The sequence below is a fragment of the Neomonachus schauinslandi genome, chromosome 1 (assembly GCF_002201575.2).
Source record: "Neomonachus schauinslandi chromosome 1, ASM220157v2, whole genome shotgun sequence".
Classification (NCBI taxonomy): Eukaryota; Metazoa; Chordata; class Mammalia; order Carnivora; family Phocidae; genus Neomonachus; species Neomonachus schauinslandi.
The window spans coordinates 171,317,140-171,389,228 of record NC_058403.1 but is presented as its reverse complement, the minus strand read 5'-3'; positions in this window follow the sequence as shown (position 1 = coordinate 171,389,228).

Below are 72,089 nucleotides of genomic sequence, written 5' to 3'. Positions count from 1 at the left end.
AAAGGAATATTAAGTTTAAGGTTATTTTTTTTCCAGTCCTTCTAGGAAAATGGGCAAGTGAAAAAGGGGTTATGAATTGTATTAGTTTGCTAGGGCTGCCATAACAAAGCACCAGTGACTAGGTAGCTTAAACAGCAGAAACTGAGCCTAGAAGTCCAAAATCAATGTGCCCGCAAGGTTGATTGCTTCTGAGGGTATGAGGGAAGGATCTCCTCCAGGCCTCTTTCCCTGACTTGTGTGTGTCTGTCTTTTGTCTGTGTCTTTTCACATCATCTTTCTTCTATCTCTGTCCAAATTTTTCTTTTTTATAAGGACATCAGTCATATTAGATTTGGGTGCACCCTAATGACATTACTTTGTTACCTCTGCAGAGAGTATATCTAAACAAGGTCATATTATGAAGTACTGGGGGTTAGTACTTCAGTGTCTGAATTTGAGGAGGAGACAGTTCAACCCTTCAACCTGTAATAGGAATGTTTTATGTAGAATACGTGGGGCTCATTATAGCTATCTCCTTACGGAGACCGCAGACTGAGAAATGACTGAGCCATTCACAATCTTCACCTATTCTCACATTGAGGAGCAATTTGGGTCAAAGGGCTGATGTGGCCAAAGCCCATCAATTCAAAGCTGAATTGGCCTCCAGGGCTACTATAGCTTAGTGTGACATCCAATCTCAGTATGTACTAGTTCCTGTGGGGTCTCCATGGAGATACCTTGGTATAGCTAATGGGATTACTTCTTTAATGATCCAAAGAATACCTAGTGAGAAGAATTCAATAATTAATTGTAAATACCTCATTTGAATACTTACTGATCAAGAAAATCATGTTGAATGTCCTAATGTGCCTATTATGAGTTTTGAATATTGTTCAAAAGGGAATGCTGTGGTTACTGGAGGTTGAGATAAGAAATTAAATAGACAAATCTCTTTGTAATACAGGAAATCTTCTCTCAGCCCAAAAAGAAAAGAACATTCTCATTCTCTAAATACAACTAAACTTGTACTGAGTGGTGTTATAGGTTTAAGTAGTATGTATTTTTACATAATTATTTATATATTACAGAGTTTGTGTCCGACATAGGAAACATATTTAATGTCTATGTCAAGTAAATTAAATATTGCTATCCAAAAGAATCAGAACCATAAGTTCTGAAAATAATTTATTGAGGTGAAATTCCCATAACATATAGACTAATTTAAAGTTAACAATTCAGTGGCATTGAGTATATTCACACTGTTGTGCAAGTACCACCTCTTTCTAGTTCCAAAACATTTTCATCACTCCAAAGGAAAACCCTTTATCCATTGCAAAGGTTCTCCCAATCCCTTCTTCCTCCAGCCCTAAGCAACCAGCAAACTACATTTTTTCTTTTCTTTCTTTTCTTTCTTTCTTCTCTCTTTTCTTTTCTTTTCTTTTCTTTTCTTTCAGAGCAAGCAAGCATGAGAGCAGGGAGGGGAGGAGGGCAGAGGGAGAGGGAAAGAAAGAATCTCAAGCAGGTTTCATACCCAGCACGGAGCCAGACATGGGGCTCATTCTCACGACCCTGAGATCATGACCTGAGTGAAAATCAAAAGTTGGATGCTTAAGTGACTGAGCCGCCCAGGTGCCCCATATCTTTTTGCTTTATCTGTTCTGGATTTCTCATATAAATGGAATCATATGATATGTGACCTTTGGTGTCTGGTTTCTATCACTTAGCATAATGTTTTTGAGGCTCATCCATAAATGGCATTTGGGCTGTTTCCATGGCTTTTTTTATAATTAGGAAAAGTGCTGTTAAAAGCATGCATGTACATGTATTTGTTTGAATAAATTTTTCAGTTCTTTTGGGTATATACTTAAGAATAGAATTTTGAGGTCATATGATAATTTAATATTTAACTTTTTGAGGAAACACCAAACTGTTTTCCACAGTGGCTGAAGCATTTTACCTTCCCACCAGCAATGTATGAGGCTTACGATTTGTTAACATCTTGCCAATACTTGTTATTATCTATTATTATTATTATTATTGCCACCCTAGTGGAGGTAGAATGGTACATCATTGTGGTTTTGATTTGCATTTCCTTAAGAACTAAAAATGTTGACCATCTTTTCATGTGCTTGCCAGCCATTTATCTTTTTTTTTAAATGCCTATTCAAGTCCTTTGCCTCTTTTTTAATAGAGTTGTCTTTTTGTTGTTGAGTTGTAGGTGTTCTTTATATATTCTAGAAATTGGACCCTTATCAGATATATAGTTGCAAATATTTTTTTCCATTCTGCAGGTTTTATTTTACTTTTTTGATAATGTCCTTTGATGCATGGAAGTTTCAAATTTTGATGAAGTCCATTTTATTTTTTCTTTTGTTGCTCGTGCTTTTGGTGCATAAGTATTTTTTAATCACATGCACACACACTTACGCGGTATTGGTGAGCAGGCCATTATTCCATATCTATAGGGTAATTTTTCAGAGTATTGGGATGCATATTCATGACAATATTATCAGTTTTTATTTTGCTTGAATGAACCTTGTCTTCATTAATTGAACTTAATATTTACCATTGTTACTTTGATAACATGTTTTTCATCAAAATGAAATAAAGATAGAAGGATATGTATCATCTTTTCTGAGGTACATAATAACACGAAATGTAAACTTTTCTCATTTATTCATTCATCAAACATTTTTCAAGCACCTACAATATGCTATTTTAGACAATGGAGACATACTAATGAAAAGATAGACAGTGCCCTGTCCTCACTGAGAGTACATCCTAGGGAATAAATCTAAATAAATAAATAAATCCAGGTAGTCATGAATCCTATGAAAAAATAAAGCAGACTAATGACTTAACAGGCAGACTATTTTAACTAGGGTGATCAGGGAAAGGCTACTGAAGATGTGACAATTGAACTGAGACCTGAATTAAAATTAGGGAGGAAATCCTGGGAGGAAAGCATTCCAGGTTGAGGAAATCACAAATGCAAATGTCATGAGTTTTCCAGTGACAGAAAAAAAGCTACTATGCCCCACGGAGAATATGATGTTTATCTTGGAGTAAAGCAATGCTAAACATAGTGCATAGACAGCAAATATCTCTTGTTGGTCACTTGATTTATTCAGTGACCATAGACTGGGCATGGGGCCGGGCATTAAATGCTATAATACATACCCAGGGTTAAGGAGAAAAATTGGGAAAGAGAGGTGGATCAGAGAAGAGAGGTGTACGAATAAAAAAGACATAACTTTATCTCCGTGGAATTACAGTCTAGTAAGGATATTATAAAAGCATAGCTAACTGTAGCATAATGCAGAGGAAAGGTCAACTAATTATGAAGGATTGAATCAGGGACGCTTATTAATCCTGCATTTAGAACATATGTAGGATTTCTACAGCAGTGGAAAAACTTTTAAATTAAAGGGAAATAAATACCCAGAAACATGAATGAGCAAAGTGTGTTTGGGAAATGGAGCAGTGCATTGTAAATCAGAAAGTATACAGAGAAATATGTAGGATATAAAAGTTAAGGGTGTAAAGTGGGAACCTACACACCTGTCCCCACTACACTAGAACCAAGTGTTTCAAAGAGGATGGAGCACATTCTACTATCTGTCTAATTTCAATCAGAACCTTAGTAGAAACTGTGTGCTCTGTCAGTACAATGGGGAAAGCAATGCAGATAGCTTTCTTATGATCACTCCGTTTGAAATCTGATGTAAAATATTCTTCAGCAAGAGTAGGAAAATAAATATATATGCTAAGCATTACTGGCTGAATTGTTTTCTCTCCCAAATTCCTAAATTAAAATCCTAATTCCCAGTACCTCAGAATGTGACTGTATTTGGAGATAGGGTCTTTAAAGAGGGGATTAAAATACAATGAGGTCCTATGGGTGGGCCCTAGTCAATGTGAATGGTATCTGTATCAGAAGAGGAGATTAGACCACAGACCCACACACAAAGACCATGTGAAGGCACCGGGGAAAGATGGTCAACCTCAAGCCAAGGAGAGGGGCCTCAGAAGAAACTAACCCTGATGACACCTTGATGTCAGACTTTTAACCTCCAGAAGTGAGAGAAAATGAAGTTCAGTAATTTAAGCCACCCAGTCTGTAGCACGTGATTATGACAGTCCTAGCAAACTAATACATGGAGAAAAAAAATTTTTTTAAAGCTTCATTTATTTATTTTAGAGAGAGAGAGAGAGAGAGAGCAGGAGGAGGAGCAGAGGGTGAGGGAGAATCCCAAGCAGTCTCCCTGCTGTGTGCAGAGCCTGATGCGGGGCTCGATCCCACGACCCTGAGATCATGACCTGAACCGAAACCAAGAGTCGTACACCTAACTGACTGTGCTACCCAGGCACCCCAAGAAAATTTTTTTTAAATGACAGTTACTCTCTGTATCATTCATATTAGATATGAGGAGTTTGGAGTGTCAAAAGGTTATGCAACTTGGGTGTCACATAAATCTTGCCATAAAAAAGAAGACACTTAATTTTTAAATAGAGGGAGTCTATAATCTATTATCCTAACTGGGACATTTTTGAGAGTGTATTTGCTGCTATTATTAATTACGATGAGACAATAGGTGTAAACCAGGTCAGACATCTAAAAAAATAGTATCTAAGGCTCCCTGAAGAAGCAAGCAGTTCTCTCTTCAATGGATCTTTCTTTGACATGTTCTAGCTGGAAATGAAGATGTTTTATAAGCTATTAACAGGATGTTGCCAAGTCATACCTTGCCTCCTTTATGAGTATCCACAGTAGAAATTTTCTAATTTTAGTACCAAAAATAATTGTACTTCTCATGAGCAATTAATTGGTTTGGTTTATCTTTTTGAGACTATGAACTGTGTGACTGTGTCTCCCTCTTCAAGTTAGGCTGCTGGAAAGCTTAGCCCAAATGTGCTTGCTCTTGCAGGTGTAAAGATGAGTATGATAGGCCATTTTCTTAGTCTCATTTCATTTTCTGTTCTCATATTTGTTTTCCCTTTTTCTTTCCCTTCCATCTTTGTCTTTATTATATCTTGTTATGCTTTACATATCCTTGTAAGCCACCTTAAATCTTCTTCTGGAATAAAGTTATCAGTTAAATCAGTCAGTCACTCAAAAGATCACTTCCTTTTCTGCCGCTGTTCAGACTTTGTTTTGCTACTCAGCACCAGTTACAAAAATCTGCATCCAGATTCCCTCTTATTAGATCACTCTGTTTGTGTCCTAGATGTTTATAACTTCAGGGTTTCTGAGCCTGTGTGCAGTCATGTGGAGATTCCAAGGTTGGATACAAATGTGAAAATACAGGGACCATCTGGAAGAAGCCCCACATTAGTTTGTAATACCTGCATATATTCTTCAGTTGAAGTAGAGGAAAAGTAACTTTCCTTCTCCAAAATAAAAACTAAACAATTAATATGATTTTAAAAAGAGAACATTTTCTAAACTACAACAACACTATAGGTTGTCTATAATTATAATGTGCCACCTTACTGAAATTACCCTAGATCAAAAAGAATAATTTTAGGTTTATTACATTGTACTCTGTGTACCATTGCTAAATATAGACTCTCATATTGGTCTACTCCAAATATACAACTGTTAAAACATGGGGAAAAGGAAAGCAGTTTGTTGGCATGGCTTCAGCAGAGTTCTTACTGTGTTATTCTTCCTGGGTACATTTTTTTTTACACTTAATTGTAACACACCTGCCTTATTTTTCAAAGATACAAAGAAACAAATAGCATGTCGTAGTGTGTTTGGCTCTGAACAGGACTAAATGAGCAGCTGTATCTCCATTGCAAGTCTACCATGGATAGTTCTTCTCTAATTCTTACTTCAGATAGACAAAGGAAGAGAAATAAACTCTGCTATACTCCTGTTTTCATTCAGCAATGCATAGGCTTTGAGGCTTTCTTATAATCAGTTTGTGAGGGAAAATATGTGATAGTTTCCTCCCTGAATATAAAGTGTACACTGAAGAATACAAATAGGAAAGAGGGTGTTATTTATGGACTGAATTTGGCCCCCCTCCCATTCATATGTTGAAGGTATTTCCCAGCGTGACTATTTCGGAGATGGAGCTTTTAAATCGGCAATAGGGTTAAATGAGGTCATAAGTATGGGGCCATAACCCAAGACCTCTGGTGTCCATATAATAAGAGGAAGAGACACCAGGAAGGCATGCACAAAGGAAAGGTCATGTGAGGACACAGAAATTTGCCATCTGTGAACCAAGGAGAGAGGCCTAAGGAGAAACCAACCCTGCCAATATCCAAGGACTTCCAGCCTCCAGAATGGAGAAATAAATTTCTGTTGTTTAAGCCCCACAGTTTGTGGTATTTTCTTATGGCAGCCCTACAGAGGAGGATGAGTACTAATGAAATGTGTATTTATTATGTTTTTGTCTAATCCTATGCAAATTATATTATTTTGAACCCTGCTACAGACTAAGAGTAAGCAGACTACATGTTCTTATATATATTCTATAAATGAGAATATAGGAGTAGAGGACTTGACCTCTAGTTACTGACTGGAAGCTACAAATGCAAGAGCCATTCCTTTATGGAATCCCTTGTGTATATTTCTCATCTTCCAGCACTTACTCTTCTCTTCATATATTTTGAAGCATACATTCAAATACACATTTTCTACGTAAAAGGTGATAGCTTTTATTTGGCCCTGTGTAGTTTACCAGCTCACTTGTATACCCAAATGCAACATAAAGGCTTTGGCATTGGGAAAATATATTAGCTCCTGTGCTGTTCTGATAAAGTAAATTTCAAATAATGCTAGCTAACTGGAGTGCCCCAGTGACATTACAGGGCCTCACATTAAGGACTTCAGAGTATTCTAACTAAAAATTATACAGTGATTTTTTTTTTAATTCCCACAAGACACATTATAAGTAAACATTAAATTTTCATGGTAGAATCAAGACAGGAAAGTAAAGTTGAAGACAGGGCAACAGAGAAAATCAAAATGCCATAAGATATACGCGATCCTACCAGTCACTATAAATGAGCACTGATTTACTTCCAGCATTCTGATATGTTTGCATTAATTTATTCAAAACCAGTATATAAACAGTTTTGTAGTTTAAATGCTGTTTTGGATGACCAGCCACTTGCCAATGACTTGATAAGTTTTGACACTTTTCATTTTTTATATAGATGTTCATGGAGTAGTTTTTAATTGTACTGTAAAAAGAGATAATTTGGCCCAGACAGCAGTGGAAACACCACTTTCTGGGTAAGGAAGAGCTTTCCTGCCCAGTTTGTATATCGTATTTACTTTTGACAGCTTGCCAACTGAGGCAACCTAACTATATGAAATTCAACACTGGAGGTAACTGCCTATATGTGGGCAGGTATGGTTGTGTCACATTATGTGAACGAAGAGACCTTCATTATTTTTAACTAGGATGTTTATTTTTCTTTGATAATTTAAGGAAAGAGACTATCTGCATTTGAAAATCACTTGTATTCTCTTTAAATTTTATGAACAAAATGGAAAAATTGGATCAATTTTGAACACATTTCTAAAAAAAAAAAAAGAGTTTATAAGCTGGAGCTTAATATGAGAATAGAAAGATGTTAAAAGCCGATTGATCTTTTTAAAACATTATTTATTTCAATTCAAGTATAATTAACATACAGCATTACATTAGTTTCAGGTGTACAGTATAATGATTCAACAATTCTGTGCATTACTCAGTGTTCATCACTGTAAGTGTACTCTTTAATAACCTTCACCTATTTCACTGTTCCCACCCACCCACCACCACCAGTTTGTTCTCTGTATTTAAGAGACTCTTTTTTTTATTCATCACTTTTTTCTTTCTTCATTTGCTTTGTTTTTTAAATTCCACATATGAGTAAAATCATATGGTATTTGTGTTTCTCTGACTTATTTCTCTTATCATTATACCCTCTAGATCCATCCATCTTGTTACAAATGGCAAGACTCCATTCTTTTTTTATGAGTAATATTTCATTGTGTGTATGTATATATATATATATCTGTGTATGCACATACACACATACACATCATACATACATACCATATATTCTTTATCCATTCCTCTTATAGATGAATACTTAGGTTGCTTCCATATCTTGGCTATTGTAAATAGTGCTTCAGTAAACATAAGGTTATGTGTATCTTTTCGAATTACTGCTTTTGTATTCTGTGGGTAATTCTATTTTTAATTTTTTCAGAGAACCTCCATATTGTTTTCCACAGTGGCTGCACCAGTTTGCATTCCCACCAGCAGTGCAAGAGGGTTCCTTTTTCTCCACATCATCAGCAGCACTTGCTGTTTCTTGTTTTTGATTTTAGCCATTCTGACAGGTGTGAGGTGATACCTCATTGTGGTTTTGATTTTCATTTCTCTGGTGATTAGTGATGTTGAATATCTTTCATGTGTCTGTTGATCATCTGCATATATTCTTTGGAAAAATGTCTCTTCATGCCTTCTCATTTTTTAAATTGGATTATTTGGATTTTTTTGGTGTTGGGTTGTTTAAGTTCTTTATATATTTTGGATATTGGATATATCATTTGCAAATACTGTCTCCCATTTGGTGGGTTGTCTTTTTGTTTTGTTGATGGTTTCCTTTGCTGTGTAGAAGCTTTTTATTTTGGTGTAGTCCCAATAGTTTAATTTTGCCTTTGTTTCCCTTGGCAAAGGAGACATATCTAGAAAAATGTTTCTGTAGCTGACCTTGTAGATATTACTGCCTATCTTTTCTTTTAGGAATTTTATGGTTTCAGGTCTCACATTTAGGTCTTTAATCCATTTTGAGTTTATTTTTGTGTAGGGTGTAAGAAAGTGTCATTCTTTTGGATGTGGCTGTCCAAAAAGCAGATTAATGTTTTTTTTTTTTCCCCCTAAGATTGTATTTATCTTAGAGGGAGATAGAGAGTGCAAGTAGGGAGAGGGGAAGAGGGAGAGAAAAAGAGAGAATCTCAAGCAGACTGTGTGCTGAGCACAGAGCCAGACGTGGAGCTTGATCCCACAACACTGAGATCATGTCCTGAGCTGAAATCAGGAGTTGGACGCTTAACTGACTAAGCCACCCAGGTGTCCCCAAAGCAGAAAATCTTTAATGAGGATGAAGGTCTAGGTACAGGAACCAGTTTTTTCTCCCCTTTTACATTAGGCATTTTTAGAATCAAGTGAATAAGTGTTTTCCCTCAAAGAGGGAATTAGAAAACTAGGTTATTTAGAAAACTAGAAAATGGGAAGCCATGTCTGACACCTCCTTCTGCCCTACCCCTATATCTAATCCACCACCAAATCTGGGTGGTTTCCATTTGCTTTGCCAAGATACACTATTTTTTACCTAGATTACTATAGTAGCCATCCATGTATTGGTCTCCATACTCCCTGTTTTGTGTTTACCTCAATTTATCACCAGATTGGTTCCAGATTAAAAAGCAAATCTGGCTACCCCCTATCAAAACTTTTAAAGGGATTCCCAGTGGTCATAGGGCAAACTGAAATCCTTAACGTAACCTACTTGACTTTGCATGGCCTGGTGCCCACCTTCCTTCATAGAGAACTCTTTCCCCCTCTCTGTGATACAATCACAAAAATCTTCTTTCATATTTTCTAATTAACCTTGCTTCCTTCTGTTATGAACCTTTTCACATTCAGTTCCTGCTCTTAAAATACCATTCACCAGCCCCCTTCACCTAATTCACTTGAACTCTTAATTCACATCTCCGTTCAATTATCATTTCCTTAGGGAAGGCTTCTATAATCTAAGTAGGTCAATTTCTTCCCATCATGTGCTTTCAAAGAATCTTGCACTTTTCTGTCATACTGCTTTTCACAGCTGTGATTTACTTTTATATATATATTATGCATGTTCATCTACACCACTATAAATTTGGTAGTGGCCTATACAATGTCTACTTTTGTATGCTGTCCCATATCAGGATCTAACACAGTAACTAGAGCCTAATTGGTTCTCAGTCTTTTCATTAAAAGTTAATACATTTTATCTTTGTACATCTAATGACTCATTAAAAATTTATAACCTCTATTTTTGTTCCCTCTCATGGGAATACAATTTCTACATACAGTAGGCACACCCAAATTTTTTTGTAAAAATTTCAACTGTACCAAAGAAACATGGTAAGATCTTAATTTATGCCTTAGAAAATGTCAGTGGTATGATGTATTGTGGTACTTAGAAATGTCTTATGGTACTTAGATCTAGGTGTATTTCTTTTAAGTATAATTTTATTTGTCTTATGGAGTCCCCACTTCAGTGGAGTTTAAATATTCACATAGCAATATTAATTAAAAGATCATCTTGTCAGAAAAATATCAAAGCTTGAATTTTGTCAATAATCTCTTACGTCTTAATTACACATGAAGTTCCAAAAACATAAACATGCTTTAAGAGATATGTTGACCAATAGGACCCAATTTTAATGTTAGCAAATTTTATAGATAAGATTTTTTTAAAGGCATATCTATCTGGAAATGTATACTCTCATAGATGACAAAAGGCCAAAAGAATATCATTTATAATATAGAATTTATTTATTTATTTATTTAAAGATTTTATTTATTTATTTGAGAGAGAGAGAATGAGAGGGAGGAGGGTCAGAGGGAGAAGCAGACTCCCCGCCGAGCAGGGAGCCCGATGCGGGACTCGATCCCGGGACTCCAGGATCATGACCTGAGCCGAAGGCAGTCGCTTAACCAACTGAGCCACCCAGGCGCCCTATAATATAGAGAATTTAAAAATAGATGGTCATGAGTTTGCAGTGCTCTCCAGTTAATATATATTTTACTCAAGTTATATTTATTTGAACATGCTTAATCTGCCTAAATTAGAACACAGTGTAGTCATTTAGATTGGCTAAGAATAAACAACACTGAGAAGGCTTTGAACAGACTTTAGGTTTGCAGAAAGTAAGTCAAATGGGTGAATTTTATGGATCCACATTCATTTTGCGTAAACTAGGTTGCATAGTTGTTTTGTTTTGTTATAGTCTGTATTGGATACCTTCCTCTTATTATGTTTAAGCCTTATTTCCTCCTTATGTGTTATTTATATGGTTCATTTGTCATAATCATTTCTAAATCAACTCATAAATTGTATACTCATTTTGATTATTTGACATTTGGGATGGTTTATTTTTCACCCCACTTATTTCATAAAATGGGTGTTTTATTCATACAGTGTGGCAAATAGAATAAATTATGGTGGTACACCTTCCTAGAATTTCACAAGATAGTTAAAACTTACACACAAAACTTCACAACAGCCCAGCATTGTGATTTGTATTTGAAATCAGGGCCAGAATTTCCCTAGTTTTCATTAGTGAAATATTCATTTCTCCATGTCCAGGGGAAAAATACATTTTCTCTTGAATGTAGAGCTCATGCTACTGAATTTAGCAATTCCAGATAAGTCAGAGAGTTCATTATTTCTGCCCCACCTTGGCCTGAGTTGGGTTAACTTAATTGTGGCTCTCTTTCCCCATGTTAACAGCAACACTGAAAATAATTTAATGCAGTCTGGGGCACTTTACCCATTCTGTGAACTCCAGATAAGTTCCAGATGAGCTACAGAAAGGAAGCAATATATGATGAGGCAGGAAGTCTGCATTTATTAGCAGCAAGTGCTAGGTTGCCACTAGTATCGGAACCCTTCTCTCATCCACTTCCAGGCTGTCTTAATATACCTGTAGTTCCAATGCATATGTAATGGACACCTGTGTGATCAGAAAGCCCATTATTATTAATTCCTAAGGTTAACAGTATTTATATCTTTCCCTTTAAAGGCATTTGTCTATCTAAGAGATAAACATTATTATTATCATTTTATAAATAACCCAAATTGGCTAATTTTGACATACTGGATGTCAGTTGTACGATTATTAACCATGGGACTAAAAACATCTAGGTGGTAAAGAGACAACCAACCCTATTATCCAGAGACATGGGTTCTTCCTGCTTGGTTTCTGAGGAGAGCAGGTCCTTCAACATTTAGAATGCATTCCCATTTTTCAGTTATCCCTAAGCTCTCTCCATCTTTAACACTCTCTCTTTCTATAAGGCAATTGAGATTTATGAAAACATCACACATATTGATGTATAATATCTTTTTAAGTCTATAGGCTATCTGTACCATCTAAGCTTTTGCTAACACATCCTTTAATTCAACCTTTTTTCAGAAAACAATCATGCCCTATATCTCTTCTAATTGTTCCATTTGCTTTTCTTAATGTTACAGGTAAACCAACATTAAAGGAGTCATATAGCTTTCTCTTCATTTTTTTCCCATTGCTGTTGGAGACAGTTGTCTTAAAGGTCAAGTTGACTTCTAAATTAGCCTGGAAAACATTGTATCTATAGGCCATCTAAAAGAAGCACCAATATCTCTACCTGAAGAACAGAATTGTGTCACCAGGTACATTAGTGCATCTTAGGCAATTTTTCTTTCACATGCTGGATAAGGAGAAGAGAGCAAAAAGTACTAGAAATCCCAAATCTTCCATGATTAGTTTGTGTTCAGGAAGGGAAAATGTGCATCTCTGAAGTGATTAGTTTGTGAAACATTAGCTTTAAAAGCTCTGTAAATCATGGTAAATTTTGCACATGTTCCTTAGTTCTGCCACTTCAAAATCATCATGGAAGTTATAGATTTTACAATATCTGGGCATTCAAGTGGAAACAGTTCTCAAAGCTCACTATTGAGTGCCTCCTACGTTGGCACATGCTTTGTCAGAGCTCCGAATTCCCTCCCTATCCATGAAATAAGAGCAAGGAATTCCCAAATCCCATTACTGATCCACTGTTGATTCAACCTGCTCAAAATTCCAGTGCTAATGAGTTTAATAAAACAAACAAAAATCTTACAACCTTATTAGGGCAGTTTAGGGTAGATTCCAGTTTGGGGAGTTGTAAAATATTTTTGGATGTTTGATTTCTTTTCTGCCTAATAAATTTTATAGGTTCATTGTCTATTACCACTGAAGAGGAGTAAGCCTGCTGGGGAATGCACCATTCTTTGTACTCAGAGGGGAGGGAATCACCAGTTAAAAACCTATTGGGTTTTTCATCTTTTAAGAAGACAATTAAAAAGAAATAAGAGTGAGATAAAGCAGGAGCAGTTTAAGAACAGATGAAATTTAGAAAGGAAAGACCTAGGGCGCCTGGGTGGCTCAGTCGTTAAGCGTCTGCCTTCGGCTCAGGTCATGATCCCAGGGTCCTGGGATCGAGCCCCGCGTTGGGCTCCCTGCTCAGCAGGAAGCCTGCTTCTCCCTCTCCCACTCCCTCTGCTTGTGTTCCCTCTCTTGCTGTGTCTCTCTCTGTCAAATAAATAAAATCTTAAAAAAAAAAAAAAGAAAAAGAAAGACCTAAACTTCTCTGCAAAACAAAACAAAATCTAGTGGTACTCCCTACTTAGTGCAAAAAGTGGCTAAAAAATGTAAAAGAGAATATATAGGTAACATATATACATATATATGTAATAATATATATGCTGTAATAATATAATATGTACTTAATTGTCAATCACTAAATGATAATAGCATTTAAACAAAGTAAGAAATAGAAAACAGAATCAAAACTAACCATTTTGAAATAAATACCAAAATAAAGCTTTAAAAGAAGAGATTCATTCATTTTAATATTCCCACTGACTAGCTTAGTGAATGACACATAGTAAAGATGCAATTAACACATGAATTAATGAATAATTGAATAAATGAGTGAATGTGATGCAAGCAAAAGAGAATCTTTGTAAGTTAGGGATGTCTGGCTCAGTTGGTAGAACATGCAACTCTTGGTCTTGGGGTCATGAGTTCAAGCCCAAAGTTGGGTGCAGAGTTTACTTTTTTAAAAAAAGAATAAAAACAGATCAAAGAGGAGCCTGGGTGATGCAGTCAGTTAAGCGTTGGTCTCTTGATTTCAGCTCAGGTCATGATCTCAGGACTGTGATATCCAGCCCTGCATCGTGTGGAGTCTGCTTGAGATTCTCTCCCCTTCTCCCTCTCCCTTGCCACTCGTGCTGTCTCTCTCTCAAATAAATCTTTTTTAAAAAGATTAAAGTAAGTAAATAAATCTTAGTAAGTTCTATGCCTTAAGATCGAAAAAGAAATACCTGATTTTAATTTTTTTTTTAAGAGAGAAAAGAGAGAGAGAGTGAGCTTGTGTGCACATGCACACAAGTGGAGGAAGGGCAGAGGGAGAGGGGGAGAGTGAATCCCAAGTAGGCTCTGTGGTTACCACAGAGCCCAATGCAGGGCTCAATCTCACAACCCTGAGATAATGACCTGAGCTGAAATCAAGAGTCCAGCTGATTCTGGCTGAGCCACCCAGGTGGCCCTATAATTTTCTTTAATGTACACTATTAGTCCTGAAGCTTTCTGCAATACACAAACCAAGGATTGTGATATTTGTAGTGGAAGGTCTGTGTTTTATTCATTAACTAAGAAGAGGGAAGAAGAGTGGTTGTGGAAAGGAGTGAAGAGCACAGTGAGATACTGAAGGTGGACATTAGGGAACTACCAGTTTGACTTTAAGCTCCTCAGTTTCCATGTCCAGAAAGGTGGCCATATGGTAGGCAAGGCTTCTGCTGCTCATTTCCTCTGAGATGTGCAACACTTTCCCTTCACAAAACTGGTGCCAGTTGGTAGTCAGAGTTAGTCAAATCAAAATAAGATCAAACCAAAACATGTAAAGAACTTAACTTGTTATGACAAGAACCTTCTTTTCCATGAAAAAGTGACTACGCACTCCAGTCCTTCCTCTTATAAGACACAAACCTACTCCAGAAATTAAATTTCTCAAAACAGTTAATCTGAACCATTGCAGAAACCCTCACTGTCATTTGCGTCATCTTCACACACAGGTGAGGCAGCATGGTGGCTGGTTGGAAGTTCTGAATCTAAAGCCAAACTGCCTGCAATCGAGTTCCTGTGAGGATTCAACGAGTGAATAATTGGAAGCATATAGAGCAGTCATGGCACATAGGAAGCATACAATAAAATGTTAGAGCTTACTAATGTTGTCCTAACTCAGTCTTCATGTGCAATATCTTCTGATTAGGTATATCACTTTCTATGTTGGGAGTACTTTTACTTTAAAGACCACTTTCACATGTACTCTTGCATTTGGGAAATGGTTAGCAGCCTTGCCTCAGCAACCCTGGTTTGAACCCTAATTCAATTTATCTGCATGACCTTGAGTAAGTCAGGATTTCTGAAAGTCAGTTATCTCACAAGTAAAACTGGGGTTATAATTGTTCTTTACTTTTTCAGTAATTGTAAAGTAAATTAAAATACTAGCATAATACTTGTATATACTGTGGTTTGTGCTGAATAATTATTGTAGTGCTATATTAAGCCTTAGAATATCCATAGTCTCCACTCCCAAAATGATGCCTCTGCAGGAATACATCAACACCTGTGTAATTCAACAAATCTATATTGAATTTAGCAGCTTTTCCCCATAAGCTAAACTTCTTCCTAAATTTTTATTTCCATTATCTTTCCAAACACCCATATTTGATAGAACTCTTATTGCTGTGATTCTGCTATATTGGCTTTTTATGTAGATGAGCAAACTGAACTGAGAGAGGCTATGTGGCTTGCCTGTGGATACATTAGTGGGTAAGAAAGAAGTGAACTGATCACAGGTCTGAATTTAGACCTTTTTTTCTCCTCTGCTGCAGTTTCCTGCTACTTTTCAAAGTTGCATAATTGCTGTAAGTCATGTACCAAACACATCCTCTAACTGTGAGTGAATGTCTGCGAAATTTACACATATTTTTCATCTCTTTTGCACTGTCGAAGTGTCCAATCTAACAAAATCTATCCTATGGTCTTATAATAAAATATGCTTTAAAATAAGTATCACATAACCATTCATTTTAGGGTATGAAGTAAACATACTGCTCGTACCTGCAGAGTAAATTGTTGTTTTTCTTAATGCTAAGCTTTTGTTACTTTTCTCTGGTGAACTCAAAGGTTGCACTTTAATGCAGTGATGCTAACCAAAATGTGTGAGTAAACAACAAAAGCAAAGCACACTCCTAAGTGGTACACATAAAATCTCTCAAATAGAATGCAGTTACCTTACCCCCAAATCTAAGCATTTCCCACATGAATTTCTCTTCTATTCAAAGAGATTAGTTGCACTGATGTCTGATATTCCTCAGTCATCTGGCACATAGACAAAAAGCTGTGACATATACAAACATTACCTTCCAGATACACACACACACACACACACACACAGAGGAGACTCACAATTTAATGCTTGGGAAACTGACTGAAAATAATTAACTCTCTATATCACTCATGGTGGCTATTTATTGTTCCTTGCAAAATCAATGTTTAAGCATTTAGGACAAAGCCCACTTTATCCAAGGACTGAATTAGTATTTTGAATTGTATGTTGAACTGACATTGTGTTTCTACGATTTAATTAATTCACAATTGGGGTTTTTTGTGTGTGTTTGTTTTTGTTTCTGTTTTTCAGTAAAGCATAAAACTCCAAGGGTAATAATAGCCTCCTAAAAAAACAAAACAAAACAAAACAAAATACTGTCACGCATATCTCAGATCCTAGATGTTACAGACAGAAAAATTCTGGTTTGAAAAGATAGAGTACCTACTCAGAATATCAGAGTGGAACCAAAAGGATGATTTACCAAAGGGTGTGATTTCTGCCTTTTCTCATTTCTTCTGAATCTGGTCTTTCAGAGATCAGTGTTGACCTCATAAACACAAAAGACCTCATTTTCTTTCCCTTCTAGGCACACAGTGTTCACAAACATCTTTGTCATGAAACTACCTCTTTTATACATTAATTCATTCAGTGGTATTTATCGAGGCATTCTCTATGTCAGGCACAATTTTAGGTATTATGAATCCAACAGTGAACAAAACAGGCCAAAATCTCTCCTATCACTATTTGCCTCCTCAAACCTGTTTAATGTACTTACCTTCCAATATTCTACCCTTGGACTTTTTGCTCAGAGCTGTCTACCCATTTTATGACATCTGTTCATTTTCTCATGCCTCACCATTGTTTGCTGAAGACACTCAGAATGTATCTATTTGCCCACCATCTCTTCATAACCCGCCCCCATCTAAAAATGATGCCATTTCTGGGATACATCAGCACCTCTGTAACTCAACAAATATACACTGAACTTTTTCTCCCTAAGGTAAGCTTCCCCCAAAGTTTCCATTTCCATTATTTTTCCAAATACTCATTATTAAGAGGGCTCTGACTCTTGTCTGCCATTTCTTTTTTTTTTTTTTTTAAAGATTTTATTTATTTGACAGAGAGACACAGCGAGAGAGGGAACACAAGCAGAGGGAGTGGGAGAGGGAGAAGCAGGCTTCCCGCTGAGCAGGGAGCCTGATGCGGGGCTCGATCCCAGGACCCTGGGATCATGACCTGAGTCGAAGGCAGACGCTTAACGACTGAGCCACCCAGGCGCCCCTCTTGTCTGCCATTTCTAAATCATCTGTCATTGTTTTGGTTCTACATCTGCATTAACTCTAGAATCCAGTCTCATCTCTAGCCACAACTTCATCTTTATTAATGCAGTAATTTCCCGAGTGGTTGTCCTGTCTATAAATGTTCATTTTTCCAGTCCAATCCATGTTCTTTTACACACTAAATTACAACTGTGATCATTTCTGAAGGCTTTCTCAAAAGTTCAGTTGTTTCTTGTAACCTGTCAAATAAATGACCTTCCAGTTAAGACTTTCCATGATGGACTCCTAGTATTTCCTCACAAATTCCGTAGCCCACAGTCTAGTAATACTTTCCTCTAATCCATATGGAAGCCATGTATTTTCCTTCCTGCCTCTAATAACCTTATTGTTCCCAGCTGGAATGCCATTTTTTCTACTGTCTTTATTGAAATCATCCTTCCATTTTCTAGATAAAATCATATTCTCCCACAAAGATTTTCATTATTTCCCTCATTCACAAGTCATATCTTTCTCCTTGAACCAATAGCACCAGTGGAATCTTCACATTGACAATTACGATAATCCTTGTCTACTTACCTGGAGTAGAAACATATACCTACACTTAAAATATGATACATCTAGTGGATTGGAAGAATAAATGAGAAAAATGGTGCAAGAATAGAAGAGGAGGACCAGGAATCAGAGCCCTGTTGCTAAGATTACACCAACTATTTATTACTTTTCACTCACCGTCAGGGTCTGATGCCACCACTCTCATGTATCAGAAATAGTGGTACAAAGTCCCAATATATCTGGAACCAAATTAATTTGGGTTTCGTATTAAACTTCCTGTGCTGAAATTACCAGGACTCATGACCTGCTTTTTAGTGTTTCTCAATAAATATACTTTTAGCCACATGTCAGTGGTATCTAGGTGTTACTGAGGAAAAAGCCCTCCAAAGAGCAACTGGAGATTGGTAGTACTTCCTGGTTTTTAAAAAAAATACAGAAATGGCCTTACTGTTTTACATTATAAAGCTATTTCCCATTTATTATAAACAAATCTGAAAATACCTAAAATATGAAAGAGAAAATTATCTTTAATCCTACAGGCTGCTGAAGTTTCTGGGAATATTTGATATATTTTTCTAGGTTTTTTGTACTGTATATATATATATATAACTTTTACATATATATATGTAAGAGTTTGAAGTGGTAAATGTATATGATCCAAATTATAAGTAAATTATTGGAAGAATAAATACTTTCATATAGATAGGGGAAAAAATTAACATGGGTTATTGAAAAGGATATCCAGAAATTCATTAGAGAAAACCAAACATTGACTTTGTGATTCCTTTATCTTGCTGATGTGTATCATGATAATTATTTTTGTCCCTTTTCTGATTTGAATGATACAGCATTTGCATTACCTGTAGACATTTGTAAAATAATTTAGAAATGCACTATTCTTAGACTTTGTGCATTTTCTGCAAGTAATGGCCTAAAAATCTTGTGGAAGAATACAGGGAAAGATTTTTTTCTATCCTGTAAGTCCAACCTTGCATCTTAAAGAAAAGCCATGGAACAATGAAGACTCCATAAGAGAGAAAGCAGAAAGGCCCTAGGATGTCATGATTTAAGTGTGAAGAAATAAAGATACTCTCTTCTTTTCCTTCTTCCCTTCAATCAGATGTCCTCTGATTCCACATTTTCTACAATAGTGGAATGTAGAAAACCAATTAAACATAAAAAAGTTTCATCCAAATAAATAAACAAATGTTGTATGAGGTCTAATAATGCATGCTAATATAGACCCTGTCTTTTTCACTTAAAATATAGGAGGAACATATCCTATCAATATATATATATGCAAATCTACACCCTTATAATATCTTGGTCATATATGAAAATCTAGAATTTAATTACTTATGCATTATATTTTTATTATATTTTATTTTTTCAAATTCACCCATTCCTGATATTTCAGTAAACATCCTTGAGCACATACTAGAAGTGGAGCTGCTGCATAAATACTCATGCATATTTTTAAGATATTTGATAGGTCGGTCTTCACAAATCAACAGTAATCTTGTTGTCTGACAATGAATGCATTTTAATGTGTTTACTGACCATCCAGGGTTGTTGGTTTTTTTTCCCCCTTTCCTTTGATAATTGCTTGTTCTTATGCCTAGGTCATCTTCCTACTGGGTGATTCTCTTTTTCTACTTGATTTATAAAAGCTCTTTATAGAGTCATTACTAATTCACTTTAATGCATTTATATTTATCATTTGACTCATAATTTGATTATAGCAGAAGTATGGGTAAAAGTGTTACCACATAAACCCTTTAGTTTTAAAGGAGTTATTTCTCTTAATCTCATTCTTGATAGTTTTACCCTTGATGCCATCTTTAGAAGGACCTTCCTGTACCCAATATAATTAAAGTGTTTACCTCTATTACTTTTATGATTTTCTCGTTTAACCCACAGAGGATTCATTTTAGAAGAAAGTGTGAGATAAGGATTTAAACTTGTTTCTTTCCGAATGACTTGCCGGTTGTCCCACATTATTCATTCAGTCTTTCTCAATCTGTTTTAAAATGCCATATTTTATGGGTTTTTTTCTTTTCTTTTTTTTTTTTGCCATTGAGCTATGTTGCATATAGTGACATAGATACTGAAATATTTACTTATTATATCTTTATAATAATAAATTTTAGTATCTGATAGAGCAGATCTCTTCACTTCACCCTTGTCTGTCCTAACATTATTTTTCCCAGATGCACTTTACAGTCATTTTGGTCTAGGATCAATCAATGATGAGCTTTTCAGACTGAAAACTGCTTATTTAGTACCTTAAAGTTTCCCCATTTCACACAATTATACATCAACCAAGACTATGATACTGACCAAAATTCCATTTTGTTAATTTTCAATAAAAATAGTCAGAAATACTGGAATATCCAGCATTCTTTGATCAGTAGATTCTCCTGCTATTGTAAATCATTTAATTTTAATGAGAAATTCTCAGCCTAATCACTCACACTCCATTAGCTTCATTCTCCCTTTTTAAGTAGTTCTATATGAGAAGGTAAATTATATTTTAAAAGTTCCTAGTGAACAGAGAATCAGAAGATGATGATGTAAATAAATAAAATGTTTAATTGCATCAGAGTTTCTGTGATGCATCTGTTACACAATATACTCTTGGCAACACAACCCGAGTACTTGTGGTTTGAAGTACGGTGTTCACTGGGCAGTAGACAGGGCACGAATGGGCACTAGTGATGTTCACTGCTATAACTTGATATGTTAAATCTATGCTTCTTTACCTATCAGTTCTCATTCTGATGTGCTTACCACCAGATAGCGCAGTCATACTATTCCACGGATTTTTTTCTCTCTTTGCACAGCTTTGCTCAGATAGATCAAGGATAATGTATAGACCAGCAGCGTTAACATTTACATAGGAGCTTGTTTTGGACACAAGCTCCCAGACCCTACTTGAGCCATACTGATACCAAATCTACCTCCCCCCAGGTGTGTACAGTAAAGTCTGAAAAACACTGATTAGTCCTTAGTGAATTCATCTTATAGTTTGGCATACAAACCAATAATCCTAAAGCCCTAATTGCAGCTTCATAAGAGTTCCTTCCTGTGGCTTCCACGTTATGACAGTACTAAGTGCCACATTATGTGGATTGTTAATGAACTACAGGTAGTAGTGCCTCTTATTAAGTGGCCAAAATGCAAACCAGCCCTCTGTGCCCAGCAAGGAGTCACACACTCTAGTTACCTTTTCAAGTTTAAAGACACTGTGTCAAGAAAATGATGAAAACATATTCACACTTGTTCAGTGGTTGTAAATATCTTTTTTTTTCTTTTTCTGCTAAAAATAGTTTAAGAAGGATCTTTCGTTTTGCATTTCTTGTCAAGCTTCTGAAGTTGTCATATTTCATCATACAGCTATCCTATGCTTGGTGTGGCTAATCCTACATGTGCAATAACACTGGTTTGAGTTTTAATAGATTCTTAAGTTCTGAAAAAAAAAAAAGAAAAGAATAGCTAAAGAAAGCAAGTCTTCTAGAAGGGAAAATGACATGATTCTTAAACAATGTCTTGCTATAGGAAACTCTGTTATTTAGTGGATGAGGGACTTTGAAAGTCTGCCAAAGAATTCTTTGTATCTCTAATTCACTTGGTTGGCTTTCAGAAAAGCTAACAACTATTGACTAGGCTTTCACAGTACGTCAATCTTTCCAAATGAGGAAAGTGGAGGGAAAGTGGGCTGAACATGTTCTTTGCCTAGGGATGACTGTAAGATGTTTATTGACCATTTATGTTGTTAATCACTTTTTATTTCAAGTGAATAAGTTCTTCTATGGTGTATGAACTAAAAGCCAAAGTTGCTTAAAGTGTTCAGGGGGCAAGAAAAGGAAAAATACATAGAAGTGGTCTGCAGAGGAAGCTATTTCTGTCCTTGCAAAGTAAAGCATATTATTTCAAAATGTTCAGGGAATGTAGGCACCATGGATTTTTTGCAAAAACCCAGGTCCAGAAATCAGAGACTTTTGCAGACCCTACATTTTGAACTGCCAAAATAGCCACATGGAAACATACTTGTTCTTCTTTATTGCCAGGGAATCTGGCCTTGAACAAATGTTAGGTAATTCCAAGGACTATCTGTGACATCACAACAGGGCTTTGGAGTAGAAGGTGGACAGTGTCCCTGGAGAAACAAGATCTGATTTAAGTTCCTTCACATCAAAGACCATATCGAATCTGTCTTTCTTAAACTCCATTGTACCTAGCATAGTAATTTGTACACGGTAAATGTTTAAATAATTATTTGTTGTGGAAAGGTAGAAAGGGATGAGGAAGGAAAGTAGTTACAATGTTTTCTTACATAAATGTGACTTCCTCTCTAAGGTGAACATGTCATTTGTGCTTCCAACACACACTCCCTGTTATAGACATCGTAGACATTCACAGTTGTTTACATTTAATACAGAGACCAGACTGGCTTGCAAAATTACAGAAAAACTTACTAATATCATGAGGCTCACCTCATTTTCAAGAACAACAAATAAAATATCCATTCAAAGGAGCAATGTTACAGAAAGATTTATGGAAAGATGAAGATCATGCTCTGGTCAAATTTCACAGTCCCTTTTGAGTTCTGTACATAACCCTCCACTTCCTCTTTCTCCCATCAGTCAGGGCATGATCATGGGATGCAAAATGAGCCTGGATACAAATGTGAACCAGCATTGAGTTCAGGGATGTATGCTTTGAAGGTCCCTCCTGATAATCTCATCTTCTTTTTTTTTTTTAATTTATTTTATTTTTTTTTTAATTCTTATGTTAATCCCCATACATTACATCATTAGTTTTAGATGAAGTGTTCCATGATTCATTGTTTGTGCATAACACCCAGTGCTCCATGAAGAATGTGCCCTCCTCAATACCCACCCCCCCCCTCTAGAACCCTGTTTGTTTTTCAGAGTCCATCGTCTCTCATGGTTCGTCTACCCCTCCAATTTCCCCGCTTCATTCTTCCCCTCCCGCTACCTTCTTCTTTTTTTTTTTCTTGACATACATTGCATTATTTGTTTCAGAGGTACAGATCTGAGATTCAACAGTCTTGCACAATTCACAGCGCTTACCAGAGCACATACCCTCCCCAGTGTCTATCACCCAGTCACCCCATCCCTCCCATCCCACCCCCTACTCCAGCAAACCTCAGTTTGTTTCCTGCAATTAAGAATTCCTCATATCAGTGAGATCATATGATACATGTCTTTCTCTGTTTGACTTATTTCACTCAACATAATACCCTCCAGTTCCATCCACGTTGTTGCAAATGGCAAGATCTCATTCCTTCTGATGGCTGCATAATATTCCATTGTATATATATACCACATCTTCTTTATCCATTCATCTGTTGATGGACATCTTGGCTCTTTCCACAGTTTGGCTATTGTGGACATTGCTGCTATAAACATCGGGGTGCACGTACCCCTTCGGATCCCTACTTTTGTATCTTTGGGGTAAATACCCAGTAGTGCAATTGCTGGACCATATGGTAGCTCTATTTTCAACTTTTTGAGGAACCTCCATACTGTTTTCCAGAGTGGTTGCACCAGCTTGCATTCCCACCAACAGTGTAGGAGGGTTCCCCTTTCTGCGCATCCTCGCCAACATCTGTCGTTTCATGACTTGTTAATTTTAGCCATTCTGACTGGTGTGAGGTGGTATCTCATTGAGGTTTTGATTTGGATTTCCCTGATGCCGAGCGATATTGAGCACTTTTTCATGTGTCTGTTGGCCATTTGGATGTCTTCTTTGGAAAAATGTCTGTTCATGTCTTCTGCCCATTTCTTGATTGGATTCTTTGTTCTTTGGGTGTTGAGTTTGATGAGTTTTATAGATTTTGGATACTAGCCCTTTATCTGATATGTCATTTGCAAATATCTTCTCCCATTCTGTTGGTTGTCTTTTGGTTTTGTTGACTGTTTCCTTTGCTTTGCAAAAGCTTTTTATCTTGATGAAGTCCCAATAGTTCATTTTTGCCCTTGCTTCCCTTGCCTTTGGCGATGTTTCTAGGAAGAAGTTGCTTCGGCTGAGGTCAAAGAGGTTGCTGCCTGTGTTCTCCTTTAGGATTTGGATGGACTCCTGTCTCACATTGAGGTCTTTCAACCATTTGTTTTTTTTTGTTTTTTTTTTTTTAGTATGTCATTTTTTTTTTATTCTTATGTTAATCCCCATACATTACATCATTAGTTCTAGATGAAGTGCTCCATGATTCATTGCCTGTGCACAACACCCAGTGCTCCATGCCGAACGTGCCCTCCTCAATACCCACCACCAGGCCAACCCACCCTCCCACCCCCCTTCCCCCCCAGAACCCTGTTTGTTTTTCAGAGTCCATCGTCTCTCATGGTTCGTCTACCCCTCCAATTTCCCCCGCCTCATTCCTCCCCTCCCGCTACCCTCTCCTTCTTTTTTTTTTTTTCCTTAGCATATATTGCATTATTTGTTTCAGAGGTACAGATCTGAGATTCAACAGTCTTGCACAATTCACAGCGCTTACCAGAGCACATACCCTCCCCAGTGTCCACCACCCAGCCACCGCATCCCTCCCACCCCACCCCCCACTCCAGCAACCCTCAGCCTGCCCCCCGAGACCAAGAATTCCCCATATCAGCGAGATCACACGACACATGTCTTTCTCTGTTTGACCCACCTCACTCAACATAATACCCTCCAGTTCCATCCACGTCGTTGCAAATGGCAAGATCTCACTCCCTCTGATGGCTGCACAATATTCCATTGTATACACATACCACATCTTCTTTATCCATTCATCCGTTGACGGACATCTTGGCTCCTTCCACAGTCTGGCTACCGTGGACATTGCTGCTACAAACATCGGGGTGCACGCACCCCTTCGGATCCCCACCCTTGCATCCTTGGGGCAAATACCCAGCAGTGCAACTGCTGGATCATATGGTAGCTCCATTTTCAACCCTCTGAGGAACCTCCATACAGTTTTCCAGAGTGGCTGCACCAGCCTGCATTCCCACCAACAGCGCAGGAGGGCTCCCCCCTCTCCGCATCCCCGCCAACATCCGTCGTCTCCTGACCTGTCAATTTTAGCCATTCTGACTGGTGTGAGGTGGCATCTCATCGAGGCCCTGACCTGTACTTCCCTGATGCCGAGCGATATCAAGCACCCCTTCATGTGTCTGTTGGCCACCTGGATGTCCTCCCTGGAAAAATGTCTGCTCATGTCCTCCGCCCATCTCCCGATTGGATTCTTTGTTCTTTGGGTGTTGAGTTTGATGAGTTCTTTATAGATTTTGGATACTAGCCCTTTATCTGATATGTCATTTGCAAATATCTTCTCCCATTCTGTCGGTTGTCTTTTGGTTTTGTTGACTGTTTCCTTTGCTTTGCAAAAGCTTTTTATCTTGATGAAGTCCCAATAGTTCATTTTTGCCCTTGCCTCCCTTGCCTTTGGCGATGTTTCTAGGAAGAAGTTGCTTCGGCTGAGGTCAAAGAGGTTGCTGCCTGTGTTCTCCTTTAGGATTTGGATGGACTCTTGTCTCACATTGAGGTCTTTTAACCATTTGGAGTCTATTTTTGTGTGTGGTGTAAGGAAATGGTCCAGTTTCATTCTTCTGCATGTGGCTATCCAATTTTCCCAACACCATTTGTTGAAGAGACTGTCTTTGTTCCATTGGACATTCTTTCCTGCTTTGTCAAAGATGAGTTGACCATAGAGTTGAGGGTCCATTTCTGGGCTCTCTATTCTGTTCCATTGATCTTTGTGTCTGTTTTTGTGACAGTGCCATGCTGTCTTGATGATGACAGCTTTGTAATAGAGCTGGAAGTCCGGAATTGTGATGCCACCGGCTTTGCTTTTCTTTTTCAACATTCCTCTGGCTATGCGGGGTCTTTTCTGGTTCCATACATATTTTAGGATTATTTGTTCCATTTCTTTGAAAAAAGTGGATGGTATTTTGATGGGGATTGCATTGAATGTGTAGATTGCTCTAGGTAGCATTGACATCTTCACAATATTTGTTCTTCCAATCCATGAGCATGGAATGTTTTTCCATTTCTTTGTGTCTTCCTCAATTTCTTTCATGAGTATTTTATAGTTTTCTGAGTAAAGATCCTTTGTCTCTTTAGTTAGATTTATTCCTAGGTATCTTATGGTTTTGGGTGCAATTGTAAATGGGATCGACTCCTTAATTTCTCTTTCTTCTGTCTTGTTGTTGGTGTATAGGAATGCCACTGACTTCTGTGCATTGATTTTATATCCTGCCACTTGACTGAATTCCTGTAGGAGTTCTAGCAGTTTTGGGGTGGAGTCTTTTGGGTTTTCCACATAAAGTATCATATCATCTGCAAAGAGTGAGAGTTTGACTTCTTCTTTGCCAATTTGGATGCCTTTTATTTCTTTTTGTTGTCTGATTGCTGTGGCTAGGACTTCCAATACTATGTTGAATAGCAGTGGTGATAGTGGACATCCCTGCCATGTTCCTGACCTTAGGGGGAAAGCTCTCAGTTTTTCCCCATTGAGAATGATATTCGCTGTAGGTTTTTCATAGATGGCTTTTATGATATTGAGGTATGTACCCTCGATCCCTATACTCTGAAGAGTTTTGATCAAGAAAGGATGCTGTACTTTGTCAAATGCTTTTTCTGCATCTATTGAGAGGATCATATGATTCTTGTTCTTTCTTTTGTTAATGTATTGTATCACATTGATTGATTTGCGGATGTTGAACCAACCTTGCAGCCCAGGGATAAATCCCACTTGGTCGTGGTGAATAATCCTTTTAATGTACTGTTGGATCCTATTGGCTAGTATTTTGGTGAGAATTTTTGCATCCATGTTCATCAGGGATATTGGTCTGTAATTCTCCTTTTTGATGGGGTCTTTGTCTGGTTTTGGGATCAAGGTAATGCTGGCCTCATAAAATGAGTTTGGAAGTTTTCCTTCCATTTCTATTTTTTGGAACAGTTTCAGAAGAATAGGTATTAATTCTTCTTGAAATGTTTGGTAGAATTCCCCTGGGAAGCCATCTGGCCCTGGGCTTTTGTTTTTTGGGAGATTTTTGATGACTGCTTCCATTTCTTTAGTGGTTATAGGTCTGTTCAGGTTTTCTATTTCATCCTGGTTCAGTTTTGGTAGTTGATACATCTCTAGGAATGCATCCCTTTCTTCCAGGTTATCTAATTTGCTGGCATAGAGTTGCTCATAATATGTTCTTATAATTGTTTGTATTTCTTTGGTGTTGGTTGTGATCTCTCCTCTTTCATTCATGATTTTGTTGATTTGGGTCATTTCTCTTTTCTTTTTGATAAGTCTGGCCAGGGGTTTATCAATCTTGTTAATTCTTTCAAAGAACCAGCTCCTAGTTTCATTGATTTGTTCTACTGTTCTTTTATTTTCTATTTCATTGATTTCTGCTCTGATCTTTATTATTTCTCTTCTCCTGCTGGGTTTAGGCTTTATTTGCTGTTCTTTCTCCAGCTCCTTTAGGTGTAGGGTTAGGTTGTGTATTTGAGACCTTTCTTGTTTCTTGAGAAAGGCTTGTATTGCTATATACTTTCCTCTTAGGACTGCCTTTGCTGCATCCCAAAGATTTTGAACAGTTGTGTTTTCATTTTCATTGGTTTCCATGAATTTTTTTAATTCTGTAATTTCCTGGTTGACCCATTCATTCTTCAGTAGGATGCTCTTTAGCCTCCATGTATTTGAGTTCTTTCCGACTTTCCTCTTGTGATTGAGTTCTAGTTTCAAAGCATTGTGGTCTGAAAATAGGCAGGGAATGATTCCAATCTTTTGGTACCGGTTGAGACCTGATTTATGACCTAGGATGTGATCTATTCTGGAGAATGTTCCATGGGCACTAGAGAAGAATGTGTATTCCGTTGCTTTGGGGTGGAATGTTCTGAATATGTCTGTAAAGTCCATTTGGTCCAGTGTGTCATTTAAAGTCTTTATTTCCTTGTTGATCTTTTGCTTAGACGATCTGTCCATTTCAGTGAGGGGGTTGTTAAAGTCCCCCCCTATTATTGTATTGTTGTCGATGTGTTTCTTTGCTTTTGTTATTAATTGCCTTATATAATTGGCTGCTCCCATGTTAGGGGCATAGATATTTACAATTGTTAGATCTTCTTGTTGGATAGACCCTTTAAGTAGGATATAATGTCCTTCCTCATCTCTTATTACAGTCTTCGGTTTAAAATCTAATTTGTCTGATATAAGGATTGGCACCCCAGCTTTCTTTTGGTGTCCATTAGCATGGTAAATGGTTTTCCACCCCCTCACTTTCAATCTGGGGGTGTCTTTGAGTCTAAAACGAGTCTCTTGCCGACAGCATATCGATGGGTCTTGTTTTTTAATGCAGTCTGATAGCCTGTGTCTTTTGATTGGGGCATTGAGCCCATTTACATTCAGGGTAACTATTGAAAGATAGGAATTTAGTGCCATTGTATTGCCTGTAAGGTGACTGTTACCGTATATTGTCTGTGTTCCTATTCTGGTCTATGTTGCTTTTAGGCTCTCTCTTTGCTTAGAGGACCCCTTTCAAGATTTCCTTTAGGGCTGGTTTTGTGTTTGCAAATTCCTTTAATTTTTGTTTGTCCTGGAAGCTTTTTATCTCTCCTTCAATTTTCAATGACAGCCTAGCTGGATATAGTATTCTTGGCTGCATATTTTTCTCATTTAGTGCTCTGAATATATCCTGCCAGTCCTTCTGGCCTGCCAGGTTGCCAGTCTAATGTTTCTACCCTTGTAGGTTACATATCTCTTCTCCCGAGCTGCTTTCAGGATTTTCTCTTTGTCTATGAGACTTGTAAGTTTTACTATTAGATATCGGGGTGTTGACCTGTTTTTATTGATTTTGAGAGGGGTTCTCTGTGCTTCCTGGATTTTCATGCCTGTTTCCTTTCCCAAATTAGGGAAGTTCTCTGCTATAATTTGCTCCATTATACCTTCTGCCCCTCTCTCTCTTTCTTTCTCTTCTGGGATCCCAATTATTCTAATGTTGTTTCGTCTTATGGTATCGCTTATCTCTCGAATTCTCCCCTCATGATCCAGTAGTTGTTTATCTCTCTTTTTCTCAGCTTCTTTATTTTCCATCATTTCATCTTCTATATTACTGATTCTCTCTTCTGCCTCATTTATTCTAGCAGTTAGCGCCCCCATTTTTGATTGCACCTCATTAATAGCCTTTTTGATTTCTACTTGGTTGGATTTTAGTTCTTTTACTTCTCCAGAAAGAGTTTCTCTAATAACGTCCATATTTTTTTCAAGCCCAGCTAGTATCTTTAAAGTGATGATTCTGAACTCTAGATCTGACATTGTACTAATGTCCGTATTGAGTAGGTCCCTGGCAGTCGGTACTACCTCTTGTTCTTTTTGTTGAGGTGATTTTTTCCATCTTGTCATTTTGTGCAGAGGAGAATAGATTAATGAGAGAACAAAATGCTAGCAGAGTAACAACGTCTCCAGAAAATATACTCTAAACAAATCAGAAAAGACCTGAAGCAGTGGGAAAAGAAAGGGAAAGAGAGAAAAAAGAGAAAGAAAAAAAAGAAAAAGAAAAAGATAAAGATAAAAACAAAAACAAACAAAACAAAACAACAACAACAACAGCAAAAACAGAATGTTATCAAATATGATCAGGCTGGTATATCGATCAGTGCCACACACTAGATTTGGGGTGTATTTTGGTCTTTTAGGAGAAAGTGCCTCCCAAAATTTTAAAGAAAGAAAAACTTATATATGTACAAAAATAAGGGTTGATATGATGAAGGGATGGAATATGACTGTAAAGATGGAAATTATAAAAAATTTTATAAAAGGAATTGATAAGAAGTTGTTTGAAAAAAGAAAGAAAAGGATTTAAAAAAAGAAAAAAGAAAGAAAAAAGAGAGAGGATGTGATCAGGCAGGGGAATAGAAAACACCATATACTAGAGATTTAGGGTATATTTTAATCTGTTAGAAGAAACTATCTCAGGATTTTAAAGAGAGAACAACTTATATATATAATCCAAAAATACGGGTAACTACTATGAAGGGATAGAATATGACTCTAAAAATGAAAAATAAAAATTTTTTTTTTAAAAAAAGGGATTGATAAGATGTTGGTTGAAAAAGGGAAAAAGAAAAATTCAAAAAGAAAAAAAAAGTAAAAAAGACAGTTAAAAAAAATTAACTTTGAAAGACTAAAGAATCATGGTAAAAAAGCCATGAATTCTATGTGCAGTATTCCCCTAGCGCTGGAGTTCTGCCGTTCTCATTGATGGGTAAACTTGGTCTTGGCTGGCTGTTCTCGCTGATCTTCTGGGGAGGGGCCTGTTGCCGTGGTTTCCAAATGTCTCTGCCGGAGGCGGAATTGCCCCGCCCTTCCCCCCTCCCGACTAAGTAATCTGCTCGGGTTTGCTCTCCGGGGCTTTTGTTCCCTGCGAGCTTTCCGTACAGCTTTGGAGGCAGAGAGTGAAAATGGCGGCCTCCCAATCTCCGCCCCGGAGGAGCCGAGAACTCGGGGCCCCGCTTCTCAGTGAGCCCCCAGAGAAAAGCCGTCAGTCACTCCCGTCTCCCTGGTCTCCAGCTGCACTCCGTGCTCACCCGGCCTGTCACCGCTTGTTTCTATCTCTGGCACCCGACCCCGGGTGGAGTCTCCAAACCCAGCAGATCCCTGCGGTGCACTCCCGCGCGGCTCCTCCCGGGGAAGGAAGGTGAGTCTCCCCGGATCTGCTGCTTGTTGGGTCCCTGCTGGAGGAGCAGTGGCCCGACTGTGCCGCGGATCACGGTTTATGGCAACCCCGAGCTGAGAGCCCGCGCCTGGGCTCCGCCTCTGCAGCCGGCTTCCCTGCTCTGTTACCTGGGAGCTCTGCCGCACTCAGGCACCCCCGCTCTTTCTGTGACCCCGAGGGTCCTGAGACCACACTGTCCCGGAGGGTTCCACCCCCCGCTTAGCCTCCACAGTGACGTCCCTCAGCGGAGCAGACTTTTAAAAGTTCCGATTTTGTGCTCCGCGGCTCTATCACTTGCCAGAAGCGGCCGCCGGAGGCCCCTCCCCCGCCGTCTATCCTCCCGAATATCGCCTCGGATTCACTTCTCCGCACGTCCTACCTTCCAGAAAGTGGTCGCTTTTCTGTTCAGAGAGTTGTTGCTCTTCTTTTCTTCGATCTCCTTTTGAGTTTGTAGGTGTTCAGAATGGTTTGATCCCTATCCAGCTGAATTCCTGAGAGGAGACAAAATCCAGGTCTCCTACTCCTCCGCCATCTTGACTGCTCCTCTCATCTTTTGATGTGTTCTTGGCATGTGTGTGTCTCAGAGAACCTTGCTATTAAGGCTGCAAAAGTCCCCAGAAAGATTTAGGCACTTTCATTTCCTTAGAATTTAGAAGAGTTATAACGTGTTCTCCTTCATAGCCTGGATGAATAGGTTGGATATGTTTAAAAATTATAAAAATGAATCCCACATACAAAATACCTGGAAAATAAAAGGATATAGCTCTATGTAACTCTAATCCTGAAAGAAGACAGTTCAAAATTTGTAAGATTGAAGGAATTTATCATTAGCAAGTAAATTAACCAAGAAAAGATATTAAACCAAGATTGTTACAAGGAAGAGGAGAAGGCATATATTAAGTGCAGATTTGTGGCCCATGGGTACTCAATATATCTAACATCCTTTTTGCAGAAGGGATCATAATCAACATGTTACATACAACTAGTAAGTGGCTCAGTGTTTCCTTACCAATGTACTGATGACCGAAGTTGTTACAACTCCATTTCTCCTACTTCATCTCACCAGAATTGGAAAGACTTTAACTGTGCATAAAGAAATAACATCTACACTAGTGGAAGTTGGTGAATCATGTTTCAATTCTTAGGACCTAGCCTATGGAATGCCCACCACATCCTAATGTAATGTTCTTCACAGACTAATAGATACATATGCTGTGGCCTTCATAACCTCCATGTGTTTTCCTACCTGTGTATGGTAGAATTCTCCAATTTTGTCTATTGGTGAGAATGACCAATTCTCACCAATATTTTCAGCTCTACTATACTGAAAGAACGTTCTCCAGCTGTGTTGCAGCACCTGGTTCAGGAAAATGGTCTGGGAATGGCATTATACATATGCCAATATGTATCTCTTCAGAGTCCCATCACAGGAAGAGTGAGCGCCTCATACAGAATGGAGATGTCAGAAGCCTAGAATTCTGAGTACTACATGGAAGAGAGTTGCTCTGGAGAGTTACTTAATCCCATGGCAGACGTTGAAAGAGATTTAGGTTGTGTTAAACCACTGAGGGTTTGGTATTTCTTACCCCAGTGCAACCTAGATTTTTCTGACTAAACATAGTGGTACTTATCTTTCCTTTACTATGCTGTGTTCTGTTATCTAAACCTATCTATACTTTACAGACCTCTAAAAAGTAACTGGCCAGAATTTTGAGAATCGTCTGTCTTGATGGAACATAATTTTCCACTTACATTAAGCAAACTCTTTCATCCTTGATCTCTTTTTTAGGCCCTCAGAAATTGTGTTAACCCACCTAAATTGGAAGAATATTACTTTGGAGGGAGTAGGGAATATTTCTGTGTCCTAACCTATAGCACGTGAATATGCTGGCAATATTAAGATATTTCAATTAACATGAGGGTTTTTTTTTTTTCTTTGTCCAAGTAGGATTTTTGAATTCAACATCTCGTGGATATTGTTCTAACATAATTTGTGCTGCCTGCTTGCACTCTGCTGCAAAAATGGGTTGCTCCCTAGGAACTCTAAGTTGGACCATTTTTACAGCTTTTGATATCAGCAATTGGCTATTCCCTGCTTCTGTGACACATTGACAGGTTTATTCGAGGATGATAAATTGAATGGGTTCATTCGTATTTCACACACAGAATCCCCTAAATGTAAAGGTTAGCAATTCATTTTTTGAACAGAAGGTGGCTTGAAGAGAATGTGTTTGCATGTTTTTAAGGGCATCTGGTATTTTTGATTCCCTCAGAGGACTTTCTGAACTAGATATCCGTGTTTACTAGGTGAACTCTTTGGGTACTTTTTGTTGTTATTTTTAAACATAAAAGAAGTAGGATTCAAGTAGACCCTATTAGCAATTTCCAGTGACAACCCTCTCTCTCCTTTTTTTCTAAGGCTAAATTTATATATATGGTATGGGTATGCAGGGGTGAATCCTGGAAAAGGTGTTCTTTGAAGAAGAATATGATGCTTATTATTGATTTAAACCAGGTAGAATTGTCCTTAGAATCTTGCTCCCTCCAAACTCTGAAAGGCCATTTATTCCCAAGCAAAATCAGTTGACACAGATATTTATCCCCCCAGGACACCCTGTCTTCACAGCCTGAAGGAGGAACTGTGCAGGATCTGGAAAGAAGGGACCTATGGTGTCTTTGTGCCTCTCTGTTCAGATTCGAACATTTTTGGCACCCCACAGGGAATAATAGGAAAAAAAGTTTTGATCAAGCTCTAGGTAAGGGAGTATTTTTATAGTTTTAAGATGAGAGAGATGGACAGAATTGAAAACACATCTCTTTAATGTTTAGCAAATTATCTTACTCTGAGATTGGCCTTCACAGTGCTTCCTGTATTTATCATCTAGTCTTGTGCTTGATCTCAGTCTCGGTGTTCACCAGGTTCCAAGCTTTATACACTGAGATAGGCTGAATAATGGCTCCCCAAAGATGTCTATAATCCTAATGCTGGAAGGTGTGGATATGTCCTGCTAATGGCAAAAAAAGACTTTGCAGGTGTGATTAAATTAAGGACCTTGACATGGGGAGACCATCCAGGATCATCTGTTAGGGCCCAATACACAGAACCTTTCCCAGCTGTGGACAGAGGAGGTGTGACTGAGGAAAAAAGGTTCAGAAACGTGCAATATTGCTAGATTTGAATATGGAAGCTTGGGATCACAAGACAAGGAATGTGCAAAAGGTAGATTGTCTTCTAGAGGCTCCTGAAAGGAACCAACCCTGTGACATCTTGGTTTAAAGACACTGATATCTGTATCAGATATCTAACCTACAGAACTATAAGATCATCAAAGTGTGCTCTTTTCAGCCATAACTATGTTGTAATTTGTTATATGGGCAATAGAAAATTAATACATACACCAAAGTGTGGCCAGCTTTAAGAATTCTATTCTACCCTGAAAACAAGGTCCTTTGGGTTATCTTTTTTGTCAGTTTCACTTTATAGGAGGTAAGATTGCAGTTTTCTGATTCTAAAACCCATGTTTGTCTATTTCTTTGTTTTTGTTCTGTTTTCACTATTTCATCATGCTATGTTCAACATGGTACATGAAATTAAGTATGAATTGGTTCCAAGAAATTATGCTCATTATTCAGATATTGTACATTTGTTCAAAGAGTGGAGCAATGCAATGTTTGCCCTAAGAGCAGGAATTTTCTAATGTGGCAGACCTTTCTGGAATCCTGCTTCTGCGAATTAGTGTCTGTATGTCTGTTAGCCAGTCACTCAACTTCTCTAAACGTCAGTATCCTCACCTGTAAACTGAAAATAATATTATTTCACAGGGATCATGTGAGAATTAATGCATTAATAGATATTTTTTAGAATTTGTTGCACTCAGCACTCAATAATGGTAACTGTTTTTTGATGGTGGTTATTGTCATATAATTCAAGTCATGGATGATCATCTCCCACCCATAAGCACATATAGGGAAGATCTTGATGGGTCACAGCTTTCTGGCTCCACATGGGTTCTCCTTCTCAAGAACTGCCTGTCCTTATATATTGTCTGATCTCCAGATAATTCCCTTTATCTGTTCATAATATATTTTATGTTTATTATCCTTCTTTTCCATCACATACCTCCAGATCCTTTTTCTGAAAAATATTCCATGCTTCATCCTGGGCATATGCTAAATACTTGGCATTTAGTAGTAATAGTGGGCATAGTAGAAATTCTACTTCTTGGTGAATCTCCACCCACACAGGCAAACCCAGAATCCTCTATTAACACAAAGCTTCTGATGTCTTTCTTCTATTTTTTACAGTTCTCTAGAACACAACCAATAATCATGGCCATTGCAACATTACAGCAAAAACACATCCTGCAAACCTGTAGGCAAAATGCATGGTTCCTCTCAAGGCAGATGAATCTCAGACTCAGAACAACTATGCTTACTTTGATCAGGATGGGATGTGGGTAATAGTGGAAGAGTGAAACATCATTTCTGTGAGGAGGTAAGACTCTTTAGACCTGATTTCTGTTTTAAAATCATATTAGCAGACTCTTTTGACAGCCTCAGGATGTGATCCATATATTATAAATCTGTTACCACTGTGAAGCGCAATGATTAGTGAAGTTCTTTGTAGCTAGCTGGAGATAAAGACATCAATGTGATGGCAAATGCAGAGAACTGGGAACTCATTCTCCTTTTCCCTGTGGCAGGGCCCGGAAGCTCTCCCTTCTCTCCCTTGCTATTTAATTATATCAATCTAATACCAATTTTGCAGTTTGGACTGCAAAACAGTCACACTTTTGCTGATTAGGCCAACTTGTGTTTAAAAAAATAAAAATATAATCATATGATTTACATCTACAGTAGAAAACTGAACTGTAGTAAGCACAGCACAAGGAAGGAAGAACAGGTAGGCTTCTGGGCAAAACGCATTTTTTTTTTTTTTTTGAGAGCAAGAAAGAGAGCAGGTGAGGCGCAGAGGGAGAGGGAGAGAGAGAGAATCTCAACCAGGCTCCATGCCAGTGCAGAGCCCGATGTGGGGCTGGATCTAGCGACCCTGAGATCATGACCTGAGCTGAAATCAAGGGTTGGATGCTTAACCACCTGAGCCACCCAGGCACCCCCCCCCCATTTTTTTTTTTTTAATGAAACCAAGCTGCTGGGAACTTTTCTTCCAATCTGATTTCTATGTATGGAATAAGCTTTAAGCAAGGGTAGGAATGGTTTTGGGAAGAATAAGTTGGGAGAGCTAATTTATTTATTAAGGCAATAAACCTGTGCTCTTGTAAAAAGGAAAATACTGGGCATGCTGGCCTGAAGATCTTGAGTTTGAATCCTGCCAATACCACTTAGAAACCGTGTGATCTTGGAAAATGTAAGTAACTGTTATGAACTTCAATAACCCCATCAATCAATAGTGAAAATACTACCTGTTTTATTCAACCACAGGGAGTGGTTTGGAGAATAAAAAATACAAAGGCCATGACCTTTATGAAACATAAAGCAGTCATTTCATTTGAGTTTTGTTATTATATGTAGAAATGGGGTCTTATTTCTGTGTCTGCAAGAGACATCTAAACATAATCTTTAATTCTATGGTTGAAGAAATAGATCTAGAGGTTACATAAATCAACCAGATTTGGAGAGCAAATCAGTAGCAGAGATGTTTAAGGATATCTACGTTTGTGGGAAAAACACAGTCTCTACCACGGACTAAAAAACACATAATCATACTAATATATGCACTAAAAGAACTTGACAAAATTCAAACCCATTCATTACAAAAACGCTAAAAACAAAACAAAACAAAAAACTAGGAATAGAAGATGTGATCGTTATTTTTTGTGTCAACTTGGCTGAGCCAGGGTGACCAGATATTTGATCAAACATTCTTCTGGATATTTCTGTGCAGGTACTTCTTAAATAAGATGAATTAACATTTAAAAATATATATATTTAAGAGGTCAGAGGATTCCAGGATGGAATGTAGACAGTGACCAAAAAAATCTTAACAGTATTAAAAATGTATGGAATAACCTCACTGAAGAGGGTAGGAGGAAAAGTGCTGACTTAAGTAAGGTTATAGATAAGTGGAAATTCTGAGACTAGAATTAAAAAGTTACAAAGATAGTACATAAGAACTATATTATAGTTAGTATAATTGTTTTCCATGAGGTACAGTTGATAATTCTGAAACCACTATCCATGTATACTGGAATTGAAAAATTAAGTAAATTGATGGTAGATGGTGAGAGACAGTTTTTTCATTGTTAGAGTGGATTCATGGATCATTCTAGCCTTCCCACCTTGCTTATCTGTAACCTCCCAATGCAACAATGAAAAACCTCTCACCATCCAGAGTTTGAAACATCAGAATGAAGTTATATTAACTTACTCTAAGTACACATGGAAATATTTATAGATATGTACATATGTAGAGAGAGAGATATGGAAACACATATAAATGTATAGAAATATTTAAAGGTAATATAATAATGTATAGTAAATATATATAATGTGTGTGTATATATATACACACACACATATATATAATGTATATAAAGACAGGGAGGGGGCACTGGCTCAGGTGGAAGAGTGCACAACTCTTGATCTCAGGGTTCTGAGTTCAAGCCCCACACTGGTTGTAGAGATTACTTAAATAAATATTTAAAACAAGAGAAAGAGATTAGTATATACACATGTATTTCCTTGCTCTTGTCAGCTGAAAGGGCCTAGAAGAAACCACACTCTAGGAACACTCTAGGAACAACAATGAACCTACCTGGTTCTTGGTTTCCAGTACCATTTTCCAATAACAGGTACTAGCACTATTTGGAGAAAATTCTGATTCTAGGGCTGGAACAGGAAATATACATTACTCCTCAAAAACAAGAAAGATCTGATAAACTGTCACAGCCAAGAGGAGCCTAAGGATACATGACACTTCATGTAATGTAGTATCTTTAAAGGGATTCTAAAACAGTAAAAGGACATTAGGTAAAAACTAAGGAAAAAAAAAAAAAAACTAAGAAAATGTGAATAAAGGAACTTTAGATAATAATGATGATGACATGACAATATTGGGTCACTAGTTGTGACAAAGGAGCCACAATAACTTAATATGTGACTAGTAGGGGAACCTACATGTGGATATATGGCAACTGTACTATCTTCATAACTTTTCTGTAACTCTAACACTATTCTAAAATTGAAAGCTTATTTGAACAGTTATATGTGATAGCAATGTGGAATCAATCATGTTACTTAAGTTGCATGAGAATTACTTTGTTTTGTAAAATATTATAATAATCCCAGGTATGCTGTTAAGGATTGTATACATAAATTCCTTACCACATTTCTTGGCACATCATAGATGTTAACAAATATTAATTATTTTTCCTTCTTCCCACAATTCAAAAGACATCCATTTCATCTTTTTTAAAGGAATGGTTTTTCTTCTTTATTTTAAAGAAAATCCATTTTCTCAACAAGAATATTTAATATTATGTACCAATGTAAAAATATCTTTTGGAGACTTCTTGGATATCGCAACAACAGCAGTAATTGCACAGATCAATTGCAGTCTGTCCCTATCTTATGAGAACTTTTCTGTGGTATAATATAGACTGCTCATTGAATAACTAATGTTACAATTTATCAAATTAGACCATCAGCATTAAGCCTGTGATCAATTCCCTTATTTGGGGATTGGAGCAGTATTATTGAGGGACCTATTTGTAGTTGACTGAAACTAAGATAAGTAGAAATTACATAGGCACCTAACACAGAGAAAAATGCAATTGGAGAAAAATATAAAATATGCAAAGACAATTTTAAGCATTACCTAGAGAATTTAGGGTACACGACCACAGAATATTCTTTCAGTAAAGGAAGCAGTAACACAATATAGTTAAATAATAGAATACTTTAATTATCTAGCAATAATTTCAAACTGCCTAAGGTAGTACTGCCAGAAGCTCATAATAAGGCAGAAATAATTCCATTAAAAAAAATCAAATTTACATGAGGAAAATCCAAGGTAAAACAAAATCACCTGGTTTTAAAGTTAATTTTTTTCTAACGCCTACTGTAACTAATCCTTTCCAAGTGAAGAAAGTCTATATTTTATATATGGCTGCCATAAATAGTGGAAAAGTAAAAATACTTATAAAGTAACAAATGTAAGAGTAGCCTTAATTTTTAAAAACACATCCACATATATTACCTTATTTTCTTCTCAACAACCACATTTTGAGTCATATTTAGCCCCATTCCCATTTTACAGATCAATAAATGGAGCCTGAGAAAAGTTAAGATTCACTAAATCTCATGCACAAAGACTTACTGTGAAACTATATGCCATGAACTGTGTTAGAAGCTATGTGTGCCCTGCTAAATACTCCTAATATGTCCCCTACCACTGTACAGTTTATGGGCCACTGGGGTTCAAGATGAAGATGCCACAGTTGGTCTGACAAGGAAAACTCAACTCTAGGCTTCCTCAGTTTTATTATTTTGTAGACCACCGTGGTAAATTATTACTTGCCAAGTTAGTGGCAGCTATGCATCTGATGTGGTCTCCAGGAGAGGAATCTGCTTCTAAAGACTTGGACATGCCAGGATTTATCTTTCTGAAGAGTGACTGGAAAACTGATGACTATTTCCCAGAAAATGCTGTCTTATGCTTTTGTCCCCACTTTATCTTTCTTCCCTCTACCCATGGCATCCAGGCAATGAAGTCAATGATTTAGATTTATTACTTACAGAGGACTAACTTGGCCAGTTTTTACAGAAAACAGCAGTGCAGTTGAATGTAATTACTGCAGTCATCCCCTTAAATCCTAAAATAAGAAAGAATAAATGCATTTATAAGAACACATTTTTTATAATTGTATTTTGAAGCTCACATTTTTTTTTCATTTTAAAGCATATATTGAAATCATAGCAATTTATTTGATCTTTAAGATAAACATTTCAGGACAAGAGATTTGCACTTGATAAAGAGTTGATCTTTGTAACACATGTCTACATTTATAAAAGAATGGAAAGATATTGACAGACTGCATGTATTATAAGCAGTCATTTGGCCTGTCCATTATTCCAAATAACTGGTTTGATGTATTTCATTTGTATTTGGCTGGTCAACTCAATCAAAATGGTTGAACTATTCCTGACATGCAAGCCAGAAATGGTGTCATTGACTTATTCAGGTTCACGAGTGTATGGTAAACAACTGAAAGTGGGCTTCATGAACCTTTCACAAATCAGAGAATTAGTGTCCACATGGGAGAAGTGGTTTGAAAATCAAAGCACAACCAAGCAAAAAATGTGTTTTGATTCTTAAGTGCAAAGTCCAAATTTGTTTTTAGTTTGCCTCAAAACCTCTTTCAGAGTTTTCCTCCTAAAACTCTTCCTTCCCCTGTGGGTTCATACAGAACATGTTTTGACATCTTAGTCATTTCCATAACAACAGATTACAGAAACAAGACAGGAAGTCAAACAAGTGAAATGGTTTGAATTTAGAAACTGTTCTGGATCACTATAAAGAATGACATGGAATTGTATCCTTCTTGTGGAGAGAAAAACTGTGGATCTTTTTTGCTGTTTTGATAATCTGTTGAAGGAAAAACCACTAAGACTTCTAAATATAATCTTACCATGCTTTTAAAAATGTTATGTTGGGCGCCTGGGTGGCTCAGTTGGTTAAGCGACTGCCTTCGGCTCAGGTCATGATCCTGGAGTCCCTGGATCGAGTCCCGCATCGGGCTCCCTGCTCGGCAGCGAGTCTGCTTCTCCCTCTGACCCTCCTCCCTCTCATGCTCTCTATCTCATTCTCTCTCTCAAATAAATAAATAAAATCTTTAAAAAAAAATAAAAAAATAAAAATAAATAAAAAAAATAAAAATAAAAATGTTATGTTGTTCTTACATCTTGATACATTTTAATTTTTTTTTCCCACCTATCCCTTCTTCATGCCATTCCATCCCCTCCTGGTTCCTGCTAAAGTTGTCAGTTGGGATGTGAATGTTAAATTATCAGGATTGACATGTCATTATCGCTAAGAGGAAAAGGTGCCAATACTTCATCCTAGCCTTTGTCACCCCCATTGAAAAGAACCCTGTATTGAAAACATCTGTTTTATTAGGCAAAAAATTGTTCTAAGATAACTGGCTATTTGCATTTTGTTTTGTTTGTTTTCTGGGGTATTTTTGTGGTTTTTTTTTTTAAGTTTTTATTTAAATTCCAGTTAGTGTAATATTGGTTTCAGACAGTGTAATATTGGTTTCAGGGGGACAATATAGTGATTTAACACTTCCCTACAACACCCAGTGCTCATCACATACTCCTTAATCCCCATCACCTATTTAACCCAACTCCCCACCTACCTCCCCTCTGGTAGCCATCAGTTTGTCCTCTATAGCATTTTTAAAATAAATTCAACATAACCAAAGGATTACGGAAAGTAAATGTTTGGTTGAATTTATTGAAGAACAGTCAGTTTATTCACAATGGCTGACCCTGCTTGACTGGGTAAGCAGCCTCAGTTATTTCCCCATATGGGGAAGAGCCTGAGTTCTGGTGTGTAATAGACCGGGATTCAACCCTCAGTTGGAAATTTACACACTGACAATACTGACTATAAGAAGGATACTTCACCTTTTTGAGCCTTAATGACTTCACGTATAAAATAGAAATAATAATATCCACTTCCAGAGATTACAGTATGTGCTTTTAAACCAAAAACTTGAAAAGCTGTAAGTTGTAGCCTTTATCATTTTCTATGGTGAGACTCTTGCACCAAGTAACAACAATGAATGGGGACTTGGGCAGAGATAAGTAGAATAAGATCTCAAGAGCCAGTATGAACCAGTTCCAACACATAAGGTTCTTAGAACTAATGAAATAAGACACTAAATCTTAAACACCCAGCACAGTAATTGGTATTTAATAAATAGCTCTTATCGTTAATATAATTATTAGCCAAAGGCATAAAGATAAATACTCTATCTAGGCATCTCTGATCCAAAAAACAGAATGGAGGGTCTTGACAGTGACTCAAGTTCTATACCATGCCTACATGTAGAATATTACTGACTTGGATAACTTAGTCAACCCTAAGCACAAAGTTATATTTCTTTCTACTTTGAACACAGTGAAGGAGTTAAGTTAGGTGGGTTTCTGATTCTTTCAGCTGATATTTCCAAAGTAATGGTCCAGGATTATCAAAACCTATTAAGCTGAATAATTGCAAGTGGTGGAGCCAGAACCATCAGAAAATTGAAGATACAATTCAGTGGTTGATAACTCACATCACTTTGAGCATGGCAGGCAATTCTTGCATATAGAATCAGCATGGTGTCAAGTGTATTGGATAACCCAGGTTTATATACAGGTTATCACAAACCAGAGCTTTATTTTGGGAACAAATTAATATCCAAACAACTGTATATAGCTAGAGTGTTTTTCTCCTCTGTAGTGTGCTTGATAAATCATTTATCATGGCAGTGAAGATAAAGTAAAATTTACATGTCCCACAAGTGTTGTTTTCTGTAGTAAATAATGCTGATTGAACTATGCATCAAAAAAAAATCAAGGTTTATAACCTCTTGGAATACATTCAACTTTCTCTGAATGAAAAATGGGAGGTTATAAATCATAGATAACCACATTGTGCAATAAAATATGCGAGACCTCCCTTACATTGGATGGAATTCTGTCCTATTTATTTGCTTGATTGTATTTTGGCAACTGTAATCTTTATGGAGTAGCTGGTAAGGCCTTTCATGAGGGACTCAGCTCCAAAAGTACATTAAGGATTTATTTTAGTCACCTCTAATTCTCTTCTACTTGGGGTGAAGGACTCATAAATATGGATCCCCCATATTTTGAATTGCTCAGTGATTTAAGCTGAGAAGAGGAAAAGCCAGCTCATATATCATGAAATTCCATAAAGTCGAGTAAATCAGACTAAGGAAGATAACATTAGGAAATAAGTTGATGATAGCACCAATTTTTTTTTTTTTTGCTTTTGATTTCAACTGAGAAAATTTGAATGTAAAAGCTAGTTTTGCTGGAAAAGTCTCTGTGTTCCATAAATATATGGAAGAAAATGTATATTCCAAGGAAAGAATGTATTTTTATCTTTTAATCCTGCTTCTTGCTTTTAATAGGCCTGCCCAGAGTACTTAGACAATTAGGCTCTCATTAGGAGATATTTCCCAGATGCTCAACATTGTACCGAAAAAAACCCCCAAATTTCTGCTGAGTATATGCAGGGTAAGATGGTAGATAAGACATAATCCCAGACCTTACGGAGTGCACAACTGGGTAAGGAAAGAAGGGAATGTATCTAAAACAAGGCAGAAGCAAGCTTTGCAAGAAAGCTACTGACAATGCTATGTAACTATTAAATGTCATTGTGGAATCTGGTTTGGCTTTTCAATGAGTTAACTGATGCGAGGCCATGAAAAATGAGATAAAAGTTTACCAAATGACAGTAGGGCAGGAGAATATCATTAAAGTTGAAGAAAACTAAATGAGGGACATGAAGAGAATTTCTTTTTAAGTTTTAAGTGACAATTTTAATATTTTTTTTTCCTTTGGCCCTCTCTTGTTTCAGCCCTTCTATCTATGACTTCATTCTCTATAGCAGGAGAGTGGTCAGATCTGCACATGATGAATATATAGCACAGAAGGATACCCAACCCTAGATTAGTAGATGCAGAATCAGAAAAGATCTTTGCAGGTTACACTAATGGCCTCAATATTCAAAAATGAAATCCAAACAGGGTAATGGGAGGATCCCGCGCTTCGATTTAAAAATTCTGATCCAGGGGCGCCTGGGTGGCTAAGTTGGTTAAGCATCTGACTGGACTCTTGATTTTGGCTCAGGTCATGATCTCAGGGTCATGGGATCAAACCCCCCGCGGGGCTCCACGATGGGCATGGAGCCTGGTTAAGATTCTCTCTTACCCTCTCCCCCCCTCTCCTCCCTCCCTTCCTCCCTCTCTCTCAAAGAAAGAAAGAAAGAAAGAAAGAAAGAAAGAAAGAAAGAAAGAAAGAAAACAAACTCTGTTCCAGGACTACTGAACAAGAGAGTGTGGTTTAGTCAGTCCTCTGGCTGCCTCTCAGGACTCAGCTCCAGAGTTCTTGAGCTGGCTTCTTGTGTCTCTTGCCTTCCTTGCAGCGGCTTCCAGACCCATAGCTGCTTCTTCTATCTACTGCATTCCTTGGGGTTCTCCCCTATTCATGGTATCCCTGGTTTCTTCCTCACTGACACTATATTCTGAACACAAGCACTCTGGACCCTGTGTTTTTGTAAGTGTAACATACATGCTTCATGAAGGGAATTGTTGCACAATAAGAAATTGCCCAATGAGAGTGAATTCCAAACCAGATCAGACCTAAAGGCTGGAGCAAGGTCTTGAATGCTGGGTTAATTAATCAATAAACTGAGAGGAGGAAACAGGTGACACATGGTATGAATGGTATGGCTGAAAACAAAACCTGCCTAACATTAGTTTCCTCCACTACCCCTCTGGGGCTTTCAGAAGTTTGTTTTCTTGAGCCTAGCTCTCTAATAAGTGGGTCAAGAGATTCAGATGCCATAAAGAATGTGAGCAGGTTCACTTGAGTGAAACTCTGGGACACAGTATCTGTGGGAAGTAATGAGAACCTCCTTCCCCAATTATCATTATTCTCCCCATGTGAAAACGCTTTCTTCCTCCTTGCCTGGAGCCTGTACTTCTGATAGAGTTTCCAACAGTGTCAAACAGCAAGGCATAATTCCATTACTCCTGGAACTATTCTTACATATTTATCCCTGCTGATATTTGTGATCTGGAAAAGGTAGTTTGAATACAGATGAGGCTATATGATATGAGTATAGGTTTTCTTTGTTTTGTTTTGTTTTGTCAGAGTAAATTCTAACTAAAATAACAAAACTCTATTATAAAGTGTCATACTTCTGACCACAGGTTTGGCCTGGTTATAATGTAGGGTGGATCATGTTGCCCGTAAATACATATAAACTGCTAATTATCTTACGCCTTCCTAGGTGCCTTACTTGTTAGGATAATCTAGTGAGATAAGATATATAAGAATTTTGTAAAATGTAAAATTTTTCACTAGCATTAGGCTCGACTGAGCAAAAGATTTCCTAGGTTTTGATATTTAATGGCAAGTCTCTTATTTGTGTTAGTAAGATATATCCCATGTGAAAATTCCAGATGAAGAGAAATGAACAATTTTTATCATCCATTATGCATATGGTTTCAGAGTTTGCCCATATAAATAAAAGTCTTTGACTTTTATTAACAGGTTCACACAAATGATTAGGTACAGAACTGGATTCTGACTTGTCTTTTCACGAGATTGTAGGGTCTTGTGTTCCTATCATGAAAATTTCACCTGATTGATAATGCAAAGGACTATTTTCCTTCATTTGAGTTCAGATTTCATTGTGCCAGGTAACAAAACACCATATTAATGAGATCATCTAGAAAATGGCCAATTTAAGACTTCAAATTTTCACAGTTCATTTCAAACACTGGGTACTGATTTAAGCTTGCAATTAGCATGTACCCCTCTGTTTTTAGCTCATAGCATTTCATTTCTCCTCTGAGTATTTTACAGAGCCTTATAACACTTCCTGCATCTAGGGTGCAGTATTCCTAAGAAAAAATGATATTACTGGGTGAAGTCAAATTGTCTACATTATAATATGATGGTTACCAAGATACTGACCTCACACTCAGAATCACATAAATCTTGTTATTTTTAACATTATTCAGAGGAAAATTGCATTGTTTGTTTTTAGCAGATGTGCTTTTTAAAATAAAAATAGCCAAATTCCATTTTGGACTATACCTCAAGTGGTTATTTTCTTAGTTTAAATTGACTACTTGTACTATGATTGTGTACAACTTCCAAACTTTTATCCTTAAGATATAAATGTTGCTTTTACCTTAAAAGTGAATAAACCAGCAGGAAGGATGAACATTTTTCTCTAACTATTAAAATATAAAATCTATAATATCAGATAATCTCATTAGATTGAAACACATCATGCATGGCAATGATTTTTTATTATGATGGTATTTCATAATGAAAAATATATGTTGGGATGACTAGAAATATGTAAATAGATAAAAATAAATGCTTTTATATACTATGCAAATAAATATAGAAAAATAAAATATTATGAAACTGCTTCTTATGGAAAATTATATGTACAATATACAGCCACAAGCTTAAGGAATATATAAAAATAAATATTAAAATGAATATAAAACTATTTATTTCCCAGGAAAAGGTAATCATAAATGAATGACTCTTAATAAAACATTTTGCTATTTTTGAGAAGTAAAGGCTAAAATCATATTTTAATACAAAAGATACATATACAAAAAAAGAAGAAATTACCTAGGAGTCCACAATTTCCCCATTTTTCTATTGATTTGTCTGTTTCTTAGTAATTTGTGAGAGTCCTTGATAAATTCTAAATATAATTATTTTGTATTGGGAGTGTCTCCAAGTCTATGGTTTTCACTTTTACTCTCTTAATATAGTGGTTTGCTTAATGAACAGTTCTCAGTTTGATTAAGTCCAATTTATCAATGTTGTTTAAGAACTATTTCCCTACTCTAACCAGCGTATTTTTCTAGAATGGTGCTGTCCACCAGTCACATGTGAGTATTGGGCCCTTGAAATATGGCTAGTCCAAACTGAGACGTGTAGTAAATGTAAAATACACACTGGATATTGGGGATGTAGCACAAAATAAGTTAATATCTCAAAATAGGGGGCGCCTGGGTGGCTCAGTCCTTAAGCTTCTGCCTTCAGCTCAGGTCATGATCCCAGGGTTCTGGGATCAAGCCCCGCATCAGGCTCCCTGCTCCGCAGGAGGTCTGCTTCTTCCTCTCCCACTCCCCCTGCTTGTGTTCCTGTTCTCACTGTGTCTCTTTCTGTCAAATAAATAAATAAAATGTTTAAAAAAAAAATCTCAAAATAGGTTAAAGATCTCAAATAATTTTTATATTACTCCTTACATGTTAAAATATTTTGGTTACTTTATTATATATTGTTAAAACTAATTTTACCTGTTTCTTTCTTATTTTCAATGGTACTACTAGAAAATTTTAACTTACGTATGAGGTGCATTTGTAGCTCATATTGTATTTCTATTAAACAATGCTATTCTAGAAGATACTTCATTTTAGATTTTACATTTAGTTCTATTTACATTTAGAATTTATTTTTGTAAATGGTATGAGATAGGTTTCAGGATACATTTGTATTCATACAAATATCCAAATATGCCAGCACCATTTATTGTAAAATCCATAGTTTTCTTTAGTAAATTGCAGTGACACCTTTGACATGAATTAAGCAATCACATTTGAGTACGTTTCTGGACTCTGTTCTGCTGATCTTTTTGTCTATCTATACTCTAATAACCATTGTTTTGATTATTGTAAATTTATACTGTATTTAAAAATTGGTAGGTTAAGCCTTCCAACTTTGTTCTTATTAAAAACTGGCTTGGATATGGCAAATCATTTACATTTCTATGTAAATTATAGAATTGTATTGTTAATTAGCAGAAATGCTGCTAGGATTTTAATTGGAATTACATTGAAGCTACAGATCAAGTTTGTCATGGCATTTGGATAATGTTGAATCTTATAATACATGTAGTTTGTGCACTTTAATTTCACTCAATAATTTACTGTATTTTCCAACACACATATTTTTCAGATTTTTTTTTCTTTGGTATTTGATGCTTTTAGTTGCTATTGTGGATGACATTTTAATTTTTCAAAAAAGATTTTATTTACTTTATTTATTTATTTATTTGCCAGAGAGAGAGAGAGAGCATGAGCAGGGGGAGCGGCAGGCAGAGGGAGAAGCAGACTCCCTGCTGAGCGAGGAGCCCGATGTGGGACTTGATCCCAGGACCCCGGGATCATGACCTGCGCCAAAGGCAGACGCTTAACAAACTGAGCCACCCAGGCGTCCCATTTTAATTTTTTTTTAATTGAAGTATATTTGACATATAACATACTAGTTTCAGATGTACAACATAATGATTCAATATTTACATATATTGCTAAGTAAGTTATCACCACAATAAGTCCAGTTAATATCTCTTATCTTATGTAATTACAATGTTTTTTTCTTGTAATGAATACTTTTAAGATCTACTCTCTTAGCAACTTTCAAATATGCAGTACAGTAGTATTAACCACAGTCACCATATTGTACATTATATCCACGTGACTTACTTATTTATAACTGGAAGTTTGTACCTTTTTACCCATTTTATACATTTCTCCCACCCTCTGTCCCTGGCAACTACCAGTCTGTTCTCTGTATGTATGAGCTTGAGTTTTTTGTTTGTTTTTATTTGTTTTTGTTTTGTTTTTGTTTTTTAGATCCCATATATAAGTGAGAGCAAATCAGGTGAATTGAGAGGTTTAGATTAAAAATTGTTATGATAGATACAAGCTAAATGATGAATTAATATCCTAAATAGACCATGCCAAGGTAAGTGTATGTGTTATGTAGAAATCTCAAGTCATGAATAGAAATCTTTGCCCATTCAATGAATAGATATAGAACTAGCATATATAAATATTTTTGGAATAGATGTCTAAGAGAAATAAAATAAGTTTTCTGAGGTTCTCTTGAGATGATGTAAATAGCAGTGTTATTTCAAAATTGAGCCTTGTGGATTCTTACCATAAACACCACGATTGATGTAAGATAGATACCAAGTAGTATTAAAAGTCATTGCCACAATATATTGCTCTGTCAAGAAAATTTAGACAGCTTGGGTGAAAATGACATAAAATCCTTAAATTGATTTTTTTAAAGTTGTACTTCAATGAATAGTTGTCATGACTATATTAAAAATAATTAAGCCTATAGTATATTATTCACTGCATGAACTTTGGCAAATTTTGTTTTGTCACTGACATGCTAAAAGTAACACACTTAACCTGTGTGTCCAAGACTTCACAGTGGGAGAGGGGGCAGGTATTCGTTTTTCTTAAAAAGAATTTTTTTGTGCAATCAACTCTTAGACTTGCCTATCCCAGAAACTCTGTTGAGTTTTTACTATGTGGCAAACATTTGCTAATATTGGGCTTCAGAAATTGAAAGACATTTACATAGATCTTGACTTTGAAGAGGTTTTAATATGTGGTTGGTAATATCAATAAATAATTACAAATAGGAACTATAGGTACAGATATTGTTAGGAAGGAAAAGTTGATGGTGTGATGAGAACCTGTATCAAAGTAACATAACTGAGTCTGAGAGTTCAAGAAAGGATTTCCTGAAGAAGTAAAATTTAATCTGGAACTTAAAGAAAAAAAATGATATTATCAAGGCAAAGAGCGGTGGCATGATCATGACAGTTAGAGGGAGTATCATGCCAAGGTCTTGGTGGTCTTGATGTGGGGAGTAAGGGTGAAACCTTCAAAAAACAGTAAGGAGGGCAGCATTGAGCATAGGCAGGGGACCATGTCTTACAGAATTTGTAATTCTGCTAAGTACCATATTGTGTGGTCCCTTAGTCCAGTGCTACTCAAAGTGTGACACATGTAACAGTGTTGGTTTCTGAAATGTTAATAACTCATCTACAATGAAATAAATACAGTAATGGGAGGATGGATTTAGAAACTTTTATAACAACTTGACACTTTATGTTGAATTTGATGAGAAACAATTGGAATTTCTATTTGCTATATCATTTTGTACTATATAATTTCTCAATTTCTTTAGTCAATTTTTTGATATTTATGAAATTGATCCACAATGGATTTTTTTAAACTATCTTTTATCACAAACCATTTGGGAAACATTGCCCTAAAGTAATTCTATTTGTCCCTAGGTGATGTTGACAATTGAATGAACCTGGTCAATTATAGCAAATGAAATAAAAATTCTTATCTTCAAGGTGCTTTGCAACTTACAAGACACTCCATTTTATAAAATACAAATACATTTTTTGATGTTCATACACACTTTGTGAGTTTGGCAGGATATATATGTGATCTAAGTTCACCCATCTGGTAAATGACAGAATCTGTCATCTTGTTTTTGTTGAAGACCAACCTTAGGGCTTTATGTAGGAGATCTGTGTAATCTGGTCATAATCACATGGTTCTTATTAACCTTCATCCATCCAAACTCTTCAAGAGCTGCTAACAAGTTGAAAAATTAAGTGACTGGAGGTATACCCTTCCTTTCTCAAGTTATTCACTTTCAGAGTACTAAAGATCTCAAATGTGCTTTGGGCTTCACACCAGGAAACAGGGAGAAAAAGAAATAATAGCACCCAGATGATTGAGAAGTGACAATACAAATATGTCTTCCTCTCCCTTTGGATCAAAAATCCTACAATCTTTTATTTATAGACAGAAAGCATGTCCTTGATCAACAACCAAGAGATTTAATCATTACCTATTTTAATACAGTGCACCAATTATGTTTTATATCTCCAAGGATATAAAATTAGGGAATTTTCATTATTCATCAGTGTAGAAGCTTTGATGTAAATCCTTTATACATTGCTTGATTAGCAACTGGAGAAATCTTATATAGAGAATCCCTATAACACTTGAACTTCATCTCACAGTTAATACTGCATTGCCCTGGCATCTTGTTAAAAAGAAAGAAAGAAAACAAGCCAGTTTAGTAACATAGAAAAATGATAAGCCATGAGTATGAAGAAACAAGTAGAATAGGACCCTTCCAAGATTTCATTCCAATTCACCAGTGTTTAGGATGCAAACCTAGAATCTGAACCCAATAATATCTCCAAGTAGAAGTACCTACTTTGGAAAGAACTACACAACTCCTAGATTACAGTACACTTGCTAAAAGGTCATCTGTAGAGTCAGATAGAAATGGGTTCATCTTCTGGATCTATCACTAGCTAGACATGCAATCTTGGAAAATTGTCAGTTTTTCCTAAATCTTCATTTTATGTTCATAAAATAGAAATAATAGCACCAACCTCATGGTTTAATTGAAATCATGCATGTAAGGCACCTATTATAACACACAGAAAGAGTTATAGTAATATTAGCATTGTTGGTGTGGATATCTTTATCTATTACTTCAATAATTTTTCAATTCTAAGACACATTTTTTTCACATTTTTTTATATCTCTGAAATCAAGATACATCTTATAGTCACTGGCATGTCATAGATTGACAGCTTTTCTTCTCTTAGCACTACATAAAATGACCTACTATAATCTAAGCTATTACTACTTTTAATTTTATTATTATAGTTGTCATTGTTATTAGAAGTAGTAGTATTTAGAAACTACATGAATCATTTTAGGCCATGGGGGTATTAACTAGAACAGTATATTGTAAGCAGTATATTACTAAATAGCACTTTAGTTGCTTAAAACTTCAAAGCAATGTGTCTTTGAATTTACAGCTCACATTTCATGTGCTAACTTTTACTATGTATCAAGAAGACTGGGGTCTATTTTCTTACTGTGAATTAAGTAGTCTGACAATTATATAATGAGTCTTATTGCTGGATGCTATAAGGAATACAAGATACAGGACAGGGTTTCTACCCTTAAGGAACATCTTAAAAGAGAGGCACATGTCTACATATGGCATATAAGCTCAAATAGTTTTATAATCGCAATAGGAACTAAATTAAGAATTGTCAAAAATATCCAAGGGGGGAAATGAAATTACATACATGGGTAAGCAACTTTAAAAAACTTTAAACAGAGGCTCTGTATGTTCATTAGCATCACACAATTTTAATGCTGGAATAGATACAAGAATCCAACCAGTGCATGAAAGTAACATATAAGACATCTGGTCTAGTCAAAACACTTTAAGATGAGGACCGAGAGGCCAAGAGAACTGAGTGAGATTCACGGTGCCATCTGACTTGGAGTTGATGACCGAGAGAGCAAACCCCCATCTTCTGACTCTGGATCCAGAATAAATACATAATCTCATGAGCAATAGAGCACAAAGGATATTAATTTGGTAGATGTGCTAGATGCCATGCCAGAGGAGGTGGAAAGGAAGGTGGTCTTCAGCTGTGTAGAATGTCTTACTAAAATTAAAGGGAATTTTATTACTGAAATGAAGAATAAAAAGAGAATGGATAAAGGAAGAATGGTAGGAGTCACCCAGAGAGCCTTTGGGGTTCTGCCTCAGATTGGAGAAAGGAGGTGTCATTAGGTCAAAGCATGTGAAATTGCTGATTTTGTATGTAAAAAAAATGCCTCAAAGAGGAAGATGGCAGCAGAGTAGGAGGGCCTGAGGCTCATCTTGTCCCAGGAACACAACTAGATAACTATCAAATCATCCTAAATATCCCAGAAATCAGCCTGAAGACTGACAGAACAAACTCCACAACTAAAGAAGAGGCCATATGGAAGAAGGTAGGAAATGCAGAGATGTAGTTTAGGGGAGAAACAGACGACAGGTGCTGCAGAGGGGAGGGAGCCATGGTCATGGAGAAAGGAGAGAAAGGAGCACACAGGGGAATGCACAAAGAGAAGGTTTCCTTAAAGCAGTTTGCTTGGAAGATAAAGGGGGCTGAATTTTGTGAGTTCTTTCAATCAGGGGTCTTAAAGCCTGGAGTTTTAAAGGGCAGTGGGCTTAGCTGGGACAGAGCCCAGAGAGCACTCTGCTGTTCCTGCAGAGAAGGCAAGCAAACAACGAAGGGGCAGACAGCCTGGAACCAGAGATCTGAAGAATACTTGGGGCACACAGTGGGGAGATTATTCGCTCTTCTCAGAGCACATTTCTGAGAGGCACTGTTCCCAGAGATAACTCTTGAGGAACAAAGGAGTTGGCCAGTACCATTTCCCTCCTCACCCCTCAACATAAACACAGAGCCACCTGCAGGAAGCAGTGCAGTACCCAAACTGGCTGCCTAACATGCTTACTTACTCCAAGCCCACCCCACTCCCCTGTCATGTTGGTGGGACTGCCCTTCTCAGTCAAGCTTGCCTTAGTCCCAACACGGCAGGCCCCTCCCCCAGAAAAACAGCCTCTACCGGTACCCATACCACAGTCTCCTGACCAGAGAGTTCCGCGGGGCCTTGGTTCCGGTAGAATTGGTGTCAGGCCTCATTTCACAAGCAGACCAGAGCACACCTAGTTAAAATTCTCCACATTCAAGCCCGGGAGCAAACCCTGCCCACAGCAGGCAAGGAGAGTCTCTGCAGATGACTAGCCTGAAAGATAGAGCAACCAAAACGCACCAGCAGAGTGTGCAGCACACACCAGAGACACTCCCTGAAGTGCCAGGCCCTGGGCACTCTATGACCTCTTCTTCATAAGGCCTTTACTTTCAGGAACATGAGACATAACTGCCTTTTCTAACACAGAGAAGAAGGCGAGACTTAGACCAAATGCCAAGACAGAGGAATTTATCCCAAATGAAAGAACAAGATAAGTCCATGGCCAGAAATCTATGTGAAAAAGATGTAAGTAACATGCCTGATGGAGAACTTAAATCAACAATCATGAGGATACTCACTGGGCTTGAGAAAGAAAAGACCTGTGAAACCCTTACTACAGAGATAAAAGAGTTAAAAAGAATCAATCAGAGATGAAGAATACAATAAACAAGATTGGAAAAAGGCTTGATTCAACGAGCAGCAGGCTGGAAGAAGCAGAACAACAAATTAGTGCCCTAGAAGACAAAATAATGGAAAATAATGATGCTGAACAAAAGAATAATGCAATGCAAGAATAGACTTAGGGAACTCAGTGACTCCATCAAATGTTATAACATTCCTATATTGTAGGAGTCCCAGAAGAAGAAGAGAGAGAAAAGGGGGCAGAAAATTTAATTGAAGAAATGATAGCTGAAAACTTCCCTAGTCTGGGGAAGGAAACACACATCTGGATTGAGGAGGCACAGAGAACTCCCATCAAAATCAACAAAAGCTGGCCAACACCAACACATATTATAATTAAATTTGCAAAAGGTATTAGTGAGAAAGTCTTAAAATTGGCAAAACAAAAGAACTCCTTAACTTAAAATGGAAGACCCATAAGGCTAGCTGGAGATTGCTCAGCAGAAACTCGGCAAGCCAGAAGAGAGTGACATGCTATATTCAGGAGAGAACAAAGGCAACAAGACCAAAAAGGATCAGAGAAAATCTTCAGAATGACAAAACAAATAATAAAATGGCAATAAATACATACCTATCAATAATTATTTTGAATGTAAATAGAATAAATGCTCCAATTAAAAGACATAAGGTGTCAGAATGGATTAAAAAAAACAAACAAACAAGACCCATCTATTATGCTGCCTACACAAGGACTCATTTTAGACCTAAAGACACCTGTAGATTGAAAGTGAGGAGATGGAAAACATTAATCACACAAATGGATGTCAAAAGAAAGCTGGAGTAGCAATAGTTATATTGGACAAACTAGATTTTATTTTATTTTATTTTTTATTTTATTTTTTTTTTAAGATTTTATTTATTTACTTGACAGAGAGAGACACAGCGAGAGAGGGAACACAAGCAGGGGGAGTGGGAGAGGGAGAAGCAGGCTCCCCGCAGAGCAGGGAGCCCGATGCGGGACTCGATCCCAGGACCCTGGGATCATGACCTGGGCTGAAGGCAGTCGCTTAACCAACTGAGACACCCAGGCGCCCTGAACAAACTAGATTTTAAAACAAAGATTGTAACAAGAGACAAAGAAGGGCACTAAATCATAATAAAGGGGACAACCCAACAAGAAGATCTAACAACTGTAAATATTTATGCACCCAATATGTGAGCACCCAAATATGTAAAACAATAACAAACATGAAGGAACTAATTGATAATAATACAATCATAGTAGATGACTTTTAATACCCCACTTAAATCAATGGACAGATCATCTAAACAGAAAATCAGCAAGGAAACAATGGCTTTGAATGACACACTGGATGAGATGGACTTAACAGATGTATTCAGAACATTCCATCCTAAAAAAGCAGAATGGACATTCTTTTCAAGTGCACATGGACAATCTCCAGAATAGATCACATATTAGGTCACAAATCAGGCCTCAACAAATACAGAGTAAGGACTGAAATCATACCATGCACCTTCTCTGACCACAACAAAGTAACCATAGGAAAAAATTTTGGAAAGACCATAAATACAGGGAGGTTAATTAAATAACTTGCTACTGAACAATGAATGGGACAACCCGGAAATCTAAGACAAAATTTAAAAATACGTGGAAATAAATGAAAATGAAAGCACAATGGTCCAAAACCTTTGGGATGCAGCAAAAGTGGTCATAAGAAGGAAGTATATAGCAATACAGGCCTACCTCAGAAAGCAGGAAAAATCTCAAACAACCTAACCTTACATCTAAAAGAGCTAGAAAAAGAAAAACAAATGAAACCTAAAGTCAGTCGAAGGAAGGAAATAATAAAGATTAGAGCAGAAATAAGTGATATAGAAACAAAACAAAACAAAATAGAACAGATCAATGAAACCAGGAAATAGTTCTTTGAAAAAAATCAATAAAATTGATAAACCTGTAGCCAGACTCATCAAAAAGAAAAGAGAAAGGACCCAAATAAATCACAAATGAGAGAGGAGAAATAACAACCAACACCACAGAAATAGAAACAATCATAAGAGAATATTATGAAAAACTATATGCCAACAAATTGGACAACCTGGAAGGAATGGAAAAATTCCTAGAAACATACAAACTACCAAAACTGAAACAGGAGGGGTGCCTGGGTGGCTCAGTCATTTAGTGTCTGCCTTCAGCTCAGGTCATGAACCCAGGGTCTTGGGATCAGTCTCCCTGCTCCGCGGGAAGCCTGCTTCTCCCTCTCCCACTCCCCCTGCTTGTGTTCCCTCTCTCACTGTCTCTCTCTCTCTCTCTGTCAAATGAATAAATCTTTAAAAAAATACTGAAACAGGAATAGAAAACTTGAAAAGACCAATAACCAGCAAAGAAATCGAATCAGTAATCAAAAAACTCCCAACAAACAAAAGTCCAGGACCAGATGGCTTCACAGGCAAATTCTACCACACATTTAAAGAAGAGTTAATACCTATTCTTCTCAAATAGTCCACAAAATAGAAAAGGAAGGAAGACTTCCAAATTCATTCTATGAGGCCAGCATTACCCTGATACCAAACCGGATAAAGACCCCACTAAAAAAGAGAACTACAGGCCAGTATCCCTGATGAACATGGATGCAAAAAGTCTCAATAAAATACTAGCAAACTGAATCCAACAATACATTACAAAAATCATTAACCATGATCAAGTGGGATTTATTCCTGGGTTGCAAGGGTGGTTCAATATTCACAAATCAATGTGATACCTCACATTAATAAAAGAAAGGATAAGAACCCTATGATCCTTTCAATAGGTGCAGAAAAAGCATTCAATGAAGTACAACATCCTCTCATGATAAAAACCCTCAACAAAATAGGTTTAGAGGGAAATTACTTCAACATAACAAAGACCATTTATGAAAAACCCACAGTTAATATCATCCTAGATGGGGGAAAACTAAGAGCTTTTCCTCTATGGTCAGGAACAAGGCAGAGAGGTCCCCTCTCACCACTTTTATTCTACATAGTAGGAGAATCCTAGTGATAGTAGTCAGACAACAAAAAGAAATAAAAGGCATGCCAATCAGCAAGGAAGAAGCGAAACTTTCACTATTTGCAGATGACGTGATACTCAGTATAGAAAACCTGAAAGACTCCACCGAAAAACTGCTAGAACTGATACATGAATTCAGTAAAGTCACAGGATTCAAAATCAACATACAGAAGAAATCTGTTGCATTTCTATACACCAATAATGAAAAAACAGAAAGAGAAATTAAGGAACTAATCCCATTTACAGTTGCACCAAAAACAATAAGATACCTAGGAATAAACCTAACCAAAGAGATGAAAGACCTGTATTCTGAAAAGTATAAAACACTGATGAAAGAAATTAAAGAGGACACAAAGAAATGGAAAGATATCTCATGCTCATGGATTTGAAGAGCAAATATTGTTACAAAGCAGTCTACGCGGGACGCCTAGGTGGCTCAGTCAGTTAAGCATCTGCCTTCGGCTCAGGTCATGATCCCAGGGTCCTGGGATAGGACGCCAGGCTCCTTGCTCAGTGGGGAGCCTGCTTCTCCCTCTGCCTCTGCCTGCCTCTCCCCCTGCTGTGCTCTCTCTCTGACAAATAAATAAAATCTTAAAAAAAAAAAAAAGCAGTCTATGCATTTAATGCCATCCACATCAAAATATGAACAGCATTTTTCACAGAGCTAAAACAAACAATCCTAAAATTTGTATGGAACCACAAAATACCCAAAATAGCCAAAGCAATCTTCAAAAAGAAAAGAAAAAAGAAAGAAAGAAGAAGGAAAGTAAAGCACAAGGCATCACAATTCCAGACTGCAAGTTATATTACAAACCTGTGGTAATCTACACAGTCTGGTAGTATGGTACTAGCACAAAAAGACACATAGATCAATAGAACAGAATAGAAAACCCAGAAATGAACCCACAACTATATGGTCAATTAATCTTTGACAAAGCTGGAAAGAATATCCAGTGGGAAAAAGTCTTTTCAACAAATGGTGTTGGGAAAACTAGACAACAACATGCAAAAGAGTGAAACTGGACCACTTTCTTATACCATACACAAAAGTAAATTCAAAATGGATAACCTCTTTGACATCAGCTGTAGGAACTTCTTTCTAGATATGTCTCCTGAGGCAAGGGAAACAAAAGCAAAAATAAACTATTGGAACTACATCAAAATGAAAAGCATCTGCACAGTGAAGGAAACAGTCAACAAAACTAAAAGGCAACCTATGGAATGTGAGAAGATATTTGCAAATGACATATCTGATAAAGGGTTAGTATCCAAAATGTATAAAGAACATATAAAATTTAACACCCCCAAAATGAATAATCTAATTAAAAATGGGCAGAAAACATGAACAGACATTTTTCCAAAGAAGACATACACATTGCCCACAGACACATGAAAAGACGCTCAATATCACTGATCATCAGGGAAAGACAAAATTACAATGAGGTATCACCTCACCCCTGTCAGAATAGCTAAAATCAACAAGATAAGCAAGTGTTGGTGAGGATGTGGTGAAAGGGGAATCCTCTTGCACTGTTGGTGGGAATGCAAACTGGTGCAGCCACTCTGAAGAACAGTATGGAATTTCCTCATAAAGTTAAAAATAGAACTACCCTATGATCCAGCAATTGTACTACTAGGTATTTACTCTAAGAATACAAAAATAGTAATTCAAAGGGATACATGCACCCCAATGTTTATAGCAGCATTGTCTACAATATCCAGATTATGGAAACAACCAAGCTTCCCTCGACTAATGAATGGATAAAGAAATGGTGGTATAGACATATAATAGAATATTATTCAGCCATAAAAAATGAATGACGTCTTGCCATTTGCAATGACATGGATGGAACTAAAGAGTATAATGCTAAGCAAATTTTCTCAGTCAGAGAAAGACATATACCATATGATTTCACTTATATGTGGATTTAAGGAAAAAAAGGGGAAAAAGAGAGGCAAACCAAGACACAGACTCTTTTTTTTTAAAACATTTTTTTATTTAAATTCAATTAATTAACATATAATGTATTATTGGTTTCAGGGGTACAGGTCTGTGATTCATCAGTCTTATATAATACCCAGTGCTCATTTCAACACATACCATCCTCAATGTCCATCACCCAGTTACCCAATCGCTCCACCCCCGTCCCCTCCAGCAACCCTTAGTTTGTTTCCTATGATTAAGAGTCTCTTATGGTTTGTCTCCCTCTCTGGTTTTGTCTTGTTTCATTTTTTCCTCTCTTCCCCTATGGTCCTCTGCTTTATTTCTTAAATTCCACATATGTGTGAGATCATATGACAATAGTCTTTCTCTGATTGACTTATTTCACTTAGCATAATACCCTTAGTCCCATCCACATCTTTGCAAATGGCAAGATTTCTTTTTTTTTTTTTTGATGGTGGCATAATATCCCATTGTAAAAACTTGTACTTCGATGTACCACATGAAATCATCAATATCTAGCCATTTTTAAAAGTTTTTATTTAAATTCCAGTCAGTTAACATACAATGTAATATTAGTTTCAGGGGTACAATATAGTGATTCAACACTTCCATACAGCACTCCCCTGTGCTCTTATAAGACACAGACTCTTAACTATAGAGAAAAAACTATGGTTACCAGAGGGTGGGGAGATGGGTTAAACAGGTGATGGGGATTAAGGAGTGCAATTGTAATGAGCACTGGGTGTTAACTTTTGGAATTTAAATAAAAACTTAAAAAAATGGCTAGATATTGATGATTTCATGTGGTGCATCAAAATACAAGGTTTCAAACAGAAAAAAGTCAAGAAAACAAAGTGGATTTATTAGCACCTGCCCTCTCAAATGGCCTCATTTTGTTTTTGTAGTTAGAGGCAGAACATTAAGGAGGTGTCTCCATGAATGACTATGTGACTCACAGAAGGGAGCAGAGTCCAGATTCTCAGCTCCAGGTACAACATGGGCCGCAGAATAGGTGGGAGGAGTATTCTTTCTAATTCTGTATGGAACCAACATCAGGAGAGCGCTCTCAGCACAGATATGGATATTCTCAATTAGAGCTATAGCAGTAGTAGCAGCAACACCAAATGGCTTTGAACAAAGAGTATTTAAAAATGGGAAGCTGAAATAGTAGAGGAAAGCAAGGCAAATACTAAAAGTTCCAAAAAAATACAAAGGGGGACTCCAAAACTGGTGGAGTATCCTCAAAGAGTATGAGAGAGCAGGAAACATTGCATTTGAATGTGGATTATTGCTTTCATTGCCAACATATACTCATCTACATATTGGAATATACTCAAATTCTCTGTCTCAATCTCACACACACACACACACACACACACACACATACCCCTACACAAGACAGGAAGGAGATATACCCAAATGTTTTCAGTGTGTTTTGGTGGGGTTTTTTTTCATGGTGAGGATTACAGGTTTCCATTCTTTTGCTTGCCAGTATTTTCTATATCTTATGTAGTGAATATATGGTACTTTTAATCTTAAACCATATATATCAGCATTTCAAAAGAGATGTACCTACCATTACAGGACTTTTTAAATTCTATTTTTAAAAATACAAAGGCTTGGGCACCTGGGTGGCTCAGTTGGTTAAGCGACTGCCTTCGGCTCAGGTCATGATCCTGGAGTCCCTGGATCGAGTCCCGCATCGGGCTCCCTGCTCGGCAGGGAGTCTGCTTCTCCCTCTGACCCTCCCCCTTCTCCTGCTCTCTCTCTTTCTCATTCTCTCTCTCAAATAAATAAATAAAATCTTTAAAAAAAAAAAAATTCTTAAAAAAATACAAAGGCTTTATCATAAAGACTATTCTAACATCTAAATTTCTGTTCAGATTTGAATGCCACTATATCCTGATTGCATTGAACATAGTTAGGGAATTATACCTGCCTAGTACATTAACAACTTTATTGCTGATATACATTCTCCATGCTAATCTGCAGGAAGCATTATTGCCACCATATTTTATAAGTACTGCTCTTATTTGTGGCAATGTTGAGCTGCAATGTAAGAACTTGGAAAATATTTTAGTTTTTTAATTTTTCTCCTTCTAAGAAAATGCTGCCTTTGGTGCCTTATAAATATCTCAGTAACATTTTATTTTAGCATTCGCTACACACAAACATGGGAAAGTTCAAGAAAGCCAATTAGACAGTCTCTGTGATATTTATAGACTGCTTGCAGCTATAGTGTGCATGCTATATCGACACCTTGGTTAGGTAAATAATGAAGGTTTATACATTCATTCAACAAATATATATAGTGAGCACCTACTATAAGCATGCAACAATGACCTTTATTGAAAAGGAAGATATATATTTAAATGGAATTCTAGCTGTCTATAACAATGAGAAATAACATAGCACGGTTAAGAGCACAGAACTCAAGAGTCCATCTACCTATTTGCCAGTATTGGTTTCATCATTTACAGGTGGTGTGGGAATTTGAGCCTATTACTTAACGTCTATGTCCCTCAGTTTGCTTATCTGTAAAATGAAGGTAATGTTATCTTCATTGGTGGGTTGTTATGAGAAACAAATGAGATAAATCATGTTCTTGCATATAGTAAAAGTTACGTTGTTATAATTTTATTTCCCTAAAAGGCTTAAATTTTTGTTGAATTTCTGTACGGACCTGCCTTACTATCCATAAGAAATATTGGTGAGTGGAGAAATGCATTTAAAGAGTCATGACATTTCAGAGCTGCAATAAAACTTAGTGACTTAACTAAACCCCCTTAAGGTACAAGTGAGGAGACAAGGACACAGAGATACAAATATATAATTAGTATAATTAGTAAGTTTCCAAGCATGATTAAATTTCAGTATTATGACTTTCTGATCAGTGTTCTTCCAGCAAATGTCAATATAAGTCCATTCATTCATTCTATATATTTTTATTAAATACAGCCACTGGGTGGCTCAGTTGGTTAAGCGTCTGTCTTTGGCTCAGGTCATGATCTCTGGGTCCTGGGATTGAGTCCCATACCGGCCTCCTTGCTCAGCGGGGAGCCTGCTTCTCCCTCTTCCTGCCACTCCCCCTGCTTGTGCTCTCTAACAAATAAATAAATAAAATCTTTTTTTAAAAAATAAATACAGGGGCACCAGGTGGCTCAGTCATTAAGTGTCTGCCTTTGGCTCAGGTCATGATCCCAAGGTCCTGAGATCGAGCCCCACATCAGGCTCTCTGATCCACAGGAAGCCTGCTTCTCCCTCTCCCACTCCCCCTGCTTGTGTTCCCTATCTCGCTGTATCTCTCTCTGTCAAATAAAAATCAAATCTTAAAAAAAAATACACACTTCCTGTATGCCAAACACTATGCTAAATGCAGGTGACAGAACAAATCAGATCGTTTACCTACTTTCTAAATATCTACTTTCTGATGGGGTACAACATGTGAATGCTATGGAGTATTAGTATACGTGGTCTAATAAAACACATATTGGTAGTAGTGGTAGTATAGTGGAGATAGTGAACAATTCTAAGAATTATAAAAGGCTTTACAAGATAAGACTTGATTATGAATGCTGCATAAGAATTCAGAAAGCAGGTCTGCGTTTCTAAAGCATTAGCTATGAAGAGGAAAGGATTCAGTAAAAGATAAATGTAAGAGATACTTAGTGACCAAATGGTGAAAGACCTTGTATTCCATTATGTACAGTTTTGGCTTTTTTCTAGAGTAATAAGAAGGGAATAAATTAAATGGAAAAGAAATGAGTATTCAAACACAGGAGTAATATCATGTAAAGAACAAAATGGAGTTCGGATTAAAAGGACTAACTCTATATAAGTCAAAATGAATGGACATGGAAATCAGAAACAACCTTCATAAAATTATTTTATTTCAAGGATTTAAAGAGTATTCTGAAGGCATCAAGCAGAATAAAAAATGGTAAGGTTACTAACAAAAGAAAAAAGAATGGGTTATTGTGATCCTACACTTGTACAATGGTAATGTTACAAAACAAGAGGCAAGGTCTGTAGATGGTTAAGTGTGAAAGGTTGTGATCTACAAATACTCTACTCAAACACATCATCACTAAAGCCTGAAGGCAAAATAAAATGAAAAGTCTTGGATATATAAAATGCAGGAAATAGACTATGTGCAGTCCTGAAAAAAATTTACCCAGGGACATGTTTCAAGTAATCCAAAAATGTATCACAATAAAGAATGCACAAATAAAGAAGTAATAGTAAAATAAAGGAGAAAAGACCAAAGAGGAGCATTAAAGCAACTTAAATACAAAATGAGTGCAAACAATTTCTGTTATTATGGATATAAGATAAATCTTGTCTTAATGAAATAAGGAAAACATAGTATTTGAATATGACCAGATGGTCAAATAAATATATAAAATAAACTCTAAGTCATACCAAAAAACAAACAAACAAACAAACAAACCAGTAGTTCAACAATACTAGAGTGGAGATGGGGAAGAAGGAGGTATTCATTCTGACAATGATAGAGATATATAATTTTAACAATTAGTAGAATTAAGAACAGGCTTGTGCTAAAGAATGGCATGACCACCACTGAATAGCTAAACATTTTTTTCAAAGCTGAATTTATTGCTTGTTATACTAAAGATGAATGTTGATGCCCAGCCACAGTATTTCCAGAGTGGACTCCTGACCATATGTTGGGCTTCTTAGAAGGCATGGAGTTCAGAGACTGGTGGGTTTTCAGAGGTATACATGGGTTGACATCATCACTGAACACATGGTTACTTGGGTGAGATGCTTCTGATTGCTTGGCAGTCAGTGGCGTGTATATTGGAGTGAATCTGTTTCTGACTGGCTGACTTTTGGTAGCAAGAGCCTGACTTTGATATTTCAGCTTGTAATACATCATCGATTGAACAGCTTTAAAACTGATAATTATACTACTTATACTGTGAGTACCAAAAATTCCTTCTTTTCCTAAGTTTGTGGGAAGTTTTTATTCTGAGTATCTACCAAGTTCTTGGAGGGGAAAAAAAAAATCAGATTGAAACATATCAAGAAAGTATATAAAACAGAAAACGTGAAATAAGATGACAGAACATATATTTGTGTTATTTTCTTTTGTAATGAGATAAATATTCTTTTTTTTTTTTAAGATTTTATTTATTTATTTGACAGAGAGACAGCGAGAGAGAACACAAGCAGGGGGAGTGGGAGAGGGAGAAGCAGGCTTCCCGCAGAGCAGGGAGCCCGATGTGGGGCTCCATCCCAGGACCCTGGGATCATGACCTGAGCCGAAGGCAGATGCTTAATGACTGAGCCACCCAGGTGCCCTGAGATAAATATTCTTACTAACAGAAAAATTAGTCTGATAAGGACTAATGGAATTAGTCCAATTCTAATGGAAATGACAGATAATGTTGTTTTGAACTAATCTTGTGATCATTAACATGTATAAATTCTGCACAATTAAAATAAACTGCCAATAAGCAAACAAACTCAGCTAAGATAAAGTAAGATAAAGCTACCAATAACCAAACAAAAACAGGCAGAAAATTAGAGAACACAATCTTTGTGAGAGAAAGAATGCTACATTTAAGCAGCTTTCTTCTTAAAAGCATTTCCTGCTTTTCTACCACAAAATGAGCTTAGAATTCAAACAGAAATAGGCTGAAGAGACAGAGCTTGGTACTACCAGAATAGCTAGAATAGCTAGAAATTGAAGGAAATTCCTGGGAAGGAGGAAGCCACAGAGGGGAAAACCCAAACTCTGCACATAACTCCTTCAGATCCTTGGACAATATTTAAAAGTGTGCATCCAGAGGAAGGATTCAAGAAGCGAAGAAAGCAGTACATAGGAGGCAGAGATTTCAGCGCTTGTTCTAGGAAGACGGTTTCCAAATCCAGTTCCTTCAAGTTTGTATAGCTTATTGAGCACTGTGGGCTTTCCCTTAACACCTTGGTCTGGTTATGCCTTACAAGTTAGACCAAGACTAGGAACTATATACCTTACAAGTAAGAATAAAACAAAAATGTACCCATTATAATTAAACCTAAAACCAAACCCCTACAGGATCAAGATGATCTACCAGTAATTTAACTGCCTGCAAGTATGAAACTCGGTATTCTTTAGAGGTAGGTAAGATACAGAGGCTCTACAGTGTATCATTCACAATGCCAATTATACAATAAAGCATTACTACACATACAAAGTTTAAGAAAAATATGGCAAATGATTTGGAGAAAAAAAGCAGTCAATAGAAGCAGATCAACAGATGTCCCAGATGTAGAATTTAGTAGCTATTGTAAATATGTTTAAAAATTTTTAAGAGAAGCAGACAGAATTAATAAAATGATGAGAAATCACATTAGAAAAGTTCAGCTATTGAAAAGTCAAATTCATGTTATAGAATTTTAAAAATACAGTATTCGAAAAAAACTTATTGGATGGACTTAACTAAACTGTACACGTCAGAAAAAAGGGTCATTGAACTTATAGGAAGGTCACTAGAAATTAAACAGAGAAAATTAAGATTGAAAGAAAAAAAACCAGAACCTTGGGGACATATGGGACAATATCAAGCAATCTAACTTGTAATTAAAGTCACAAAAAGATAGAAAAAAAATGGGGCAGAAAAAATATTTGAAGATACAATGTCTGAACATTTTTCAAATTTACTGAGAAATACGAATTTCAGGAGTTCAGAAAGAAGTTCAGAAAATTCCAAGTAGTGGAAATACAAACAAGAGCACATCAAAAGCAAAAATGCCAAAAAGCAAAAATAAAGAGAAAATGTTAAAAGCAACCAGCAGTAAAAGAAACATATTTCTTTTGTTCAGAATGGGAGAGGGTACAGATAATAGTTGACTTTTCATCAGAAACAAAAGAGTGCAGAAGACAGTAAAATAAAATCCTTAAAGTGCTGACAGAACGGGAAAAAAAATCTATCAACATAGAATTCTGTATGCAGCAAAAAATAACTTTCAAGAAGAGGTGAAATTAATATATTATAAGATAAAGCTGGGAAAATTTTCACCAGGATAAAAGAAATGCACTAAAATAAAAGCTAAATAATTTTTCAAGCTGAAAAATTAATGATACCAGATAAGAAATCATATTTATAAGAAGAAACGAATAGCACCAGAAATAACCACATATACAAATTTAAATGACTAAGTATTTCTTTTCTTATTTTGGAAAAAATATGTATAATAATTTTGGGGGGATTTTGTAACATAGAGAAGTAAAATATATGACAATAATAGCACAAAGGAAAAAGGAGGAACAAATGAAATAACAACCCAATTATATGTGAAGTAGTGCAACCTGAATTCATGGTAGTCTGTGATAAGTTAAGTATAATTTAAACCATATCCCCTAAGACAGGATAGTTAAAAAATTATTTGAAGAAATAAAATGTGATCCTAAAGAAATACTCCATTCATCCAAAACAGGCAAGAAATGACAAAAAAAAAAACAAAAAAAAAAACCCAAAGAGGACAAAGAGAAAACTATTCTTCATAACTGCGTTTAATGTAAGTAGACAAAATTTTCTTTTCAAAAACAGTAATTCTCAAACTCAGCAGAAATATCTGAAACCACTTCTAAGCTATCTACAAGATATATGATTTAAATATAGAAACACAAAAAAAGTTGGAAGTAAAAGAATGAAAAAGTATATACCATGAAAACATTAAGAAAGCTGGTGTGTTTTTATTTATAGCAGACAAAAGTCCACTTCAGAACAAGAAATGTGAAATTAAGAGAAGCTTTTCATAATGGTAAACAGGGTCGATTCAGCAAGAATGCATAAAAATTCTAAATTTGTGTGATTCAGAACAGACATTCTAAATATATGAAGCAACCTGACAGAACTAGGGGGAGACATAAACAAATCCACAATTACATATGGAGGTCTTCACACTTTGCTCTTCATTACTCATGAAACAAGTAGGAAAAAATTAAATTAGAAGGTACAGTGAAGATTTAAAAAACAACATCACCAAAATAACCTAATTAATAGTTATGTAAGTCATAGATAAGATGTAACATTTGAAGGTCTTGGATGTGAGACTCACAAGGTGTCTGAGAAAGAAAGGGGACTCAGAAGTGCATGGAGCTGTGTCAGAAAGGTATAAAAGTGTGCATGAAATGGCATGTTCAAGGAACACCTCAATTGCACCATTAAAACTAGAGATAAATCTGGAAAAATAGGTGAGGATGTCTGTAGAATCTGGCATTAGAGAACCATGGGCAATTTTTTAAAAAGGGTGAGTCATGATCAGACCTTTTTAGGAGAGTATGGAGGAATAATGGAAGGGAAGAAAGCTGGGACCAAAGAAGTACACTTTACAATACACATTCCTTTAAAGTGAGCATGGAACATTCACCTCAATGGACCACAGACATGCCATAAACTATGTCTCAATAAATTTCACAGGATGATAGCATGTAGTGTATGTTTTCTGATGACATAATAAATTAAAAAATCAATAACAGAAACATATATATGTGTGTTTAATCCCCAAATATTTGAAAATTAAGCAACACACTTTTAAATGTCAATTAGGTCAAAACAAATATTGCAAGGAAGTAAAAAGAAATACATTTTTAATAAAGATACAGATTAACCAGTAAGGTACTTGACATCACTTGTCATCAAGATAAGGCAAATTACTGGGGCGCCTGGGTGGCTCAGTTGGTTAAGTGACTGCCTTCGGCTCAGGTCATGATCCTGGAGTCCCGGGATCCAGTCCCGCATCGGGCTCCCTGCTCGGCGGGGAGTCTGCTTCTCCCTCTGACCCTCCTCCCTCTCATGCTCTCTGTCTCTCATTCTCTCTCTCTCAAATAAATAAATAAAATCTTTAAAAAAAAAAGATAAGGCAAATTAAAACCACAATGAGATACAGTTTCCCCAGTGACAATAATGGCAAAATTAAAAAGATTGATAAAAATGAATGTCAGCAATGTAAGGTAGTATTTCTCACACTTGTAGTGTAAGAATTACTTTACACTCTTAAAAATAAGTGAAAACCCCAGAGCTTTCCATAATGTGTATTTATCTATCACTATTTACCAGATTAGAAACTAAAACAAATTTAAAAACCTACTTATTAATGTGTTTCAAATTATAGAAATGAACCCAGTAAATGTTAAATAACACGTTTTTGAAAAATTACTATGTTTTCCAAAATAAAAACATATTTGGTGACAAACATGATGTAGTTTTATATTTTTGTAAATCTTTTAACAAATGGCTTAATAGAAGCTTCATTCTCATATTTGTTTCTTCATTCAATAGAAATATAGTTGGAGGGGTACCTGGCTGGATCAGTCTGAAGAGCATGAGACTCTTGATCTCAGGGTCATAAGTCGAGCCCCACATCAGGTGTAGACATTACTACTACTACTAAATAAATAAATAAATAAATAAATAAATAAATAAATAAATAAAAACTTTAAAAACTGCAAATTTATAAAAAAATAAACAGAAAGGAAAGAAATGTAATTGGAAAAGGAAAGAGTATTTTTAAATGTCTTTTGAGCTAATTGGATATCTTTTATACCATACCAAAACTTGAAAAGTAGTAATATCTTCAATGTTGGCTACAGTATGGAATATGAAACCATAAAGTGTTGGCTGAATGATGGCCCCCTAAAAGATATATTTGTTTCCTAATCTCTGGAACCTGTAACTATTACTTTCTATGGCAAAATATGTGATTAAATTAAGGATCATGAGAGCCTTGGGTAATCTTGGATTAACTGGGTGGACCCTAAATGCAATCACTTGTATACTTAGAAGAGAGTGGCAGAGGGACGTTTGAGACAAAAGACGTGTTGATGTGACCATAAAGGTAGAGGTAGGAGAGATTCCTCCACTAGCCAAAGAACACCTGGTGGTACCAAAAGCTGGAAAAGTCAAGGAATGGATTCTCCCATAAAATCATCAGAGGGAGCTTGGCCCTGCCAACACCTCGGTTTTGGATTTCTGATTTCTAGAACTGTGAGAGAATAACTTTCTGTTGTTTTAAGCCACAAAGCTTTTGGTAATTCTTCATAGCAGCCCTAGGAAACTGAAATGCATATCATAAACTTTTATACATTCTGTTACATTAAAATCCATTGTTTATCTTGAACTTTGAATGGATCTTCCATTCAAGCATGATTTAGTAACATCATATATTATTTAGAAAATATTGGTTTGCTAAGTTATACAGATCTTCCAAATGTCAAACATTCCATTATGTAATACCAAAAGCCATATATGTTAATATCACCACCAATCTTACCAGATGCATCTTTAAATATTAGGAAGCTGGTGCACACACATTTTTTAAAAATCGAATTTTTGCTTAAGAGCTCAACTTTTATCTCTGGTAACACATACAGTCAGTTGTTTTCCTTGAAGTGACAGACACATGTAGTTAATTTTTGATAACTGTTTAACACGTATCCGATATGAATAATAATAGGATGTCAGTCATTTTTTAAGTAAAAATGGTATTCCATGAAAAAGAGGCCAGCTTCCCTCACAAACTATTTTTTGTCAAAATAGCCATTGTACATCCAAAATGTGTCACAAAGAATATTAAAATCTGAAGTGTACTCAAGGGTCACTGTTCAGTAAAATTAGAAAATTTTACTGCTTCATCAAGGACATCATTATGTGATGCTACCAAATTTATGCTTTTTTTTTGTTTTTTTTTATTTTGTCTTACTGTAAATATACGGCAGTGGGAAAGAAACAATGACTTCCTGTAGGGTTTGGTGCCACTGCTCTATTATACTTAAATGAACAACAGATTTCTTTCCTGTACCACCCTCCCATAGCTTTTCTTCTAAAAGTGCAAATATCAATATGGTGGAAAAGATAGATCACATCCTAGTATTATTATGAAAGTATTTTTGACCTTTCAGACCCTATGAAAGGTTCTCAGGGAACCCCCGGGAGTACAAATACTCCACTCCAATAACTGCTGATAAACAGCAACTGGTTCCATTATAGGTGGGATTAAAAATGGTGTAACCACTTTGGGAAATGATGTGGTAGTTTCATAAGCTTTAAATATGTACCCACCCTATAACTGAGCATTGCCACTCTGCACCCAAGAGAAATCAGTAAATATGTACACAAACGACTTGTCCAAGAATATTCATAGTAGCCTCTTGTTCATAACAACTAAACCCTGGAAATAACCTAAATGCCCATCAAAAGGAAAATTGGTTTAAAAATTATGATGTACCTACACAATGCACTGCTTCTCAAAAATGACTAAAATGATTTACTGATACAAGCAACAAAATAGATGAATCTTGGAAACAGTATTTGGAGTGAGTAAGCCAGACTACATGTGTATATGTTGGGTATGGTTAAATTTATATAAATCTTAATGACAGGAAAAATTAACATGTGATTAAATCAAAATAGTGGTTCTTCTGGACAGTGAGATGGAGTGGAAAAGCACATGGGAAGTTTCTGTGATAATGAAAATATTTTTTCTCTTGAATGTTGTTCATTACACATCTAACTCACTAAATTGTATATTTAAGAAATGCATGTTGCACTGTATGAAAATTATACTTCAATGCAAGTGCTTAATTTTAAAAATTATTCTGGATATAGTCTAAAATAAGTAGGCATACAAACACATACATAAACAAACTGTGTACTTTCAACAACATACATGGACAAGACAAAGTAAACTAGAAAGATAAGGAAAAAGATGGGCAAATGGATATAATAATTTTGTAATAAACCAAAGCAGGGATTTCAGTAACAGTATGAAAGTGGAGGAAGTAGGGTTCAAGGTAAGCTTTTAAGTAGGTAAAGATGTTCTTTGTTAGAAACATACAATCCACAGGTATAAAACTTTGATGAGAATTTAAGAATAACCTGCCATCTAAATATATAAAATAAGTGCTTAGCCATATAAGAAGCACTAGAAACATAGTCATAGAATTTTAAAATATAACCTGCCAGCTTTTGATGAAATATACAAAAAAAGGTAGAATTAGTATATGCCTATGTGTATACTAAAAACACAAGCCACAATATATAGAAAGTAGAAATCGTAGTAAACCTTTAAGCATTTAACCTAGGATTTAGATACTTAAAACATACACTTAGAAATAGAAACAGCCAGAAACACAAATTTAGTTGAAAAAAATTTTATGTAGTTTTTGATAGAGCAAGTAAACAGAACACTGGTCTGAGTAATATATTAACAGGATATATTTTATGTGTAACTGTATTTCAGATCCTAAATCCTCTATAAGTTCTGCTCCTTCTTTTCAAGAGCCAATGGAACATTTAAAATGATTGCTCATATATCAAGCCATAAAGAAAACACCAATAAATCCCTAAAAGTAGAAATAAATCCAGCCACATTCACTGCAATTTACTACTATACAACTACAAACTAATAACAAAAGTTATATCTTAACTTGATATATTTTAAGATATATACCTTCAAAGCAATTTTCAAAATAAAGAACATGCTTCTGTTCCTGTATATTGCAGTTATTGCACAACACAAAATATGAATTTTGAAAAATAAACCTAAGAAACAAAAGGACTCAATTCAAAAGGAAAAGCAGGCATTCATCATTGGTTTTAAAATGATACCTCTTACTTTCTCTAAGTTAACTCTTTGCTTTGTCCAAAAGTTGATTCTACTAGTAATGCAAGTTTATTTTGTACAGATAAAAATAATGAGGGAAACTATTTAAACTGATCAGACTACCTGATTCTGGTGAATCTTCTACCAATTTTGACTAAAATACTTTGAAGACATTGAAAATAATCAATACTCAAGTTTTAAAATTCTAAGACAGGAAGTCATTTTAGTGCCAAAACCTGAAAGTTTCATTTAAATCCAAATTCTAGTTCCAGGGGCTCCTGGGTGGCTCAGTTGGTTAAGCTTCTGCCTTTGGCTTGGATCCTGGTCCCAGGGTCCTGGGATCAAGCCCCGTGGGCTCCCTGCTCAGTGGGAAGCCTGCTTCTCCCTCTCCCTCTGCCGCTCCCCTTGCTTGTGCTCTGTCTTTGTCAAATGAATAGATAAAATCTTTAAAAAAAAAAACAAAACAAAAACAAATTCTAGTTCCAAAAGTTTGATAGGCCTAGGATAGGGGATAAAATTATAATCACTTATGACTCACTGATTCTGATAGTCTAAGAGTAATGAAGAATGAAGTAATGAAGATCCTTTTGCCTTTATTACCTGGAGTCCTTAGCTTAAAAAAAAAAAAATTGCACCCACAAACAGAACTCAGTTGTTGTCTTTCTAATGCATACACAATGATCTGGGTCATCTACAAGCATTCAATGACTAAACACCAAAAATAAATAACTGTGCAAGGTGAGGGCATCTATGAAGTCATTTTGGATGCTGGGAAATGCAATCTTATGAATACAGTGGTGGGTAGCCTGTAGAGAAATTTAGGAAGTTTTCCGTATATAAAAAGTGTGGCAGAGAGCCAGACTGGGGAGCAAGATGAAGATCTCATCTCGTGTCTAACACAGAAGCATTGGAATAATTGGGAACACCTCACTTAGACAAGTCTTCTATTAGCAAATGGCAGACTGCTTGCTTTCCCTTTTGGGTGAGTCAGCTGTAAAAAAAAGGCCAACATGGTGTTTGTGAAAACAAAATACCACAGTATGGAAGAAAAGCATTATCTGAAAACTCAAAGGAAGACCCCTCAGAATGATTTACTAAGGAGTGTTAGATAAAACTGGCATCCTCTTTTGGCTGCAGGTAGAGACACTCT